The sequence below is a fragment of the Papaver somniferum genome, chromosome 1 (genome assembly GCF_003573695.1).
Source record: "Papaver somniferum cultivar HN1 chromosome 1, ASM357369v1, whole genome shotgun sequence".
NCBI lineage: Eukaryota > Viridiplantae > Streptophyta > Magnoliopsida > Ranunculales > Papaveraceae > Papaver > Papaver somniferum.
The window spans coordinates 76533181-76605269 of record NC_039358.1 but is presented as its reverse complement, the minus strand read 5'-3'; the positions used below and the strand labels follow the sequence as shown (position 1 = coordinate 76605269).

The window sequence follows — 72089 nt, the reverse complement described above, 5'->3', positions numbered from 1 at the left end:
TTGTCTCAAAAGAAGTAGGAGATAGAATAGATAGACTTTTGAGTGATAGATAAGTTCAAGTCTCCACATACCTTTTTGTTGATGAAGTTCTACGGTTCCTTGAGTATATATTCGTCGTTGTATGATGAATCTCTATGAAGTCCTTGAGATCAACTGCACTTTTCTATCCTAGTCCGAGACATAGATATAATAGACTAGAAATAAAGACTCATAGTTTTGATCACTAACATTGACAAACATGCTTGATATAGCAACGCATGCGAGGTTGACCGAGCTATGCTCTAACATATTGAAAGTATAGTTGAGCTCAAGACTCCATAGTGATCATCATACAAACACGAAGAACTTCTCAAGGAACTTGTGGAACTTCATAGACTAAAAGGTATGTGGAGACTTGAACTTATCTATCACCCAAAAGTCTATCTACTCTATCTCTTATCTTGAGACAAAAGTCGTATTGCTATATAGACTTTGAATATATATGTTAGAGCATAGCTCGGTCAACCTCGCATGCGTTCCTATCTCAAGCATGTTTTTCAATGTTAGTGACCAAAACTATAAGTCTTGATTTCTAGTCTACATAGCTAAGTCTCGGACTAGGATAGAAAAGTGTAGTTGAGCTCAAGGACTTCATGGCGATTCATCATACAACGACGAAGATCTATACAAAGAACCGTGGAACTTCATCAACAAAAAGGTATGTGGAGACTTGAACTTTTCTATCACTCAAAAGTCTATCTCTTTTATCTCCTACTTCTTATGAGACAAAAGTCATATGCTATATAGACTAGATCATACACATTTGACATTTCGAGATGAGCATTCATTGCTTATCTTTTATCTCAAAATCGTGTGTTGGTAAAGCGTTTCGCTTTGATCAAGTTTATCTTCACCTAGTGACGAAAGTCATGAAAAGTTTCAATCACTTTGAGAATTGCTCTGACGTGAATCGGTCTTTGAATAACGGTTGCATAGCGTCCTCTGAGAATGTCTCAATGATTGAAATGACAGTTTAGATTACATAACCATGTATTCCTTGAACTGAAGTTTTCGAACTTTGTTGATAAAGAGAAATCGGGAGGATTGTGGAATTGGCTTGCCAAGTCCGCGAACCCAGTCCGCAGACTCAGTCCACGAACTGTCGGAAGTTCTCGACCGAGAATTTGTGATGGGATTTTCCGAAACTCGTTTGTGTGCTAAGTCTGCGAACTGGCGAAAGTTCTCTTTTCGAGAATTTATGCTGAGTTTGGAAAACTCAACCGATTAACTTAAGTCCGCGAACTTGTTTGTGAACTTAAGAGGTTATGATCTAAAGATGTGCTCTGAACATGAAATATTAAATTACTAAGGAATGCTTTATGCAAACCATGGCTATAATGTTCATGAGCTGATTCAATCGAATCGAATCATCTTTGTTTCAATTGTGTCTTGCGTAGTTACATAAGATCTCATAGCAATTGAACAACTCTTTAACTAGTTCATTTGAGTCAATTGAACTAGTTATGGTGAAGAAGAACAAGGTTAATATGAAATGCTCATATGGTTAACCTTTTGGGTTACTATGTTGAACCAACATACACGTACACGTTTGGGCATGGTTTTTACAAACCCAGTAAACGTCTACCCAAGTGTGTGTGACAAGCTAAGTTTTCGATTTAACGGTTGAGAAATATTAGCTTGAATCTAAATCAGGTTTTCATCTAACGGTGAATAAGGATTTCTTTGTAACTAAGAAAAAACCCTGATTTGAAGGCTATATAAAGGAAACATCTAGCATTGTGCAAAACTAATCCCCACACGTCTGTGTGCTACTAGTGCGCCTGCTAGATTCGATCTCCATTAACCTTTGATTTTCTTCTGTAAAATCAGGTTAACGACTTAAAGACTTCATTGGGATTGTGAAGCCAGACCGATACTACTTTATCGTAGTTGTATGATATGATCTTGCATATTCTATCGTACGAGTACAATCGATTGATTGTCTTGAGATCGTGAGAGTTCTCCGATAGGCAAGATAAAGAAGTCACAAACATCTTCGTCTCACTGTTTGTGATTCCTCGACAATCCGCTTGTGTAGTCAAGAAGGATTGTAGAGAGGTGGTTGATTAATCTAGGTTGTTCTTCGGGAATATAAGACCGGATTATCAATTGGTTCCTGTTCACCTTGATTTTATATCAAAAGACGGAACAAAACCTAGGATTTATCTGTGGGGGACAGATTTATCCTTTGATAGACTTTTCTGTGTGAGACAGATCTGTTTATTATCAAGTCTGTGATTTTGGGTTGCAGCAACTCTTGGTTGTGGGTGAGATCATCTAAGGGAATCAAGTGCGCAGTATCTTGCTGGGATCATAGGCGTAGGAGTACAACTGTACCTTGGATAGGTGGGAGACTGATTGGGGTTCAACTATAGTCCAGTCCAAAGTTAGTTTGCAGTAGGCTAGTGTCTGTAGCGGCTTAATACAGTGTGTATTCAATATGGAATAGGTCCCGGGGTTTTTCTGCATTTTCGGTTTCCTCGTTAACAAAACTTCTGGTGTTCGTGTTATTTCTTTTCCACATTATATTTTTTATATAATAGAAATAATACAGGTTGTGCGTTGAGATCATCAATTGGAAATCCAACCTTTGGTTGTTGATTGATATTGATTGATCCTTGGACATTGGTCTTTGGTACCGTCCAAGTTATTCCTTGTGTTTGATTAAAGACTCGCTATTGTTTTAGCTTGAGTAAATCAAAACAAGTGAGAGATATTAACTCCTTGAGATACTTTAATCTAGATTGAGTCTGACTGTCTAGTTGATTCTCTAGCAAAGTATTTCGGAGTTAGTCCATACAAATTGCTAATCGAATTATTGGGTTGTGTTGTTAGACCCCTGCTTTTTCAATACACATTTGCTATTTCGAGCCAAGTTTATCTCGCGTATCTATTTCTCGAAATATGTGTTGGTAATCTTTCGCTTTGGCCAAGTTTATCTTTACTAATGACGAAAGTCATATTAAGTTTCAATTACTTGAAAATGGCTTTGACGAAAAATGGTTTGTGAATAACAATCATATAACGTCCTCTAAGAGTGTTTCGATGATTGAACTGAGATTTTATAATATATAACCTTGGAAGGATATAAACATTGTGTGGTAACACATATGTGTGATTCCTTATTCCTTGAACTAAAGTATGCATACTTTGCTGCTCAGGAAAACCGGAACTGAAGTCCGCGTACCAGTACGCGCACCATCGGAAGTTCACGTCCCGTGAAAATCGGCTGGAGTTTGTGAACTGAAAAACAAACTTATTCCGGGTACTTAAGTCCGCATACTTAGGTTGGTTATTTTCTAAAAATAATTATTCGTGAACTTAAACTTATATAAACTAAGGAGCGCATAATTGCAAACCGTGGCTATAAAGTTCATGAATTGATTCGAGTGAATCAAATCGTTTTTTCTTCGATTGTGTCTTGTATACTTCTATAAGATCTAAGCAATTGAAAAAATCTCTAACTAGTTCATTTAAGGGAGGGAAGCGAAGAAGGTGTTGAGATTGTGAAGGTGTTGGCTGTTTATGACTTGTATTAGAATGATGAACTGGCTTGCACAATGTAAGATATCAGTTCTGGGTGTTTTCTGAATACTATGACAACACTTGGGTTTTCTCCGTCTGTCTTGGAAATAGATGAAGGCCCTATTTATACAAGTCATTGAGCGCAACCCTCATCTCGTAGGAAGTGGAGGAGGTGAAGTAATGGAGTAGTGAGGTCGTGTAGGAGAGGTGATTGTCACACGATCACACCTTTTCCCACTTCCTTCATCACTGTTAACCGTCCACCTTTTCCTGACACGTTCTTGTAATGGCGCGTTGCACGCTGTAAACCACCAGAACAATACCCCAGTAAGTATCCCCCAGTTTGTGATATGCTTGATTCCTCGAATGTGCAGATCGTGGGACCCACCGCAAGAAATAGCAAACGGTGCTAAGTTATTTAAGAAATTGATATTAATGAAATATCGTGTATGATCGATGCATATAATATATCGAAAACAATCAATATGTATAAATCATCGTTGTTTTAAAGCTTAACCGAATAAGTCGCGGATTAAGCGTCTTAAAATAACATCACGCCCAACCATATTTGAGTGATCGTTTGGAGACCGCATGGGCGAGACATCCCCTTGTCGATCACTCCCTGTGGAAGAGTAGCGGACGGTGATCATCGAGGTGCCTCATTGGTCGCCTAGCTTTTAACCTAGGCTGTCCGACCAAGCTAGCAAAGTTGGATGGACGAGATGGTTTACGACACTTATTTGAGACCGTTGATGGAATTTAAATAGGTGCACAACATTCCCTTTGACTTGATCGAATTCAAGCATGGGTGCTTCTTTTGGTGGGACCGACCGGTCATGCATGGAGACGGCCCATTGATGTGCGTGTCTATACCTCTCGGCCCCATGGAGGTTCGGTCTATACCACTCAACTTGACCGGCAAAGATGAGTGGTCGTGATCGATTTGCGACATAGATTCATTGCCGCAAAGGGTAAGAGGGTCGTGTGGCATGCCACCTTTTGGCGCGCTTTTCGAGGCGCGAGACCGTAGTCTTCCTAGGCCGGCCGGTCACACATAAAGGTGGGCCCACAGTGATCACGTAGACATCCTCGGGACCTCTTGAGTCTATATCTACACCATGCGTTTAGGTTGGCGAAGATGTATGGATGCGATCGAACTGCGACAGATATGCATCGCCGCAAACCCGGATTAGGGTTTTTTAGAATGGTCACGCACGCGTGACTTTGGCCAAACGGTTTGGAAAGCCATGCTTCTCCTTTGGAGAGACCGACCGTGTGGGGACCAGGTTGGGCTGACGGTGAACATATGTGCACCTTCCTGATGGTCCTAGGTAGGATCTAAGCCATCCAAATAGGCTGGCTAAGTTGGATGGTTGTGATCGTTTTAAGACACTAGTGGAATTTCCGCGACCTTTCAAAGCATCACACCAGCCATGCTTTGAGAAAACTTTCATTGCTCCATGGATTTGTCGTGAGAAAACCGATCGGGTTGGTGAGGAGTGGGCCCGCCAACGTGTGCGTTGACGCTTCTCTGATCATTCATGGGATGATCTAATCCGTCCAACCACGCTTGATAAGTTGGACGGTTGCGATGGTTTTAAGACTGTCGTGGACAGTCTACGTTCGACCGAACCTCTACAAAGCAGCACGGCCACCCTACTTAACATTGGCGTTTGATGGTGCTGGGAGGTTTTCGTGTGATGTTTGACCGGCTAGGGCACAATTGGGCCCGCCGGTGGTCATCACGTTGATCGCCTGCTCCTACTAGGGTTCGTCTAGGCTTGTTAAATTGTGCGGCCAACTTGCGTGGCCGCGATCGTTTCTGAGACTGATATGGACAGTCCAGATTTTCCTTAAGGAAATTAAATATGTTCGATCAAGCTGAAAGCGCAACGATTCGAAATTCTCTTTGTCAGAGAGTAATGTAGCCTGTACGGGTATTTCGTACATGTCTCAAAATTAGCACTTGGAGATTCATGTTACTCTACTGAGAGTGAACACTCAGTCGTCATGTCATGCTAATAATGAGATTTCGGCGAGGAACAACACATGAAATACTAGACAAATCATGCATTAATTAATAATGCTAAAATTCACAGAATATTTGGGATTGTTGCTACATGCACCATTCTGGGTGAATTTTGTATATTTATTGAATTTCTTCGAATAAATAAAGTGAAGAGGTACTCATCACTTATCAAACGGCTTTACCCTTTGCAGTATGTTCACGCATTAAATACTGGTTTTACAATTTTAGCCCTGAACTAAAATCCACCATCAACATTAAGTCCCCTTCCTAGCACATAATAGTTGCACTATTGTGGGGTAGGCAAGAGATGGTGACAAATAAAGATATAACTTATGAGACAAAGTTAGATGTTACCATGAGAGATGGGTCGTCCTGTCCTGGGAACATGTCACGTTCAAGAGGCGTCCAGGTAAGCGTTCCCCTAGCATGATGTCGGTTTATGTCATAACCCTCCACTCTGATGTGGACGAGCCCTATCATGAGGAATATCTTTAAAAGGATGTTGATGTAATTTCTGAAAAGATGTTGAAGCATCTCCCAAAGAGAACGTTGATGTAGCTTCCGGAAGGCGTGTTGAAGCGGCTTCTGGAGAGAGTGTTGAAGCAGCTTCTGAAGCGAACGTCGAGGCGGACCCTGGAGAGAGCGTTTAAGCATCTTCTGAAGCAAACGTCGAAGCGGGTCCCGGAGAGAGCGTTGAAGCAGCTTCTTATGGCGAGAGAGCTAAAACGCCTTCTTTTGGAGAGAGTTGGAGCGCCTTCTTCTGGAGAGAGTTGAAGCGCCTTCTTCTGGAGAGAGAGCTGAAACGCCTTCTTCTGGAGAGAATGTTGAAGCGGCTTCTGCTGGAGGGAGCGTTGAAGCGGCTTCTTCTGGAGAGAGTGTTGAAGCGGCTTCTGCTAGAGGGAGCGTTGAAGCGGCTTCTTCTGGAGAGAGTGTCGAAGCGGCTTCTGCTAGAGGGAGCATTGAAGCGACTTCTTCTGGAGAGAGTGTTAAAGCGGTTTCTTCTTCAGTTTGACTTCCCCTTGCGAATTATATGCTTCTTGATTGATCATCTCTCTTGTGTTGAAGAAGTCCTTGACTGACGGCGCAGGAATTTCGTGCCGAGCCTCAGTCCCCAAGAGTGATTTATATGGTTCTATCTTGTATGGTCAGTGGGTTTACCATAATAAAGATATCTCCGTCTCGCCTCCGTGACTCTATTACTTCTCCATGGGAAAATAAAATATGCAGAAGTTCGGATTACCTCTGTCCATAGTGGTTGTTGCTATGGTGAAGCTCGGGATTGGCAGACTTCATATAGTGGTAGAGCTTGTCTCGTTATTAGAGGGAAAAGCTAATGATGGAACCGATAGCTTACTCGATGTTGCCTCATGGAATGAAAAATAGGGAGACAGTCCCCTGCCCACGAGTATCTACTGAGCCTTCGACTTGATAGACGTTGTCACGCTGGGTTCATGAGGCCGTCTTTACGTCTGCATTGCGTTTCATAGACGTCCAGGAACATCACTGGTCTTTGACAATACGTCTGCTCTCTTGAGCATATCCTCGTCTTTGGATATCTTGGAATCATAATGATAATGTGCTTGCATCTCTATAAATTCACCATCTTTGAGATGGGAAGTGCTAAGCAGTCCCCAGTCACATTCCTTTGCCATTATCATCTTTGGATCATGTCTTTGAGGAGTAAGGAAGTTCCTTCATGCGAATGACTTAACTAATAGGTTCTGCAAATATGATGAAACTCTCTTCATGGAGAATCTGTATGTACCTCTTAATTCCCGGGTGCAATCTCCTTTAGTAACGCAACTACTTCTTCTACAGGAGACGAAATTCTGAAAGCGTCTCTCATTGATGTTTCTGCCGTCGATACAGATATGGAATATCTTGGACGTTGCTTCATCATTGTGGCAGTCGTGCATATGGTACTGGAGTTGGAGTTGGTGATTTTGGACGCACAAGATGTTGTATCTCGGTGGTTTTCCTCTTGCTGCTTCAGCGAAACTGCTTACAGAAGGCTGAAGGTTGTATTGCATGTTGGTGAGATGTATGCTTCCACGAACATCATGAGGCTCTTCATTACTGGCAGGCTTGTTCTTTCTAGCAGGGCAGGTGTTGTCGCAACTGAGCGTTTAACAGCTTCACGGAGTTCAGAGGATGTCTGAAAGAGCAGGTTCTTCCACAAAGCACGATAGACAGGTACCATCTTATTGATGCACAATTACACCACTTGTTGTTCAGTCACATTTGGATCATGACCCTCCGGTGCCTGAATTCGGGACCTCTTGACATAATCATTTGGATGTTCGCTGTTTCGCTGAAGCATTCCTCGTAATTCTGACAGAGTGATTCGCCCAAGCGTGGATTCTTTCTCGACATGATGATGCAGACATCGCTATCTTCTTGAGGCTGCTCCCTTGAGGTGTCGGCTCCAGTAGATCTGAAGATGTCCCAGGCTCACTTTCGTCCGGGCTGACATAATAGGAGAACCCTTTATGATGATTTGGAGATGACAATATTCTTTGAATTTTCCGAAACGCTTCATGTTGTAGTGCGGTCCAGACGAAACCTGCTCCTTTCTTCATCAAGGGGGTGAATGAAGCAACAAGCTGGGCTAAACCAGGTATAAAACTGTAGTTCACCTTTCCCATGAAGCTTTGGAGTTCCTTTACAGTTCGCGGAGGCAGCATCGTGAGGATAGCTTGGGTCTTGGATGGGTCCACTTTGATTCTCTTAGCAGTCACCTTTCGAACACTTGTCGTAAGACTCCTGTGTGGGCCGCCCGAGATTTTGATTTGACTACTATATCATCCACGTAGTCTTCAACTTTCTTATGCATCATGTCGTGGAAGATTGCCGTCATAGCGCGTTGATACGTTGCACCGACATTTATCAAATGACATTACAGTATAATAAAAATTTCCGAGATGAGTTCGAAAAGATGTCTTACTCGCGTCATGCTCATACATCCTTATATGATTGTAGCCGTTATATCTATCCGTGAAGGAGAACATGTCGTGTCCGCTGGTGGAATCCACTAACATGTCTATTTAGGTAGAGGAAAATCATCTTTGGGGCAGCATCTGTTTAAGTCTCTGAAATTCACGCAACACCTGATCTGTCCATTTTTCTTTTTTACCGGAACCACATTAGCCAACCAGGTTGGAAGATGAATGGGTTTGATGAAGCCAGTAGCTAGCAGCTTCTGAATCTCAGTCTTGATTTGCTCTTCTACCTCGTGTCTGAACTGCCTCGGAGACTGTTTAACCGGCTTGGATCCAGGTATGACATGTAGATGATGGGTGACCAATTTTTCATCTAAACCGGGCATTTCTTCATACGTCCAAGCGAATATGTCCTGGTACTCTTTAAGAAGTTCCACGGGCTTCGTGCGTTCATCCGTACACAAGGTTGAGCTAATGGAGATAGGCCTAGGAGACTCCTCATTCCCGATGTTAACGATTTCGAGCTCATCAGTTGTGGAGTTGGTGTCATCTTGCATCTGTCGTGGAACATCTAGCACTTCTTCTTGTGGCTCGTCGTTGTTGTAGCATTCCGTTGGACGGAGAGACTGGGTAACAGTCTCCCCTGTTAATTGCTAACAGCGGCGTAGGTACACGGTTTTACCTTTCTGATCACGGCTCGCCACAAAAGTTCGCTCCCTCTTAGTGTGAGCGTGGGTCGTGGCTTCACATGATGAATAAGAATTGGTAAGTCTTGCCAGCAAATATGTATAGTGGGACTTAGCCTTCAATGATGCAAGTCGGTCCTCTTCATGTATTGACGCCCACGTTGGGAGTGGGGTGCAATGAACTTTGTCTGATTCTTCCCGCAGAGCTTCTCTTGGTTCAAACAATTCCGCTCCACATATTGGTGCGTAAGGAGACAATGATGTAGGAATACAAACGACTTCTTTGTTCAGCATAGTCTTCAAGCATTGGAGATACGTCGAGGGGAAGATCCTATTGTCATGAAGCCATGGTCTCCCCAGTATCATATGGTAGTCCGGATACTTTTCTATGACTTCGAATTTCACCTTTGATTGGATGGGCCCTATAGATAAATTCAGATGGACATACCCGTATGTGTTGGTTTGGTTTTCTTAAAAGTCTGTCATCGTGGTAGGCTGTCCCACGATCTTGCTTGGTCAAACCTTGGACGTCCTGAGTGTTTTAAGAGTAATCACATTCGAAGACGCTCCCGTGTCGATGAGGGCCCTCTTGAATTCTGAATCCTTGATGCGTGCACTAACGTGTAGGGCCCGATTGTGACCTTCTTCTGCCATCATGTCTTCCTTTGTAAATGTAACATTATTCACAGACATCTCTGATGTTTTTGAGGCTTCTGGATGTAAAGGAGTTAGATGCACGTCCAGGGCTATCCGGTTGATTGCAGAAAACGTCTCCGCCCGCTGATTCTTCGAGAGGTGTAAAAGTTCGCATAAGCTTTCCACTAGAGAAACCGCTTCCTGATCCATCAGCCTCTGGTTCATAGTGAAACTATTGACTTGAGGAGGATCGTTGAGAGGATCAGTCCCCAGTGCACAAATCTCCGTGACAGGAGAACCGCTCATATCTGATGTCATCTTGATGAGGAGATCGAGTATGTCTTTTACCGTTTCTTTGAGCAGGTCCATGTTCTTCGTGTGAATCTCATGTACACGGGCTAACTCGATCAATGTTGGGATTCTTCCGGTTACACCATCAGATACACCGTTTGGAAGAGGGGTGTCTTCACTGGGAGAACTTCGACCGGGATTTGAAATTGTTCGGGGAGTCCTAAGACCAACCATCTTGAATCAACCAGTGGGATTGGGTATCGAAGAAATTGACTTCACAACCGAGAGATTAGTCTCCCACTGTGGTCGCCAATTGTTTATGGGTGAAAACTGTTTCTACTGGTTTTGGTAAATTTGGGTGTGTGTGGATGAGAAACGAATCTAAACCCTAAAATGTACTGCACGGGAGTGCTTTTGATTCGAGAGATCAATCTATACAATTCTGGCCTAAACCAAGAAATGGCCTTTCCAGACTTGCTTCGGTCACAAAGTGAAGGGGATGGGGTTGATCTTAGGGAGGGAATCGAAGAATGTGTTGAGATTGTGAAGGAGTTGGTTGTTTATGACTTGTATCAGAATGATGAACTGGCTGGCACAATGTAAGCTATCAATTCTGGGTGTTTTCTGAATACTATGAAAACATTTGGTTTTTCTCCGTATGTCTTGGAAATAGGTGAAGGGCCTATTTATACAAGTCATTGAGCGCAACCCTCATCTCGTAGGAAGTGGAGGAGGTGAAGTGATGGAGTAGTGAGATCGTGTAGGAGTGGTGATTGTCACACGATCACACCTTTTCCCACTTCCCTCATCACTGTTAACCGTCCACCTTTTCCTGACACGTTCTTGTAATGTCGTGTTGCACACTGCATGCTGTAAACCGCCAGACCAATACCCCAGTAAGTATCCCCCAGTTTGTGATATGCTTGATGTCTCGAATGAGCGGATCGTGGGACCCACCACAGGAAATAACATACGGTGCCAAGTTATTTAAGAAATTGATATTCGTGAAATATCGTGTATGCTCGATGCATGTAATACATCGAAAACAATCAATATGTACGAAGCATCGTTGTTTTAAAGCTTAACCGAATAAGTCGCGGATTTAGCGTCTTAAAATAGCATCACTCCCAACCATCATCGAGTGATCGTTTGGAGGCCGCATGAGCGAGCCACCCCCTGGTCGATCACTCCCAGTGGAAAAGTGGCGGACGGTGATCATCGAGGTGCCTCATTGGTCGTCTAGCTTTTAACCTAATCTGTCCGACCAAGTTATCCAAGTTGGACGAACGAGATGGTTTACGACACTTATTTGTGACCGTTGATGGAATTTAAAGAGGTGCACAACATCCCCTTTGGCTTGATCGAATTCAAGCATGGGTGCTTCTTTTGGTGGGACCGACCGGTCATGCGTGGAGACGGCCCATTGATGTGCGTGTCTATATCTCTCGGCCCCATGGAGGTTCGGTCTAGGCCACTCAACTTGACCGGCAAAGATGAGTGGTCGTGATCAATTTGCGACATAGATTCATTGCCACAAAGGGTTAGAGGGCCGTGTGGCATGCCACCTTTTGGCGCGTGTTTCGAGGCGCGTGACCGTAGTCTGCCTAGGACAGACGGTCACACACAAAGGTGGGCCCACGGTGATCACGTCGACATCCTCGGGACCTCTTGAGTCTATATCTACACCATGCGTTTAGGTTGGCGAAGATGTATGGATGCGATCGAACTGCGACAGATATGCATCGCCGCAAACCCGGATTAGGGTTTTTTAGAATGGTCACGCACGCGTGACTTTGGCCAAACGGTTTGGAAATCCATGCTTCTCCTTTGGAGAGACCGACCGTGTGGGGACCACGTTGGGCTGACGGTGAACATATGTGCACCTTCCTGATGGTCCTAGGTAGGATCTAAGCCATCCAAATAGGCTGGCTAAGTTGGATGGTTGTGATCGTTTTAAGACACTAGTGGAATTTCCGCGACCTTTCAAAGCATCACACCAGCCATGCTTTGAGAAAACTTTCATTGCTCCATGGATTTGTCGTGAGAAAACCGATCGGGTTGGTGAGGAGTGGGCCCGCCAACGTGTGCGTTGACGCTTCTCTGATCATTCATGGGATGATCTAATCCGTCCAACCACGCTTGCGAAGTTGGACGGTTGCGATGGTTTTAAGACTTCCCTGGACAGTCTACGTTCGACCGAACCTCTACAAAGCAGCACGGCCACCCTACTTAGGGTTGGCGTTTGATGGTGCTGGGAGGTTTTCGTGTGATGTTCGACCGGCTAGGGCACAAGTAGGCCCGCCGGTGGTCATCACGTTGATCGCCTGATCCTGCTAGGGTTCGTCTAGGCTTGTTAAATTATGCGGCCAACTTGCGTGGCCGCGATCGTTTCTGAGACTGATATGGACAGTCCAGATTTTCCTTAAGGAAATTAAATATGTTCGATCGAGCTGAAAGTGCATCGATTCGAAAGTCTCTTTGTCAGAGAGTGATGTAGCCTGTATGGGTATTTCGTACATGTCTCAAAATTGGCACTTGGAGATTCATGTAACTCTTCTGAGAGTGAATACTCAGTCGTCATGTCATGCTAATAATGAAAGTTCGGCGAGGAACAATACAGGAAATACTAGGCAAATCATGCATTAATTAATAATGCTAAAATTCACAGAATATTTGGGATTGTTGCTACATGAACCATTATGGGTGAATTTTGTATATTTGTTGAATTGCTTCGAATAAATAAAGTGAAGAGGTACTCATCACTTATCAAACGGCTTTACCCTTTGCAGGATGTCAGCGCATTAAATACTGGTTTTACAATTTTAGCCCTGAACTAAAATCCACCATCAACACTTGGATTAGTGCGAGATTGATTGGGGTTCAACTACAGTCCAGACCGAAGTTAGTTTGTAGTATGCTAGTGTCTATAGCTGCTTAATACAGTGTGTGTTCAATCTGGACTACGTCCCGGGGTTTTTCTGCATTTGTAGTTTCCTCATTAACAAAACTTCTGGTCTCTGTGTTATTTCTTTTCCGCATTATATTTTGTTATATAATTGAAATATCACAAGTTGTGCGTTGAATCGGTCAATTGGGAAATCCAACATTTGGTTGTTGATTGAAATTGATTGATCCTTGAACATTGGTCTTTGGTACCGTTCAAGTAGTTTCTCTTGTATTCAATTACACTCGTAGATTTCTATTTGCTTGAGTAAGTATTCAATCGAGAAAGTGAGATATAACTCTTTGATATACTTTTATTAAGATTGAGTCTGACTATCTAGTTGATTCTCTTAAAAGTATATTAGAGTTTGTCCATACAGATTCCTAAGCGAGATATTGGGTGTGGTTGTTAGACCCCCGCTTTTTCAATAATGAGTTATGGCAACAAAATAAGGAAGGTATTTCTCTTAGAATCGTAAAAAGAAGAAAGATTTTATCGAGTTGAAGCTAAACAGGGGAATAAGTTATCTCGAGTTTCCGTTGGGTTTATATTTGGAAGTTGGGTGTGATAAAAAAAGGGAGAATATCTTCTTCTTGATTTGGTTTATCTTTGGGGAGATCTTGAAAACAAATTATGCATGAAAGAAGAGAAGAAAAAAGATAATTATTATGTAACATCTTGTCAAAGAAAGGAAATATATTCTTGGAAAATAATGACCTTGAGTAGAATTATCAGTAGTTCTGAATTTATGATGTTTGAAATATTCCCAAGTGATAAGATCATTTGCATGGGCAATTTTCAACTGATCAACAAATTAATTCACAAACAATAAATTTCTTAGAATTAATATTGTTAAGGATCGTTGAACATCTTTGCTAAAAAAAATCATATTTTGAGATTTTTAACAAGACAAGCTTGACTCGAAAATTCTTCTTTGTAAATCTACTAGAAGTCATATGACATCGTCTCAACAGATAGAATGGTAAGATAGTGAGTAAAATAAAATGGTTCGTTCTTCACATACTTGATACAGAAGTTCTCCAAAAATCTTCGTCGATCTTCAGTCTTTGAGAGCGATGTATGATACTATGAAATGACGAGGGTACCCAAGTACAACACAATCTTTTCGTTTCAACCTGTAAGTCTGATACCCAATGTGATCGCCTATAGACAAAGTCGAGACAATACAACAACAAGGTATACACTTGATAATAGTTACGGTATGAAACTGTACTATATGATCACAATCAAGTGTCTTGGATTAACGTACTATTGTATTTACTTTTAATTATAATAAAATACCAACCTGGGTTTAGTCTAACATTTGTCCAGCCTTTGTGGTTGGTCTAAAGACCAACGTTGACCCGCGTTGACTGTCTCAAGTGATGACGTGTATTCTTTTCCATCAACTAAACGGGTAATTATGACTAAAATATTTTAAACTTTACTAACAATGACAGATTAAGTCCCAAACCTTACATGTGTCAATCCACAATAGATCTCCAAGAAAATGAGATTAATGGCTGAGATTAGTTCTTCTTTAAATAGATATAACCTGAAGAACTATCGACCCGTTCCATTTCTTCTCCAGTTAACATGATTTTTTAAGCATGGTTTTTAGGATTTCCGAAATTTGAAGTATAAGATCATTATAGGTCGTTCCATAATGAAGGAAAAAATTTACAACTATGGACACTTTAATAAAATGAGGTGGGCAGAAATATATTGCCTCGTTAAAACCATGAGAATAAAAATTGAATGTGACAAATACCCTTGACTAAGGAGAGAGAGTATGACGTGTAGAGTCCAAGAGCTTGAAGAGAAGGTATCTAGGTTGGTCGATTGGTTTGACTAAACGGTGCGGCAATCAACTCAAAAAATTATTGGCGGTGTAGACCCTTATCAGTTAACTACTCGATTGACCCCAACAAGGTTGGTATGTCAAGTTTAGATGCCAAAACTCACCGCTTATATTGTTTACTAAATTTAATTTCGTTAAGTTAGACTTTTGACTTAGAATTGTAGAGACAAAATACTAGGTTACTATTGAAGATTTGAAGAAAACGAATGGAAGAACAAACAAAAGCATCATCCTTCATACAGAGACTAGTAACTATGAACAACTATTCTATTTCTATCTAGTTATTTCTCACAGTCTATTTATAGAAATATATAACATATACAAAGTTCGTTTATATGGCTTTAGTATAACTGACTTGATCATTACCTATAATAAAAAAGTTGGGGAAATGTTATACATAAGTTGTGTTCTACAACTTACCATATAGAGTTACTAAGTGTAGTTTATTATATTTTTGATGATTTAGGCATAACACTGATATTATATTGTTTACTATTAATGTTGTGTTTATTACTAAACATGCTTAAAAACATGGAATTCTAATTAAATTTCATACCCGGTGGAATCTACGTTCATTCGAATCCAGATTTAAATCCAAATTCAAACCGGACTTTCATTTTTTGAATTGTTATTGACATATTTCAGAATATGTGCAAGTTAAGTATGAAAAGTTCAAATGACATGGTCATATATTTGTAACTTCTTCATGAAATTTACTCTGACTTGTTCCTTTGCCGCTCAATCGTAGATGTATAACATGACTTACATTATTACTAATTCCTGATCAATGTGGAAACTATTTGAACATGATCATATTTCCTTCCAAGAAGATGTTTATATCGTGCCGACATCTTGATTATTTCAAGAATGTAACTTTGGAAAGTTACTAACAACGTATTAAAGTTATGCTTGTCATTCGCTAACTTCGAAAGAGATAAATATTTGAGATTGATTTCAATGATACCAAACAGAAAGAAAATAATTAGAGAAGTGGAAGATAAGTAAGCACACAACAACAACAAAAGATACATGTATTGAGATATTTGGGTGAAAAGAAATCTGATATTGAACAACAATTTATTGTTCGGGCTGAGAATTTTTTTGAAGATAAAGAAGGGGTTATAAAGTCTGTAGAAATGATGAGGTCTTGAGGTTCATGTAGAAGCAAGTCTCAACAATGCTATAAGTATTAGTCCTGTGGGTTCTAATCTAGCAGCTAGATTAGCCGTCCACATAAGCTAGGACAACCTCTTAAGTCCTATGACAGTGCTAATCTAGCATGCTAGTCGCTGAATAAAACCACGCTGGCGCTGAATGGTAACGCGCAAAACCCAAGCGCTGAACCAAACAACGCAAAAGAATTTCATTATTTTCATTTCCATCTTCTCTCTCTTCCCTCATATCCCATCACACCCTTCCACGTATCTCTCTCTCTCCCACGTGCTTTCTCTTTCTCTTCCAAATATATAAATATCCAAAAAAAAAAAACTATCCTATCACATCCCTCTTTCTCTCTCCATCACTTCCTTCTCTCTCTCCATCGCACTTTTCTCTCTCTCCATCAGAATTTCATAATGATTGATAACTAAAAGAAATGGAACCATTCAGCGTAAAAGTCACTTTTTCAACGCTGAACCATGCAGCGCTTCAATCTCGCCGCTACTTCACCTGTGAGCACTTTCTAGGAGAGAGAACTAGTTTTAACTTTTAGGCCACACTTTTTTTTGAATTGCAACACTTAACTGCTAATCTAGCCCATAAGACTTAGTCTAAAGTTATGCAAAGGATGTTATATATTTATGTTCATATATTATACATATATTAAATTATTTTGATAACTTGCACATAATATCAAAAATGTGCCCGACCTCGGAAGTATGTACCACCGTGATTTGGGAATGCACACGATATGTATATTCAGAGTGAGTATGCTGGGTATGATGGTGGTAAAAAGTATGACAGATTAGTATTAGATTTGAGAATCACTCAAAGTATTAAGCTTGTTAATACAATTGTTAGAGCGCTGCTCGGTCGAACTCGCAAGTTCTTTTATCTCAAGCTTGTTGTCAAATTTAGTTACACAAAATTATATCTTGATTTATAGTCTACATTTAGTTAAGTCTCAGACTAGGATTAGAAGTATGCAGTTGAGTATCAGACATCACCAAATCAACTATTGAAGACGGAGATCAACTGAAGACATTTGGAGAACTTCACCAACAAAAGGTATGTGAAGACTGAACCATTCTAATTTACTTACATGATCACCATTCTATCTTTACGAGACTAAGTCATATGACTACGTAGACTTTAAACACTGGATAAAAGAAGTTTCGAGTCAAGTTAGTCTTGTTGAAATCTCGAAATATGATTCAAGCAATAGTCATTCATATATTTGATGAATTTGGATAAGAACAATTTATTGTTTGCGAACTAAGTTACGAATCAAGTTAATCATTTAAAAATAACCTGAGCAATGATATTCGACATTGATACAGGAAGGTACACGTACCAATGTAAATGTATTGGTTGCGGATCATAGGTACACATATCCAATACGCGTACAGGCGTATCTCTAGTACAATAACGGTTCATGGTACACGTACCTAGTCAGCATACCAAGATAGCCTGAGTTCGGAAACTGACTTATGGTAGACGTACCCAGCGTGCGTACCAAAATAGTCTGTTCAAAAAATGGCCATAAGGATACACATACCCAATACACGTACCTTGGAAGTACGTGTTCATGAATTGGGTTAGTACATATAACCGGTATGCATACCATCCTTGCTGAATATTTCCAGATGCATTCAAACTATTTTCTACGATACGTTTGATATTTGACTAGCTCTCGAAAACACCTCTAAGACATATTTGATCACTTAATCGCTTGTGATTGTGTGTCGAGATTAAATTCTAAATTGTGAAATGAATATTTCTAAGCTTATTATTCAAATGGTTAACCGACCATGAACTATCATTATACACGGTTCGATTAAGGCTAACCATACTGCATATTCTACTATGTGATTTCTAGTTGAATTTTTCACATACTTACGTGAAACCCTAACCAGTATTCCATCTAAACAGAGAAAGTGTTTGCTTGATTCATAATCTATCTTATCTTGAATCTTAAGTGACCTTCGATCTTGAAAGTCTTTAAATAAAAAAGGCTAAAACAACTGAAAATTCAATCCACGACATTGTCGTCTGTCCTAGTTGTATAATGGAGTCATCCTCTATTTACCTAGGTTTCCTATGAGAAATATAATTAGGTTACTGACTTAAAGACTTTATTTAGGGATTTGTGAATCCCAGTTCGACTATCTTTTACCCTGATAGTTCTTGTATCATTATCTTTTTTTTCTATTATCGAAGTTTTCGAAATCCCTTTCAGGCGAGATATATAGAAATCAGAAAGTTCTCTTCATCTTAGATTTTATGATTCCACAAGATAGATATCTGATAGCGATTCTTAATTGAACTCATCTATGATTTTTCTTGTGAGGTGGTTAATAATATAGGCTGTTCTTGGGAGTCATAAGTACCGAATTTGTGAGGTTTGCTAGCTTTGCTACTGCAAACATATTTCCCCACAGATATTTCTAGGCTGTTTCGAGATTATAATTCTGGTACATAAATTGGTTCATGTTCACCTTGATTTACCAAAAGACAGAACAAAACTCATAGGTATTTCTGTGGGAGACAGATTTATCTATTTCTATAGACTTTTCTGTGTGAGACAGATTTTTTTTATCAAGTCTCCGACTTTGGATCGTAGCAACTCTTGGTTGTGGGTGAGATCATCTAATGGAATCAAGTGCGTAGTATACAGTTAGGATCAGAGACGTAAGGAGCGCAACTATATCTTGATCAGTGTGAGATTGATTAGGGCTCAACTACATTCCAGACCGAAGTTAGCTTTGTAGTAGGCTAGTGTCTGTAGCGTCTTAATACAGTGTGGTGTTCAAATTTGGACTAGGTCCCGGGTTTTTCTGCATTTGCGGTTTCCTCATTAACAAAACTTATGGTATGTGTGTTATTTCTTTTCCGCATTATATTTTGTTATATAATTGAAATATCACAGGTTGTGCGTTGAATTGATCAATTGAGAAATCCAACCTTTGGTTATTGATTGATCTTTGAACATTGGTCTTTGGTACCGTTCAAGTTATTTCTCTTAAATTCAGTCGGGCTCGCAAATTCCTATTTGTTGATAGCAGATTGAATTGAGAGATAGAAATATAAAACTCTTTGATATACTTTTCTATAGATTGAGTCTAACTGTCTAGTTGATTCTCTTGAAACTATATTGGAGTTTGTCTAGTCAGATTGCTAAACAAAATATTGGGTGTGGTTGTTCGACTCCCGCTTTTTTAATTGGTATTAGAGCAGGCAAACACATTAAAGACCTTATAAGTCTGTGTTTGTAGAGATCTGAATATGGACAAAAGTGGTATTTCTGATAAACGCATTACCATAAACAAAAGGTATGTTTCTATGAAATCTATTAAAGAGAAAGATTTGTCAATCTCGAATATAGACGAACCTAGTGTTCCAGTGAAACAGACTTCTATTGGAAAGTGTTAACCGGATTACCTTACTGACGAGAGTCTGACTCTGAAGTTAAGGGAAGCATCCAAATAGAGTGCAGTGATTCTAAAACTTGTTATAATCCAAGATGATGATGTCAACCGGTTTAAACACAAAGTCAATGTCCTTGTTGGTATGGTAAATGAGCGTGACTCTCTTCTAAAGGTCCTTCGAGAGGAAAACGTCTCAGTCTGTTCTTCAGGAACTCAGCTTGAGGGAAATCTCAAAGAGGATGCTTTGGAAACTGAACTTATTTTGAGTAAACTCTCTATTCAAGAATGTTCCAAAGAGTCCACTATACCAACTGCTTCTGATTTAACTGGAAAAATCTCTGTTCCAGAAGCAAAGTCAAAATCCCTTTATGTTGGAAAAGATGTGCCTATGTCTTCCTCTAATCAAGGAATATACGCATCACATGGAAGGAAGATATCTCCCAATGATGGTGTCAAGACTGTTCTGTCTAATCACTCAGGTGATCAGAAGGTGTGTCTCTTTTGTGATTCAAAAGGACATGTTGAACAAAATAGGAAATCGAGGTTGATTGACAATTCTATTGTTCGTCTTCAACACACCTTAGATCTGATTCTCAAAGGTATAACTGACATTCGTATGTCTAAAAAAATTGGTTTTAGTACTCACCATGTGTACCCCACCAGGAAAGTCAGTTCGATGTGTTCCTCAAATGTTCAATTGCGAAACAGTCTTCCTAAACCATTTCATTCAAGAAGAACTCAAGGTTTTTCTTTTATCAAAAAGGGAGATAATATTGTTCAGGATGTGAAAAGAGTACCAGAAGAAGGAAGCAAAAATGGAGAGATGGAAGAAAACCTAAAATTGATAATTGAAGGTTATAAAGAGATTATTAACAGGCTATCAATTCCCTCTAGAAAAATTTCTTTAGGTAAGAACAAAAACTATGCGTCTTATTTTGATGATAATAAATTTTATGATAACTTTTCACATCATAACGGTTTTCCTCGAAAGATCAGGAAAAAGAGGTTTAGCCGAAAACAACGTTCATTTGATGAGCTCAAGGATCATACTTGTACTAATTCATCATAAGGTTGAAATTCTCACTCACAAAAATCCTGGTTGGGTGAGATATGTTCAGGTATACTTGATGGAAAAGTGTTTCCTGATTCTCTGGCTATTTTCTTATCGTTCCTAGCTGGATTATCTTTTACAAACATTTTTGTGTGAGTATTTGTATTTTGGTGACAAAGTTTTTCAAGTCGTTTCTGAAATGTTTATGTGTCAAAAAGGATACTCTTATGCTATAAATTTTTCTCTGATGAGAATGTTAAATTTATTGAGCTTGTAAAATTTGTCACGTAGTAAAACATTGTTGAACGAACAGTTTTCCTGTTTTCCATTGTTCACTTTTTTTTCTGGTTATGGGTCAAGTTTGTTTTCGTACTGGTACCCACGTTACTTGTCACTGACTAATTTTGGAAACCCTAAATTTTGTTTTCCGGAGAAACCATTTAAATACCAAAACCTTTTACTTGAGTACGCATACTCCAGGTTTTGTTTTTCTAGAATGGTTGCTCCTCCGTGTTCTTGAGATTTGCCAGAAGATTTCGTTGAGAAATCTATTTACTTCGAGCCATTGTTAACGCTGACAACCTTCTTCCTGGTGCATCATGCTTTTATGCATATTCTCATCAAGATCGAGAAAATGACAAGATGGTTTCTGCTGAAGTGGTTCATGGTTTTCTCAATGATCTCGGGAGAGCAAAACTGAAGCTTGAAAACTCTAAGAAGGATCTTGATGTGTTACAAACTGAGTTGAAAAAGGTTAACTCTGACCTTGTTCTCATGAAGTCACATGTTAAGGATCTTCTCAAAGAGGATATTTTCTCCAAAGAAGCTGATGATGCTGTCAGTCACAAGCTTGAAGGTATAGAAACCCGTGAAGAACAAAATCTCTGATTTTAACGTATGTTGGTCTTAGATTTGTGTTTAGGATTGGTTGATTTTTTTCTAGTAAACTTCTTATGAGAATTTATTCTTGTGTTTTTAAGAAGGATAACTAGGGTTTGGAATAGGCATTATTGTGAGTACACATAGCTATTTCCAACGTTTTCATCTTGCAATGTTTTTAGATTTATTTTTTAAAATTCTAAAGTTTATTTGGAAGATGATTTTTGCAGTATTAATCTTTATGCGATATATTGTTTACGTCCGTGAACCTTGATTGTCCCATACTTGTTCAAAAGTTAACTCTATTATATATCGGTATGAAAGTATTGATAAAAGATAGAATGAATTTTTGATTACAAAAGTTAAGCCTTTTATGTCAATATTGATGGAAGAAAGGATGAACATTTGTTTACAAAGATTAAATCTATTATATGTCGTTGTGCAAATAGTGATGAAAAATAGAATGAATCTTTGATTGTTCTGCAGTATTTGTCCTTCCCTGATCCACATCTTTGTGTATATATTGTGTTGCTCCGTAAGTTCTCTTATGTTGAGCATGACCAATTGAATTGGTCAGTTTCTTTGTGGCTAATTCAATTGAGATTTTTGGATACAAATTCATATTATTATGTGATATGTTAATGTCCAAAGAAATCCTTCTTTTCATGTAAAAGTAAGGTCGCTCTTATTGTTCTTGCAGGAATGAAATGTTATGGGGTGTATTTCTTAATTGAACTTGTGCTTAATTGCCAAATCTTTGTGGGGAGTGCGGTTGTGGAATATTGTAGGGGTTATCTTGTATGTTTATAAACTCCTTGATGAATGCATTTAGTTTCGGCTATATGATTGCATCTAAACAAGTTGATATGTGCTTCTCTATTGGTCATGAAGTATCTCTATGAAAATTTCATGAGGATCCCACTAGTTTTCGTACCTTTGCCAATTTATATTGACAAAAAGGGGGAGAATTAATGTGTAGTTCACACTACAAATACATATGGTTTACGGATCATTATGTAAGGGGGAGTGGTTTTCATGTTGAGATGAAGTATTGACTAAGGGGGAGTGATACATATCACCATAGTATTGTTGTCAAAGTTGTGATACAATTGGACTTTGATCCTATATAGTGATACTATGACACTGTATAACAATGATTGAGAGCAACTGTTTTCTCATTGTTATAGCTCCGGATCTTCAACAACAATGATGCAGAATTGAGCACATTTGGAATCATTGGAATACTTGGAAGTGACGAAGATTTCTAGTAATGTTGAAGAACCAATGAGATCAAGCATTTGGATGAGAAGCTACAAAGTTTATTTATTTTGTAATCCATATGTATTGATAGTTTTGTCACTAAAATTGACAAAGGGGGAGATTTTTAAAGCACTGCTCGGTCGAACTCGCAAGCGTTGCTCTCAAGCTTGTTTGTCAATGTTAGTGATCAAAACTATAAGTTTTGATTTCTAGTCTACTTATAGATGTCTCATACTAGGATAGATTGTGTAGTTGAACATTAGACTTCACGGCATTCATCAATTGAAGATGAAGAACTACTAAGGTGAGATTGTGGAACTTCATCAACAAAAGGTATGTGGAGACTAAAACTCATCTATCACTTGGAAAGTCTATTTATACTCTATCTCTTATATTGAGACATAAATCATGTTACGATATAGGTTTCTATTATACACATTTGATATTTCGAGCTGGGTTTAACTTGTTTACATATTTCTCGGAATATGTGTTGGTCAGCTTTCGTTTCAACCAGGTTTATCTTGATCATGTGAAAATCGTCGAGTAACATCTTACATGGTTTGTGTGATGCAATCATTTGGTGTAAACTTGGAATGTTTCGTTATGATTATTTCAATTACTTGAAAATTGCTTTGATGCTAATAGTGTGTGAAAACAGCTATTGTCATCCTCTAAGAAAGTTTCAATGATTGAAATAAGAGTTTAGAATACTTAACCATCAATGGATTATAAACATATTGTGCATTCTTGCATGTATATGATCCATGAATGGAACTTAAGTATGCATACCCATATGCGTACTTGAAGTTGTGAAATTCCGTGTACCAAGTACACATACCGGTATGCATACTTGCGTAAGGTATAGGTCCGGAAATTTCTGCTGGGTTTTTGAAGTGTACTAAGTATGCGTACCCGTTTGCATACTGGCAAACACAAACCCAAACCAGCTACTTAAGTATGCGTACCCGTTTGCATACTTGAGTGGTTAAAGTTCTAAAATCGGTTGGCTCATGAACTAATATATTTATATATTAAGGAATTCATTCTTGCAAACCGTGGCTATAATGTTCATGATGAATTGATTCGAGTGAATCAAACTGATTTTGCTTCAATTGTGTTCTTGTATACTTCTATGAGAATATAGAAATTGAACAAACTCTTTAACTAGTTTCATCTGAGTCATTTGAACTAGTTATGGTTAAGATGAATAACGTTGATATGAGAGTATTCATATGGCTACCTTGGTTAACTACGGTTGAGCCAACAAGGTGTACACGTTTAGGTACGGTTACTAAATCTAAATGAGGGTACATTTCATTTTTGTATAATAAGCTAAGTTCGATCTAACGGTTGAAAGATATTATCTTGAATCTAATCAGGTTTTCATCTAACAGTAAATATTGAATGCTTTGTTACCAAGGTAACTTAGATTGCAAACCCTGATTTGAAAACTATATAAAGGAGAACTCTAGGAACTGCGAAAACTAATCCCCACACCTCTTGTGTGATACTAGTTGCATAAGATAGAGTCGATTCTCCTTTAACCTTAGGTTTTTCACGAAACACTGTAGGTTAACAACTTAAAGACTTCATTGGTATTGTGAAGCCAGGCCCAACTATTTTGTCTGTAGTTCATGATCTGATCTTGTTGTTTCTATCGTGTTTGAGTATTATCTTCTTTAAGATTGGCTAGAGATTTAATCTCCGATAGGCAAGATGAAAAGTAATCAATCACAAACATCTTCGTCTCATCGTTTGTTATTCCACAATATCTTGTTTCGCTACCATACATTTAAGATTATTGTGAGGTGATTGATATTTCTAGGTTGTTCTTCGGGAATATAAGTCCGGTATATCAATTGGTTCCTATTCACCTTGATTTATCAAAAGACGGAACAAAACTCATAGGTATTTCCGTGGGAGACAAATTTATCTATTTCTATAGACTTTTCTGTGTGAGACAGATTTGTTTATCAAGTCTTCGACTTTGGATCGTAGAAACTCTTGGTTGTGGGTGAGATCAGCTAAGGGAATCAAGTGCATAGTATCCTTCTAGGATCAGAGACGTAAGGAGTGCAATTATACCTTGAATCAGTGTGAGATTGATTAGGGTTCAACTACAGTCCAGTCCGAAGTTCATTGGTAGTAGGCTAGTGTTATAGCGGATTAGTACAGTGTGGTGTTCAAATCTGGACTAGGTCCCGGGGTTTTTCTGCATCTGCGGTTTACTCGTTAACAAAACTTCTGGTGTCTGTGTTATTTCTTTTCCGCATTATATTTTTTTATATAATTAAAATATCACAAGTTGTGCGTTGAATCGATCAATCGGGAAATCCAACCTTTGGTTGTTGATTGAAATTGATTGATCCTTGAACGTTGGTCTTTGGTACTGTTCAAGTTATTTCTCTTAAATTCAATCGGGCTAGCAAATTCCTATTTGTTGATTGCAGATTGAATTGAGAGATAGAGATATAAAACTCTTTGATATACTTTTCTCTAGATTGAGGCTAACTGTCTAGTTGATTCTCTTGAAAGTATATTGGAGTTTTTCTATTCAAATTGCCAAACGAAATATTGGGTGTGTTTGTTAGACCCCCGTTTTTCACTTAAAATCTTCAAGAAGATTTTCATACCTTTTTTTTAATGGAGTGATCCGCTCTAGTTTTCTTCTGATTCTTCCTTTTACTCTTAAGTGATTAGACAAAAGGATATGACATATCTTTTTCCGTTTTAGTTGGATGAGTATCAACAACCATTGAAGCATAGGTTTCATTAGAAGATTTTGTTCTTGGAGTCTCCATCATTCGTGAGAATAAAATGGATTTGTGAAAATCACAAATATATTTCTCAACAAGCAAGACTTCTTGTGAAAGAGATATGAGTCTTGAAGTAGAAGATATTTACCGTGCAGGATTTCGGAACCTTAAAAGTTCACGTACTAGAGTAAACTTAAAACCTAAAGGGGACGAAAATGTCACTTTTATCCTTCTTTAAGTTTTTACATAGATTGAAATTTTTAATACCATAACTTAAGACAAGTGATGATATTCAAATTAGATCCAAAGATATGATGTGCATAATTCTTGTCTCTTTTAAGGGCACATGAGACAAGATGCACTTTTCAACGCAATTAAATTGTGCTGAGGTGAGCAATAGAGTGCTCACCACTAGGTTCATGCACGGAATATGCAATATCCTTCTTTACGAGACATTTAGCCCGAACTCTTTTCTTCATTTGGAATTTTACCTTAACCTTTTAATCGATCAATCTTTTAGAATAACAAGAGTTAACTTTTCATACCTCAGTATTAGACTTTTGAACCGGTGTAAGCACATTTTCCAATCGACTAGCCCTCCATTGTAGTTTGTTGACATACCTTAGTTTGTTTTGTACTTGAAACATTGTATGAGCACGTGACCCACAATGGTACAATAAGGACATGTCGGTTTGGAGATAGATTCAGGAACAACATTAGCGGTTAATCACAGGATACCTGAAACATTAAGAGAATTTCCATTAGTTTACAAAAAATCCATATCATCCTCCAATGATTTTGATGAAGAGTTATCAATTAAATTGTCAAGATTGATAAGAGTATTGCTACATTCATCAAAATTGACAATTTCTCCCAAGAGTGCTCCACTTGAACCTTCATCCTCTTTGGAATCATAATGATCAGAAGTTTCATCAAGTCTTGCAGCCAAACTCTTGTTGCCAGTGTATTTTGTTCGATTTGGACACTCATTGGCAAAGTGACTGAACCCTTTACACTTGAAGCACTATGCCATATCCTCATCATCGGTATCATTAGATTCTCAATTTTTGACAAAGATACGATTATGTGGCTTAACTGACATTAGAAGCTTTTCTCTAGTGAGACGTTTATTTTTCTTCCTAAGAAGTTCTTTAAATTGTCTTGTGATCAATGAAACTGAGTTATCGAGATCTTCATCTGAAAAATCGGACTCAAAAAATTGTCCACAGAGTTATCAACACTTTCACTTATAAGAGTGTTCGTATTTTTCAGTGCTTTGACCTCAATATCCTTTCCGGATTTGGATTGCAGTTCATGATCAAAGATCTTCAACTTTCCAACAATAGTATTCCTGGAAAGAGTTTCAAGGTTATTCCTTTCCATGATAACATGTTTCTTAAACTCGTACTTTGCTGGTAACGATCGGAAAATTTTCATCACAATGTCCTTTTGGGGAATGGTCTCCCCTAATGCAAAACACACATTAACAATACTAGACACCTTTCGATTAAATTCATCAAACGAATCCTCGTCATCCATACAAATATTTTCCTAGTCAGAATTTAGGTTTTGAAGCCTAGCTTCTTTTTCTGAGGTATCTCCTTCAAATACGGTTTTTAAGATATTTCAAGCATCTTTAGACTTAGTGCACGAAGTCAAATGGTGCTGAAGATCTGGGATTATGGTGTGGATAATAACGTTTAACCCGTTAGAATTATGCTTCGCAGCACTTAACTCGGGTTCACTATATATATTCTCCTAATGGCTTCACAACAGTATTTGCGTCTCTAATAACTATTGGCACATCGTATCCAATAGATACCAATTTCTATGTCTCAAAGTCAAGGGCTTGTAGAAAGGAACGCATATCAATTTTCCACCATAAGTAATTTGTGTCATCAAAGGCTGGCGGTACGTTTATTGAGATTACACTCTTGTCTATATAATTAGATTGCTTCAAACACAGACTTATTAGGTATTAGCGTGTTTGCCTGCTCTGATACCAATTGAAAATGCGGGAGTACCAAAATATACCACAAATTTTTTCTTTGTCAATCTTTATGGACAAACTCAATATTCGATTCCGAGAGTTCAACTTAATGAAACTCAATCAAGAAGGAATATCCTCTCTAACTCTCAAATCAGAATGTTTGCAGACACAAGTCTGTGAACCTGATTATCGGGTGAGAGCACTTGGGTGATTCCAAAGATCAATTTCCCAAGTAATCAATCAAGTCATATCCAACAAACAAGGTCGGATGTATCTACTATGATTGATTAACGTACAACCTGTAATATTTCAATTATAAGGATAAACAATATAATGGGGAAAATAAATAACACAGACACCAAAAGTTTTGTTAATGAGGAAACCACAAATGAAGAAAAACCCTAGGACTTAGTCCAGATTGAACACCAAACTGTATTAAGCCGTTGTAGATACTAGCCTACTACCAATTAACTTCGAAATGAAATGTAGTTGATTCCTAATCGAGTCTCCCACTGATTAAGGTACAGTCGTGCTCCTTACGCTTGTTGAATCCATGCAGGACTTCGCGCAATTGATTCCCTTAGTTGATGTCACACCAACTAATAGTTGCTTCAACTCAATATGTATCCCACGGATTAATCATATATGTGTGATTTCCCTTAAGATCATAAGGTTTGATCAAGGTGATGAAAATCGATAGCTATAGATACAGTCTAGATAACCTCAAAATTCGGACTTATGCAACCCCAAGTGCAGCCTAAATTATTACTCACCTCACAAGTATAAAACTTGTGGAATCAACAAAGTTTGAGACGAAGAGAACTTTTATGATTTCTATCTATCTTGATCAAGTGAGAAACTCAACAATCATTCAAGATTAGGACACTCAAGTTATCAAAGATAACTGGACCTGGCTTCATGAATCCCTGTAAAGTCTTTTAGTCGCTGAAAACCATAAAAGGGTTTTAGGAAGAGGACGACTCTAGTTACAACTAGGACACACCAAGAAAATTAGTGTCGGGATTCAAAGATCCTAGTTTCTTGAGATTCATCTTTTATAGACTTTCAGACCATAGGTTGTTTTAGGTTTAAGATAAGATAGCTTTGGAACCAAGCAATCAATATTCACTGTTGGATGAATCTTTGAAATGTATTTTACATAAGCAAGATATACACTCTGGTTAGGTGAAACCTTAACCGCACAATGTATAAAGACTATGTTCAAGGTAGTTAGCCAAAACTAGCCGATCTAAACTTAAAAGTTTAATACTCATTTTCATGAACACTTAAGACTTAACTCGAACCACAATCAAGTGATCAAATATGTCTATGGTGTTTATAGAGATTATTCAAATGCAAATGATCTCAGTGAAATAATTTATGTGCATAAGAATTTAATCGACATGGCAAGTAGGTGTACAAAGTACAAATACATAAGCCATTCGTGAGACAATTGAGTCATAATACGTGTACCGGTTTGAATACTACAAACACTGCCGAGTTTCGGAGTTAACACATAACAATTTGGGTATGTGTACCGGTTTGCATACCATAATCACTTACCGAAATCCGGAGTTAACAGAACAACTCTGGTATGTATACCGGTTTGGATACCTTAATACTTGAACTGGTTCCAAAGTCCACTAAACTTTTCTGGTATGTGTACCACTATGTGTACCAAACCGGTTCCGTGACCACAGTTCCTTTATGGTTTGCATACGGGTATGCGTATCGATCTGGTTCACAAGTCAACAGATTTTATTCAAGTATGCATAATAATATGCGTACCAAAAATCCGTTTGTCGATATATAACTACTCATTTACATGTACGAGTACATGTAATACGGCTCCAGACTTATAATAGTTTTCTCAGTTTTTAAGACTGATAACATTGTCTTATATCCGAATATAGTAGTTCAATAATTCTCTCTAAATAAATTCCAAACATTCCCGAATAACATCAATGACACATATCACTGTTTCAGGCTATTTCCGGACGATAAAACTTGAATCATGATTTTGATTCCGGACAATAAATTGTCATTAACCGAAATTCATCAAGTATGAACACATGTTCATTAAGTTTGGTCATTATATTTCGAGAATTAATTATCAAGATAAACTTGACTCGAAATTCTTGTTTATGCATTATAGTCTAATTAGTTATGCGACATAGTCTCATTGATAGAAAGATGAATATAACTTTATTTATAGGTGGTTCAGTCTTCACTTACCTTTTGTTGATGAAGTTCTCCAAAAGCTTCGATTGATCTTCGCCTTCAAACGGTAGAATGCAATGATAACTGCCGCGATGTCCATATCTCAACTACATTTCTATCCCAACCCGAGACTTAACTAATTGTAGACTAGAAATCAAGATAAAGTTTTGACAACTAAATTTGACAACAAGCTTGAGATAACAACACTTGTGAATTCGACCGAGCAATGCTCTAACAGATTTCTTATTGTGCATAGCGTCCCGGATCGGAAATTCCCCCAACAGGTTTGTCATTTGTCGTTTCCTCTGGTAATATGATAGTTTATGATTATCTTCTCCTTCTATATTTTAAACGAGCTCTTAAAATATTCCGGGCTCGCGCTGCCGAAATCTTCAGGTGGGTTTGGTTGTAGAATTCGCAAATCCGCAGAGTTTATAATCCCATGGGATCAAAAATTCTGGGATCCATGTAAATCCCTCGCGTGTTTTCGTTACTCAGTTGAAATTCTTAGATTCATACAAATGTCTTGTTTTAAAGTCCATGTACTGTTTGGTATGACCGTTAAAATCTTAAAATTATATCTTGATTAGTTTCCCACCAAATCTTAGGGAGAAGGGGTCGGACTCCATATAGGGAATTTGCTTGAAAAGTGATTCCCGTAAAAAATGTGATTTCAGGAGTTTTGACATCCAAACATATCGAGAAAAATAATTCCACCAAATTCTCTAGACCCATAAATCCCATTTTTAATATTTTGGGTGTTTTAAAATAGTTAATTTTACTAAGTGTCAAACTTTACTTGTTAATTCAGTCGCTCTAAATTGACTAAAATAGAATTATGGCAATTGTCATATAAAGAGGATTAAGGATAGTAATTTTAAAACAGAGGATGATTCACTTAAAGCAGTAAGCTTAATTAGTTGAGCTCAGGGTTGTCTAATTACGAATACTAAATTACCAATACAAAGTCTTAAATCTCTTTTCATTTTGTGATACCTTAATAAAGAAAGCAAAATACGTAAATAAACACAGAAAAATCAAATTTATATCGACCCGATTTGAAATCACTCATGCACCATTGCAAATCTTGGCACCGTTGCAACTCTTGGCACCAGCAATGTCAATGACAAAGCGATAACGAACATCATTCCTAGACAACCGGTCCAATGCCTCATTGATCTGATCAGTCTTCACAACTTCAATGTCACAAGTAATATTTTTCTCCGCGCAATAATTCATCATTTCCTCCGTCTCTTTCATACCTCCTATAATGCTCCCTGTCACGGATCTTTTCCCTACAGTCATCAGTGGGAGTTTTTTTGGTTAAGATAGTGTAAAATACTAAAAGTCTAAAATTCTCCATAGTCAAAAATATCTCAACTATTAGTTCTTACCAAAGATCAAAGGAAAGGAAGGTAAGCCCATGGGTTTATCAGGTGCACCAACAATGGATAATGTCCCATTTACTTTCAGAAGTTCTAGGATTGGACCCAATGAATGCACAGCTGAAACTGTATCAATTATGAAATCCAAACTCCTCTTCCCTGCCTGCATTTTACCACAATCCACAGCCATCAGCGAATATAATCCCAGGAATAAGATATGAATCCCCTATAGCAACTATAAGAGCAAGCAAGACAGAGCAAGTAAACAACCTGCATTTGTTCTGAGTCAGTGCTGACAATGAAATCATTGGCACCTAAGCGCACTTTAGCTTCAGCCTCCTTAGAAGGAGAGGTGCTTATGACAGTAACATGGTGGCCAAAACCCTTGCCAAATTTAACAGCAAGATGACCGAGACCACCTAGCCCCACTATTCCAATCTTCTTACTTGGGCCTTCGAGTAAGTTGTGGTCTTTAAATGGCGTGAACACTGTTATCCCGGCGCACAACAATGGTGCCGCTGCATCCATTGGTAGGCCTTCTGGAACGCGCACCACAAACCTTCACACCATCATCCAACCAATAGCGCAGAACAGTTCAATTTTATGATAAACGATCATGGTATGAGAAAACAGGAAGAAATTTTTTTTGATGTTATCTGTTGCAATATGGAAAGGTTAGCACGGATAACCAGAAATACCTTCCGTCAGAAACAAGCATTTTGGAGTAACCACCATAAGTGATACTTCCATCTCAGAATATCCCATTGTAAGTAAACTGATGATTCTCGCAATATTGTTCTTGAGAATCCTTGCAGTATTCACATTCCAAACAAGAACATGCTAGACATCCAACTCCGACTCTATCTCCAACTTTGAACTCTTTCACATTGCTCCCTGTGTATGTACACCTTTCATCATCCTCCACGTGTACAGAAAGAGACACGTGGAAAGCATACGAAGCGAGACATCAAAACATGATAACAAGCATCTCATCAGAAGATACCATCGGTCAGCAGATCTGACGGTCAGGGACAGAGGACCACAGAGGTATGATGGCTCAGAGGAGCACCAGATAATACCCCTTGGGTATTGACACACCCAATCCCGAGGAAGATCCCAGATCAACGGCTGAGAGGAAGTTTGGCTGACACAGATGTGACCAGACAAAGAGACACTTGTCTCACAAGAGCATACATCCATCTACCCGCATTAAATACCAAAGAGATATACACGTGTCGATCAGCTCGTGGAAGAAGCAAGGATAACCCTTCGTATTCAAGCTCAGGCCGCGGCATACGCCGAAGACCTCTGCGTAATAGGCACAAAGCACAAGAAGATAAGATTACAACGGCACCTCAGAGATGGGACCCACGTTCCTTCCCTGTAAATACCCCTCTCCACTAAGAGAGAGGGGACAGACCATTTTGGAGAGCAATTAGAGGAGAGCATAGGAGAGAAAAATAGGAAGAGTAAGTAATCCCCCTACTTCCGCAGACCTATGTACACTCTAAAGTCATTCGACTATCTTTGTAACCATTCAGTACATAGTGAAACACCAAACCCCGTGGATGTAGGCCTTAGTGCCGAACCACGTAAATCTGTCTCATTTACATATCAGCACCTTACATTCAGCGTTAAACTTCATATGCTTTATATTTATACTTGTTTCTTGATTTATTTCCTTATACGAACATTATTTATGATAATATTCGACTAGACAATGACAAGCTCGAAGGCTTTGAGTCGATGAATCGATATAATCATCCCGTTACGCATACGATGTACGATTCTAGAATTAGGACGTATGCGAATATTGTTTGTGAACACTTGGATGGCCTCGTGATTTATGTGTTCACAATTTGGCGCTAGAAACAGGGACTTTGTCCCGGTAAAAGATTTATCTTATCCTGTGATTTCACCTTAAAACGCGCATTATGGTTGTGCCCTATTCTGGGTTCAGCGTGCTTTCAAAACCTTTTCTATTCTGGGTTCATGTTCTTCATTTTCACAAACACCATTTCAAAGCAGACAAACCCGCGGCTATATCACATATTTTCACGTGAGGTGTTTTCCTCAACTAAGATTTAATAATCCAGATTCATGAGTCCTCGCGACGGATCTGCCTTTTCAAGAGTTCTTTTTCAAAAGTAGTCTGAAAACAAGATTCATGATCGTTTATTAGAGGATTTGTATTTCAAAAACTAGACCAGTGAAGTCTTTACATCTCTTCTATTAGGGCCCTTGGGCAGCTCATTTCCTTCTATTCCAATAGTCTTGCGGGTACGAATGGCGCTAACCCGATCCTCGTGGATATCTTTGGTTCTCCTTATTTATTCCCCTATGCAGAAAAGGATTAAAAATGGAGAAGATACTAGAGGCAGTAAAAACCAAAGCCTCATCAAAGGAGACACCGAGGGTTACCTCGGTCATGACCTGAAGCAAGCAGAAAGGAGACAAAGCTAAAACAACTACTCAGAGGCAGGATGTTGCGTAAATCACTTCACCTATGAACACTAACTCCATTCCAGTCGCGGCTCTCAAAGCAGCAGCCACGAAGACTGTTGCGGACCACCAGGCTACATAAGCTAACAAGACTTCAGTTTCAAGCCAAATCCATCAACAAAAAGAAGGGGTAGCAGAATCTATGACGATTTTGACGAAGAAGATATCCTGTCAAGAGCAAATCAAGACGAAGATTTCAGCAACGAAGATGATTGGAGAATGATGATCCATGTGTTTCTCAAGGATGGAACCTTACCCGCGGATCACAAACAAAACAGGAAAATACTCTCCAAAGTAGGAAGATATGACCTTCTGGATGGAATCATGTACAAGAAATCTTTCCTCGGACCGTTACTACGTTGCTTATCCAGGAAAGAGGGGCATCGAATTCTAAACGACATCCATTATGGTGACGCAGGAAATCATAGCGGCATGAGATCACTAGCCGACAAAGAAAAAAATGCAAGGATATTACTGGCCCACAATGGTACAAGATGCCGCAAGAATGTCCCGACGATGTGAAGAATGTCAGCGTTTCGCCAAAAAGATACATGCACCAGCAACAATGTTGAATTCTGTGGATAGTCCGTGGCCATTCGCAAAATGGGGCATAGATATCGTTGGGCCTTTCATCGAAGGATCATGGAAAAGACGATTTTTGATAGTATCCACGGACTACTTCAGTAAATGGGTGGAAGCCAAATCCTTAGCCAGGATCAGAGACATGGACGTGTTTACTTTCATATTCCAAAACATTATTTGCAGGTTCGGCATACCAGCGGAAATCGTGTCCGATAATGGTAAACAATTACAGGGGAAAAACATAGACATGCTCTTCGACACTTTCAAAATAAGGAAAAACAAGTCCACCCCCATATACCCTCAAAGCAACAGACAAGCGGAAGATACCAACAAGACCCTCGCCCTTATACTCAAAAAGCAATTAGACAAACACAAGGGGCGATGGTGTGAACAACTACACAATGTATTATGGGCATACAGGACAACACGAAGATCTGCCACTAGGGAGTCCCGTTTCTCCTCACTTATGGAGCTGAAGCAGTCATCCCAACAGAGATCCTCATGCCAACCAAAAAGACCGAAGCATGGGAGAAAAATCTCACAACATACATGATGTTAGAGAGACAGGACGACCTGAAAGGAAGGAGGGAAGCAGCATTGCAGAAGATGGAAAATTATCAATGGAGACTAGCGAGGGAGTACAAAAAAAAGGTAAAGCTTCGAAATTTTGTAGAGGGGCAGTATGTGCTAAGAACAATCCTGCAGTATCAACGAGAGAAGAAATGGGGAAAGTTAGCACCTACGTGGGGAGGACCTTTTATAATACACGAAATTGCGGGAAACAGTTCCTACTATCTTCGCAATCTGAAAGGCGAGGTCCTCCGGCACCCTTGGAATGCTAAATGGCTCAAACCGTACTACCCATAGGAGTAGCGCAGCTTTGCATCTGCGTAGAGAATACCAGAAGAAGAAGGCAGCGTAACCGCTTTACATGTTTCTATCTCTGGACGAGGAGTAGCAGGCCTCAACCTATCAATCAGACAAGCTTTTTGGGAAATCTTCAAGTAAACAAAATTTATTAACAATATTGGGGAAAGTAGTTAATCTACAATCTCTCAGGGTCCCCTATCAGTGTCTATGAGTGTAAGACCAGGGGGAAGGCACCCAGCAGAAAGAGATACCCAACCAATTTTAAGGCAGCGGGTCGACGGAATGGGTGCATGTAAATATTTTCAAATAAGCATTTCATATCCTAGAACGCTGCCTCGTCCCCCACCGTTTGGGAATCCTCTGGCCCAGGATTCGCCAGCGGGGTGACAGGTCTCAAGACGATCACGAAGGTATTTACCTTCGGTGTCGCACTCAAACACTCTCAACTTTTTACAAAACCAGTTATTTATAGTTTAACACTTCACAATACTTTAAAATAAAAAGATGAATTGATAACGCAGGTACGCCAAAAGGATGATCCATTTCATAAAGAGTTGATTACAAGATTCGGCAAATAAGATTAAAAAAGGACACACATCAAAAAATGATCCGAAATTATATAATCAACGAGGATCAACTTTCTATGACTAATAAAAGAAATCTACTTGGACGATACAGCTCCATCAACGGGGTTGTCTCTGCGAGATGAAGGTACGCTACCACCTGAAGAGGGCCCAGAAGAACCAGGCAAAGGCGCGGGAAGGGGACGGCGCGGATAGTTCTTGACAAGACCATGTTCGATTTTAATGCCAAGTTAAATCTTATCCGGGACTTTGTTGGTCTCTTCAGCCAACTTACATCGAGCCTTATAAGTGATAACAGCGGTCCGCTGGTGGGCTTGAGACGGCAATACAAATAGGCATTCCGCCTCTTTGGAGGCAATCTCCGCTGATTCCTCACGAGACGCGGCCAACCCTTTGAAATAGTTGGTTTTTCCTTCCTGCTGCACTAAGGCAGATTGAGTCTTTTTAAGCTCATCATTTGCTGCGTGAAGCTGTCCCTCGAGTGCTGAAAACAAAAAATACCAAGGGGTTATAACGAAGAAATAACATAATCACACTCGATAAAACGAGGTTATACCTTCGACATTAGCCGAAGCCTCCTCATACTCATTGACAACTGCGTCTCGAGCCTCATCAAGAAAGTCATATTCGGTGGATAGTTTCTCAAAATCCCTTTGAAGGTTCGTAAGAGCAAATTGACTGGCGTCTAAATCTACCTGCTTCATCGAATCCAAGTGAAGAAGATGGTTGACTTCATCATTCACCTCCCCCATCCTTTTATGAAGTCGATACACATTCATCTCAAGATATCTTTCAGACTCCACTTGGCGAGCAACATCCGCTCGAGACGCTGCTAGGGCTTTACTAAGAGCACCAACCTCGGCCCTAGCATTATCTCTTTCCTCGGAAAGACGCAGCATACTATCCCTAACCCCGGGGCCTAAGAAAGAACGAGCCTGTTGTAACTCTCCTTCTAAAAAGCGCACTCTAGCCTCTAAGTCTGAAGCATGTTCTCGAGCATCACGCAGGTTGTCACGCGTCCATAGCAGCGTACCATTAAACAAACAACGGTCATGATTGTACTTATTTTGCATATCAACCATCAGTGTTCGCTTTTCACGCCACTCAGCTGTTAAGGCGTTGTGCTCACCATCACGAGAATTCCACTTTACGGCTTCGCTCTTCAACTTATCCACCAACTCTGCAATACGGGATTTCCGTCGTTCCCTTTCTTTCCGAAGCCATATCAACTCGGGGACTCAACCCACTGAATATAGGGTGGGGAGACTCAGACAGAACACCAAAAATACAGATAGGGAATCACAAGGATTGAAAAATCCGTAAAATACAAACCTGTGAAGGACGAGACACTTCTACGAGTCTGCTCCAATTCGTTGCGGACTATAGCAAGTTCTGAACGAAGATTCTCCTCAGCGTTACCCAGCTGTTCTTTTTCCTTCAGACGGCCCCTCAGTTCATTTATTTCCGCTTCAGCCGCAGACAGTTTCTCTTCCCTATGACGAAGCTTGGCCTCCAACTTTAAAGACTTTGCTTTAAAGAATTGGTACAGAACATGGTTACAATGTTCGCTCCTCATCATCTACTTCACAAACAAGAAACATTATTATACCAAAGGGATCAGATATCACGAAGAACACAATGCGCGGATATCATAAAAAGAGTATAAGGATTTACCTCTAAAACACGCTGCTGGGGGAAACCGTACTGGTACCCATCAGCTATGGCCATCATGTCAGCAACAGAGGAGGGAGGGTCAACCACTAAATTAGCTTCTGAAGATCTAAGATCCTTCTCCCACATCTCAGCAACGCGGGCTTCAGAAGACAGTTGCATCATTCGACGAGTATAAGCGTCGGAATTCTTCTCACCAGTGACCACGGGGGCAGGGTTAGGGACGAACATCGGGTTCTTCTTCTTTATCCAATCCAAAATGGCATCTTCACCTTCAGGCATTAGCGAGAAAGGAAAATCCTCGGAAGGAGACTCAACCGCAGACTTCCCCTTGGCGGTTATCTCCTCACCCGCGCAAGTCTCGACATTACCACCCTCAGCATGACCACCTGCGTTCTCAGCTTGATGATCAGTGGTACCTTCTTTTCCAAGGTCCCCAAGCACATCCCAATCATCATGTGGGGAAAGCAATGAGAAGTCCTCGGCAAGACCCATGGCAGCAGTCACATCGAAGGATTCCCCCGCGGAATATATCCTACCGAAAGAGAATTATGGGGAAATTACGGGCAAAGTACCAACACCAACAATGTCATCGCCAACAGGGGAAGATCCACTCCCACCAGTACCACCGACGGTAACATTACCCTCAGCCTCACCATTACCACCCGCGGCAACTTCTTCTTCACCATCACCACCCGCGGCGACTTTCTCTTCAAGATCACCACCCGCGGCAACTTCAGCCTCATCATCACCACCCGCGACAACCTCTTCTTCATTACCACCTTCGTCATCAGGGTAAGAAGTGTCGGTACGCTCTTCTCCGTTGGACATTTCTTCATCCTCACCATACCCTTGGTTTACGGGACTCGTAACCTCCTCATAACCCTCAGCCTCACCGATAACCGCATTAGAAGATTGTTTGGGCCCAAGTTTCTTCTTCTTCGACACCTACAAACCAGTATACATCCCACAAAGGCTCATTTTTTCCCTCACTTCAAAAATGAAAATTATTTCAAGCAAGGAAAAAGGGGAAAAAAGATAGAGAATATAAGAAGAAACTATACCTTGGCAGCAGCACTCTTTGATGGGTGGATAGCACCAGAACCCTCCTCCTCATCTCCATCAACGACATCAAGAGCATAAGGAAAATTCATGCCCGCGAAATTAGGACGCCAAGGACAGAAATCTCCATAACGAGCAGGAGGAGTTTCACGAGGCTTGCTTGATAGGCACATTTTGTGTCTTATATAATCTCAATTATATATATTATTAGTGCTCGATTTTATATTTATTATGGATTTTTATGTCCCTGTAGGTATTTTTGGAGAAATAAGCTTTTGCGGCGAAATTGGCTAAAAAAGTGGTTTTTGCGCTCGTGGGAGAAAATTACTATACGGACTCTCACTTTGGATAAGGGGTAACCTAATTACTAAGGGGTAACCCATTTCCAGGCATCTGCTAAAGGGAGACCGGAACTGGATAGGGGGAGGTCATCTTCAAAATTCAAAACAGAAATTGGCGGGAAAAAAGGCAGCAGCGACAACAGTTTTTGAGCAGAGATTTGAGCGACTTAGGAGGAGATTCAATGGGCATATTTGGTACCTACGGACTCTAAAAGACATAAAAGGCCTAATGCAATCGTCTAGACCCATCCAATTGGGCTGGATAAGTCGGAATAATTGATCAAAGTCCCAACAGGATACGACTTCTCTGTTTAGGGTTTGGGATTGGTCAGAGAGATTTATGGGATTTTCTTGCGTGGGATATACTTCAAATAAGTTGAGTCCAAGTCCTAGAAGATATTTGAGACGAGAGAATAGCTAAAAACAGGGTGGAATGCAACAAGAAGAGGATTATTCTTCAAACTGCCCGTAGAGAATAATGGAGATTTTCAACGAGTTTGATCGAGTTTCAAGGTGATTCAAAGCCTATAAATAGTTGGGTTTAAGTCATAGAAGGGTTGGAAACCATTAGGAGAGATTTTATAGGTCTGCAGAGAAGGGAGAATCGAGTTACAGAGAGTTACAGTGCTGCTGCTGCTGCTGCTCGAGGAGGAAGAAGAAGACGAAGAACAGACTAGCTAAGGCAGTCGTTCTTCAACAGTCTTAAAAGTGGAACGCAGTGTCGTTGTTTTACAGCACTTGAGTTGTATCGTTGATTTTCAGCCCTTTCCCCTTTGTAACAGTGGCGCTGTAACACCATTACAGCGTTGCAAATTCATGTTTCATCTTATATTCATCAATAAAAACACCTATTTTAGCCATGAATTTATCTTGTGAGTATGTTTTTGGGATGAGGATCTAAACCCATTAGCCGAGACGACGGAGGAAGCCATTGACACAAAATTTATTGGTATAATTCTAATTTTTCTATTTATTTGCAATATTATTATTTAATTATTTGCATGAATTGAATTTGAATTATTAGTTTTTATTGAATAATTGTGAATTAACTTGATGAAGCATGCTGGGTTTTAATAACTTTTGATGTTTTATACTTTTTGATTACAATTATTACTTCAAAAACATATTTGAGGCAAATATTAGAATTGATTTTAAAGATAGAATTGCATAAAAACTATTTAGAGTTTACTATTTATTTGGTCAATGGTGGAATCCTAGTCTTGGTAATTTTCTCTAAACTTAAATTATTTTATTTATTTTCCTTTTTAAATTAAATCTAAAAAAATTTGTTTTCTTCTCAAGTCTGAAAAGACCCTTTTTACCACTATTACAATCACTATTTGAAAATACATCAAATTTTTGGCGCCGCCGACGCGGATTTGTGTTTAGGTAGCATTTTTTTTAGATTTATTTTATTTTTATTTTTATTTTTATTATTATTTTTTTTCTTCTTTACGTTTTTGGGTTTTTTGTTTCCTTGCATATTTTTGAAGATTGGAGCGAAAGACAATTTTGCCAAAGCTTGTGGTGATTTACTTAAAGTTTGGGAGCGAAAAGCAAAGCTAAAGGAGCGAAAGAAGAAGATTTTCTTTATTTTGTAAAAGAGAGAAAAAAAAAGAGAGATTTTTTTTTTTTTTATTTTTTATTTTTTTTTAGGCTTTCATTTTTGTTTTTGCACTTTATTTTTGGACTCTGGACTGTGAACATTTGGACTTTAATTTTTAATCCCTACGGAAGGGTACCCTTAAATACAAACTGTGTGCAGGGAAGGACGGTGATTACAATATCACCTCGGCCCCTCGGGTTCGCACACGACATAGGAGTCGTGGCCCGAGTCGACGACAACGGTTCATCCCCCGTCTGGTACGGGAGGTAAGTCCAATCGAAACACTTGTGAATCCCCTGCAAGCGAGTTACTGTACTCCTTAAGGTGCTAATTGTTTGAGGACGAACCGGACTGTCTTTATTTTCCTAGTAAAGGGCAAGGCCTGTCCTAAACAAGATAAGGGTTCGGATTTCATCACCGCTCCCTTCTTGCCCGCTTTAGGAGAACAAAACCTAACGCGAACCCAAGATTTAAAACCTGATTAGAAAGAGACTTATAGGGTATCGAGCTTGTTAGGAAAAATTTTCGAAGGATATTGGTTATTCTTTTAGCATACTTCGAAGTTCATGACGGTTTTTGTGAGTTGAATGCGTGACTGCGCCGCCTTGTACTGCGGTGAGGCCTTGGGTATCAAAGCTCCACTAAGCTTCCCTCGCCTCGATTCAACTTACTTTGACTCGGATTGATTCCAGAGGGGTTTGCTTAAACTGTAACGAATTCCCCTTCGAGAGATAGAAGCTAGTCTAGAAACAATCTAAGTGGAGCCATCATGCTTGTTGTTTGCTAGAAATCTTTAGGTTTGTTGTGGTAGAGTCGAGTCAGCCTGCTGTGTGATTGCTAGAACCTTCCTGTTAGGATTTTTATTTCTTTTTGATATTTTTAGTGTATGCCCGATTTTGTTAGGGCTTGGAAAAGAGATACTCTAGGTCGATTGATTAGCGAAAAACCTAGTAGTTCTTCTGATATAAGCAGGGAGCTCGAAGATTCTTCTTTTGAGAGCCCTGTTTTTGGAAACTTCAGTTTTGAGAATTTATCTCTGAGTGATAAAAGTACCCCTAGTACTTCTGTTGTGCCAGCGATGGCAACTTTGAAAGATTACATGTTCCCAACTAGGACCAACCGAGCTTCGTGCATTAAATTGCCAGCCACTACGGCTAATTTCGAGATAAAACCTAGTATTCTTAAGATGATCCCTATATTCTTAGGAAAAGATGATGAGAACCCTTATTTCCATATTAGGGACTTTGAGGAAATTTGTGGAACGATTAGGATAAAGGACCTTACCGATGAAGTCTTGAAACTTAAGATGTTTCCCTTTTCTTTGAGAGAGAAAGCCAAGACCTGGCTGAACAACCTACCGTCTGAATCCATAGAAACATGGCAGGAACTTATCGCTGCCTTCTATATGAAGTTCTACCCTAAGCATAAAACTGCAGCTGTTAGGCAGAACATTAGTACTAGTGTGCAACAAGAGGGAGAGTCTCTTTATAGATTTTTATAGAGATTCAATGATCTTCTATCCCAGTGTCCTCACCATGGATTTGATAAGATAAAACTTGTAGAGATTATTTATAATGTCTGAATCCATAGAAACATGGCAGGAACTTATCGCTGCCTTCTATACGAAGTTCTACCCTAAGCATAAAACTGCAGCTGTTAGGCAGAATATTAGTACTAGTGTGCAACAAGAGGGAGAGTCTCTTTATAGATTTTTATAGAGATTCAATGATCTTCTATCCCAGTGTCCTCACCATGGATTTGATAATATAAAACTTGTATAGATTATTTATAATGGTTTGGACTATTCGACCAAAGCCATGGTTGAGTCTATGTGCGCTGGTGAGTTCACTAGTAAAAATGCTGATGATGCTTTTACCTTCTTAGGAGCTATCGCTGAAAAATCCCAACAGTGGGAGTCTTGTGTTGAACCCCCTAAAAGACTCTTGGTTAATAAAAGTAGCACCAATATGGTAGATACGAGTTTTGCGTCAGATGTTAAGTTTGCTGCTTTGTCCAGAAGGTTAGAAGCTTTGGAAATGGGTCAGTCTAAAAATAGGTCCTTGTTGAACCTAATAGAGCCTCTCAAGTCTCTAGTTGTGGAATAGAGCCCGATAATTCATTTTGGGAAGGTCAGTTTAGTGAAGAACAAGCCCATGTTGTCTATAAAAACGCTAGGTTTGAGAACCGTCAGAAGTTTGACCCATACTCAGAGACCTACAACCCTGGTTGGAGAAACCATCCTAATTTCTCTTGGTCTAAGGGCCAGAATCAAGGCCAATCTAGTAATTCTCAGCCTCCCCCAGGTTTTGGTTATACTAAGAACTCTTCAGGTCAGACCCAGAACCCATCTGAGAATAGAATAGCTAGCTTAGAGGAAACCCTTAGTATATTAAGGAAGATCCAGGAGATGCTATCACAAAGCCAGGAAATGTTAGTAAAAAGCCAGGGTAATTTTCAAGAGGAAACCAAACAGAATTTTAAGAATAGTGCCCAGTCTTTTGCTAAATTAGAGCTTCAAGTCGGCCAAATAGCTAAGCTTATCAATGAGAGAGAAGAAGGAAGGTTCCCTAGTCATACCGATCCTAACCCCAAAGGAGAGAAATCGTACAATCATGTGAATGCTGTCACAACCCTGAGGAGTGGAAAGAAGTTTGACAACAAGGTTGCCATGCCTGATATTGAACATGTTGTAGTTCACCCTGCTGAGCCAGAGAATGAAGAGACTGATAGAGTCTCTAAAGAGACCAATGAGGGTCTTGTTAATCCTGGCTTTGTTCCCAGAGCCCCGTTTCCCCAGCTGCTAGTTCCGACTAAGAGGGAGTCCAACTTTAATGATATATTGGAGGTTTTTAAGCAGGTTAATATCAACCTTCCATTATTAGATGCAATTAGGCAGATTCCCTGTTATGCCAAGTTCCTTAAGAACTTGTGTACGCGAAAGCGTAAGCTCAGTGTCCAGAGGAAAGCCTTCATAGCTAGTCATGTGAGTTCTATTATTCAGAATACCACTACTCCTAAGTATAAATACCCAGGGTCCCCGACCATTTCATGCACAATAGGTAAATACCGTGTTGAGAAAGCGTTGCTTGACTTAGGAGCCAGTGTGAACTTAATGCAATACCACGTGTACCTTAAGCTAGGACTTGGTGAGATGAAACCTACCCAGATGACACTTCAGTTAGCTGATAGGTACGTTAAAATTCCTCGTGGTGTGATCGAGGATGTTCTCATAGAGGTCGACAAGTTTATATATCCGGTGGATTTTGTTATCCTATATACCCAACCTGTCCCTGACCCAGAGAACCAAATACCAGTGATTTTAGGTCGCCCGTTTTTAGCTACATCCAATGCGATCATTAATTGTCGAAATGGTATAATGAATTTGTCTTTTGGTAATATGACTATTGAGCTGAACATTTTTAATATTAGTAAGCTACCCTCCGAGCTAGATGAATGGAGCGTAGAAGAGGTAAACATGATAGGAACCTTAGTTCAGGAGTCATTACCAAACATCGTATCGAAAGATCCGTTAGAGAGTTGTCTATCCCATTTTAGCCTGGATTTCGACGATGGTAGTAACATTGAACAAGTAAATGCTCTGTTAGATTCCATTCCTGTGTTAGATATTGATATATGGAAATATAGGTTTGAACCATTACTAGCTTCCGAGTCTACCTTAATACCTTGTTTAAAAGAGCCTCCTGAGTTGGAGCCTAATTATACATTTTTAGGCCCACCCAAGTCTTTTCCTGTGATTGTAGCATCCGATTTGGATAGTGATCAGGAGAATAGGCCAGAGACCGCGCTTCAAGAAAATAAGGAATTTTTAGAGTGGACCATAGTAGCTATGAAGCAAGTAGAGGATGAACAACCTGATTATAACTTAGAGAAAGAAATTGACCTTTTTCAAGAACCCGATGGTCTAGAAATTAGGAACATTGTGACTAGTCTATGTAGAGGCACCGAAAATTCTAAGTTTGGGGGTAGAGAACTAGAAGAATCTCTTGAGCATTTTAAGGACTGGGAAGATCCGGAAATCCAAGCAATAATTAAAGGTTCGTCTGAGAGTAGTGAAAACCCTAAGTTTGGGGGTAGTAATGATTCTTGTGATTGTCAAGTATCCCCATTGGAAGTCCCTAACTTGGGACTCAAGCCTAGTGAGGTATTCCCTGAGTCTATTCAGACTCCACAACCCGATCCTCCTGATACTGTCCAGGAGAAAATCCATATGTTAGAGACCCGTTTTTCGGATGAATCTGTTTGCCGAGACACTCATATGAAGCCCAAGTGGGCACCTCAGATAAATCCAGTTGTCTTGCGAGAAACTTTAGATCAGGTTGTGCTCTATCTGCTCATTTTTCTGATCTTGAGCATTTGTCTCCTATTCGTGGCAGTTCTATTTGGTCTTATGGACCCACAATTATTTCGACTATTGTTATACGACTTTGGAAGGTGACAATTCTTTTAGAGGTATTTGATGTCTAGCTAATGACTATAAATTTAGCATTTACTGGGAGGCTCCCGCGTTCATGTGATACGGTAATATTCTTCCTTATTTCTTTTTCCTCCAGTGGTAATAGTTTCTCCTTGTTCATGCTTTTAATTTCATCTTTAGAACATTGAGGACAATGTTAGATTTAAGTTTGGGGGTGGGGAAGAAACTTTTTTTTAAGTTGTAATAAATAAACTCCAGAGCCTAGAAATTTATCGTTATTAAGGAGGGCACTATCCAATCTAAGTGGATGGAAGCATGTTGGTTGTAGGAGTTGAGGAAGAAATCTGATTAGGTGGAAACATCTAGAAGAGTCTATTCATAAAAGCACAGAGTTCAGGTGTTAGAAATAACATGATAGTTTCACCATATCTCGTTGAGTCCTTTTCACTTTTATTTTTATTTTTATTTTTAAATATGTTTCTAAGTGATTTGGTGGGGCTCACGATTCAAGTTGTTACCAATACTAGGGTGAATTAGAGTGATTGAGATACAAAAAAAAAAAAAAATTATTATGAAAAAAAAATGGTAGTTACCAAAAAGTTGAAAAAAAAAGAGATGAAAAAAAAAGAGAAATTTTTTTTTAGACCAGACCATTTGACCAAAAGGAATAAATTCAATAAAGTCGACCACTGGTACCCTTGTATATGCCAGTTGTGTTGACCTAGAGTTAGGTTATCGACCACTTGTACCCTTGTATATGCCAGTGTGTTGATATTAGTCAGACTAGTATCTCAATCCATTAGGATAGGTTCATTTTGGCGGAGGCCTTCAGACAGATATGGGAAACGCCGTTCACTTAGTAAACATCAAAACCATATATGTTTTTCTATATCCATCTTCTTGATCTATCCATGTGATTAGTTTTGACTCCGAATATGATGTCCATAGTGCAACTATCTGAGTAGAGCTCTGTCACTTTATATGAATTTTAGTATGCTTGAGTGCAAACTAGTGTACAACAATTGGAATTTCGCATCAGGGTACTTCTTCCTGTAGTCAATAAGTATGCCAACCAAGGAGATTCTTTAGTGCCTTCCAAGGTTCTGCGTAGATAGCTAAGGTCTAGAGTACAGGTTTTGTGGGTATATCTCTGGTAAGCCCTCCCGAGACTATAAATCGGCCACTAGGGCCACCTAGGGGTTTAAAGGCTTATTGCATACGCTAAATGCAATCGATGATGCCTGCGAAAGTGAGTTAGGATTTTATTTTCTATTTGATTTGCTCGAGGACTAGCAAATAATAAGTTTGGGGGTATTTGATAGGAACATTTTTGTGTCTTATATAATCTCAATTGTATATATTATTAGTGCTCGATTTTATATTTATTATGGCTTTTTATGTCCCTGTAGGTATTTTTAGAGAAATAAGCTTTTGCGGCGAAATTGGCTAAAAAAAGTGGTTTTTGCGCTCGTGGGAGAAAATTACTATACGGACTCTCACTTTGGATAAGGGGTAACATAATTACTAAGGGGTTACCTATTTCCAGGCATCTGCTAAAAGGAGATCGGAACTGGATAGGGGGAGGTCATCTTCAAAATTCAAAACAGAAATTGGCGGGAAAAAAAGGCAGCAGCGACAACAGTTTTTGAGCAGAGATTTGAGCGACTTAGGAAAAGATTCAATGGGCATATTTGGTACCTACGGACTCTAGAAGACATAACAGGCCTAATGCAATCGTCTAGACCCATCCAATTGGGCTAGATAAATCGGAATAATTAATCAAAGTCCCAACAGGATACGACTTCTCTGTTTAGGGTTTGGGATTGGTCAGAGAGATTTATGGGATTTTCTTGCGTGGGATATACTTCAAATAAGTTGAGTCCAAGTCCTAGAAGATATTTGAGACGAGAGAATAGCTAAAAACAGGGTGGAATGCAACAAGAAGAGGATTATTCTTCAAACTGCCCGTAGAGAATAATGGAGATTTTCAACGAGTTTGATCGAGTTTCAAGGTGATTCAAAGCCTATAAATAGTTGGGTTTAAGTCATAGAAGGGTTGGAAACCATTAGGAGAGAGTTTATAGGTCTGCAGAGAAGGGAGAATCGAGTTACAGAGAGTTACAGTGCTGCTGCTGCTGCTGCTCGAGGAGGAAGAAGAAGACGAAGAACAGACTAGCTAAGGCAGTCGTTCTTCAACAGTCTTAAAAGTGGAACGCAGTGTCGTTGTTTTACAGCACTTGAGTTGTATCGTTGATTTTCAGCCCTTTCCCCTTTGTAACAGTGGCGCTGTAACACCATTACAGCGTTGCAAATTCATGTTTCATCTTATATTCATCAATAAAAACACCTATTTTAGCCATGAATTTATCTTGTGAGTATGTTTTTGGGATGAGGATCTAAACCCATTAGCCGAGACGACGGAGGAAGCCATTGACACAAAATTTATTGGTATAATTCTAATTTTTCTATTTATTTGCAATATTATTATTTAATTATTTGCATGAATTGAATTTGAATTATTAGTTTTTATTGAATAATTGTGAATTAACTTGATGAAGCATGCTGGGTTTAATAACTTTTGATGTTTTATACTTTTTGATTACAATTATTACTTCAAAAACATATTTGAGGCTAATATTAGAATTGATTTTAAAGATAGAATTGCATAAAAACTATTTAGAGTTTACTATTTATTTGGTCAATGGTAGAATCCTAGTCTTGGTAATTTTCTCTAAACTTGAATTATTTTATTTATTTTCCTTTTTAAATTAAATCTAAAAAATTTGTTTTCTTCACAAGTCTGAAAAGACCCTTTTTACCACTATTACAATCACTATTTGAAAATACATCATTGCTATTTTCAGAAGGACGCCAACCACGTGGACCCGGAATCCATCCGTAAGCCCAAGGACCAACTACCTCAATAACAGTAGCATGCCATTCATAATCATGGTCACGCTTAATCCTTTCGCGAGCAGGAAAGAGTTTCCGTTTAGCAGATCCTTCAGTACCAGGAACATACTTCAGCTTGGCATCACTCACCTCACTCAAAAGACGATTTTCACCACGGGGAGCAGCAATATTACGAAGACTAACACTCCACGGCTTACGGTTTCTGCTGTTGACATAATCCCCAAAAGAACTGTTAAAGTTCTGAGGAGTGTACCACTCTCTCTCAGCAGGATTTGGAACATAGCAGGTCATCATAGTCTCTCCCTTGCTCCGCAGATAACATTCCTTCAGTGAACGAAGATAATTCCCAGATAGTTGTGACACGGAACGACTATGAGTGTTCGTGCAATAGCCTTCGCGACTAGCCAACACGTCATAATAAAATGAATCACCCGACTTATATAAGGGCAACATAAGACCCGCCTCGAAGGCTCCAACCGTAGTCAACAGATGAAACTCGTCAAACTAGTAATTAGCAAGGAGCTCGTAGGTGATATCATCGTCAGGAGCATAGAAGCGAACCTCAAAATCTTGGAGTTCATGTTTTTCCTTGAACATCTCAAGATCAATATGCTTGAAAGTGACCTTCTTCTTACCAACTGAAATGCTGCGTATCACGGGGACAATTTCTTCTTCGTCTACGGAATCAGAAGTAGGACCCAATTCTGAAGCTTTCCTTTTAGAAGTAAGATTTGTAGACGGATCAGCTCTCGACATAGTACTCTTGGAGTACTTCCCTTTGAAATAAACCGCGGGAGGAGGAGGCAAAGATTTCTGCGGAGGCACTGAAGGAGGAGCCATTGAACGAAGGGGCGGAGCATCCACTATTTCAGTACGAGGAGGAGGAGCCCGCGTACTCTTAGATTCATCACGAGGAGGAGCCAGCATACTCCTAGAATCTTCACGAGGACGAGAATGGGCGCGGTTAACAGCATACCTAGACCCAGAAGGACCCTTCGGCATATCCCCTTTCTCATAAGGCATAATCTTCGCACCAGAGGAAGATGAAACCCTATGACCCCGAGGATCCGATTGCGAAGACTTTGTAAGGACCTCCCCAAGTGGAGATATGTCAGGATCTCTACGCGGAGGGGATCTTGGAGGACTAGACGGTGGAGTTTGGTAAGGAGCCCGCGGACGATCAGACATATCTACAAGGGAACAGAAAAACAGTTTAGAGAAGAATACGAGGAGATCACTAAAGATCAAAAAACCCATAATTGATAGTTCATCCGGATAAACATGAAAAACCCTAAGAAACTAAAAAATACTCCATCCGACTCCAGGGATAATACTCATATACAGACTCACAGACGCTGTAACAAAGAACAGGGGCAAGCATATATGCTTCGACATATATGATCTTCATCGCAAAACCAAGAACACGGCAGCAGGAGACAAACAGATAGATACACAGATAAATCAATATTGAACAACTGATGAAAAATCTCACACCTGTATAGAAGAGGACGACAAGCACCAACCGCAGTCGAAGAAAGGAGGATCGGAGATATCGACAGATACAGGGGCAGCAACAATCAAGAACGAAAGAAGCAGAAGAAATAAACAGAAAATTGAATGTTATATTCCTCACAAGAACGGCGATAGTAAATGGCTAAAGAACAAGAATAAGAAAACAAGAAGAGAATGAACACTGACAAGAAGAGGATAAAAGTTTTTTTCACATTCTCTTTCGTATTTATGAAGCTAGAGAAGACAATAACTGCTCCTCGTACCAAGGAGAAGTTACGGGAGAAGTTAATGCAAAGTGGGAAACGTGTAGGACTACCTTTCTTCTTCAAAATTGCAAAATACGCCCAAGTTAGAAGAAGAGGGGCAAATTGTATGTACACCTTTCATCATCCTCCGCGTGTATAGAAAGTGACACGTGGAAGGCATGCGAAGAAGTTGTGGATGACCGAGACCACCTAGCCCCACTATTCCAATCTTCTTACTTGGGCCTTCGAGTAAGTTGTGGTCTTTAAATGGCGTGAACACTGTTATCCCGGCGCACAACAATGGTGCCGCTGCATCCATTGGTAGGCCTTCTGGAACGCGCACCACAAACCTTCACACCATCATCCAACCAATAGCGCAGAACAGTTCAATTTTATGATAAACGATCATGGTATGAGAAAACAGGAAGAAATTTTTTTTGATGTTATCTGTTGCAATATGGAAAGGTTAGCACGGATAACCAGAAATACCTTCCGTCAGAAACAAGCATTTTGGAGTAACCACCATAAGTGATACTTCCATCTCAGAATATCCCATTGTAAGTAAACTGATGATTCTCGCAATATTGTTCTTGAGAATCCTTGCAGTATTCACATTCCAAACAAGAACATGCTAGACATCCAACTCCGACTCTATCTCCAACTTTGAACTCTTTCACATTGCTCCCTGTGTATGTACACCTTTCATCATCCTCCACGTGTACAGAAAGAGACACGTGGAAAGCATACGAAGCGAGACATCAAAACATGATAACAAGCATCTCATCAGAAGATACCATCGGTCAGCAGATCTGACGGTCAGGGACAGAGGACCACAGAGGTATGATGGCTCAGAGGAGCACCAGATAATACCCCTTGGGTATTGACACACCCAATCCCGAGGAAGATCCCAGATCAACGGCTGAGAGGAAGTTTGGCTGACACAGATGTGACCAGACAAAGAGACACTTGTCTGACAAGAGCATACATCCATCTACCCGCATTAAATACCAAAGAGATATACACGTGTCGATCAGCTCGTGGAAGAAGCAAGGATAACCCTTCGTATTCAAGCTCAGGCCGCGGCATACGCCGAAGACCTCTGCGTAATAGGCACAAAGCACAAGAAGATAAGATTACAACGGCACCTCAGAGATGGGACCCACGTTCCTTCCCTATAAATACCCCTCTCCACTAAGAGAGAGGGGGCAGACCATTTTGGAGAGCAATTAGAGGAGAGCATAGGAGAGAAAAATAGGAAGAGTAAGTAATCCCCCTACTTCCGCAGACCTATGTACACTCTAAAGTCATTCGACTATCTTTGTAACCATTCAGTACATAGTGAAACACCAAACCCCGTGGATGTAGGCCTTAATGCCGAACCACGTAAATCTGTCTCATTTACATTTCAGCACCTTACATTCAGCGTTAAACTTTATATGCTTTATATTTATACTTATTTCTTGATTTATTTCCTTATATGAACATTATTTATGATAATATTCGACTAGACAATGACAAGCTCGAAGGCTTTGAGTCGATGAATCGATATAATCATCCCGTTACGCATACGATGTACGATTTTAGAATTAAGACGTATGCGAATATTGTTTGTAAACACTTGGATGGCCTCGTGATTTATGTGTTCACACCCTGTCTTTGTAATCACACCCGTAATTTCATGCCTACAGAAATTCAACCGATTAATTAGTTTGTTAATTTATGCCACAAAAAATCAAACAGTTGAGAACTTTTATTTAGACAAAAGAACAAGAAAAGCCTACACAGTCTAGTGAGGCTGGATCTCCTAGCTTAAATGTCATAAAATTTTAGTGCGGGCACACCTAACTACTAAAACATAATCATTGGTGGTCGGAGATCTCTAATATCCTCGAATGATATGCATACTCTCAGCAAACTTCTATCTTGATCCAAAAGAACGTTTGCCAAAAATAGCAAAATATTTATTTCCAGCACAAAAGAAGTAAAACCTGTTGTTTGGATTATCTTGAGTTCTAAACTAGGATATGAGACATAAAATGAAAATATTCAAATTGCTTCATCCGATAGAAATATACATACCCAGGGACGACAGGATATCTAGTGATATTCCAGTCATTTTTCAAGTGGTGAATATCTGTATGGCAAATCCCACAGTATAACACCTCAATCGTTACATCATCTACCCCATTTTCTCTGGCAAAAACAAAAACAAATATCAGTTAGGACTAAATTTGCATTGGAGCAAGAACAATAAAATGGTAAATTTTGTTACCTTCTTTTGAAGGTGAAAGGTGTTACTTTTCCAGATTCATTGTGTCCTGCCCAACCAGATACTATCTGCGTGTGGTTTGGTGTTGTCTGAGACATTGTACGTACTTACTAGTTAGCTACAAGCTCCTCTTGCAACTTCGTTCTGTCTGTTTCAAACAGATTTTCTGTACAGCGTTCTCTTATTTGCTTCAGCTATTGAAAACTCAGATCCATACATACCTGCATTTATAGTACTAAGTGAACTTGATGATGAGTAGCTTTGGTAGGTATACTCGCTATTAAATACCGAAACAAGTACAACTCCCACCATACATGCATACATAATATACATACATACATAAACAACCTAACCCTATAATGCATTTACTAATTGTTACCAGAAAAAGAGTATCAGTAATTAGTGAATTGGTACTGAAGCTTTCTTATTTTGTGATGACTGATGGGTCGTTGCAACTTATTGGAAAAGCCATTGATAACCAAATTGGTGTAATTTCAGTTCAAGCTAGTGCAGAAGCTAAAATAAATACGATGGAAATTACTGCTGCAAATGCAGTGGTTAGATGATATAAATTCTATCATCAGCTACCATTGGCCTTCTTGCACGTTTGGCTATGACACATTGTCCTCCTAGGCAGCTGCTAGATAACATTTCGAAGTGGGTTCGTCATTGATGATAGCTTTTTTTTCCTTTAGCATTTTTAATTGAAACGAGCTCTTAGAATATCCTCTTTGGTAATATGATAGTCTATCCGTGGATATGAAAAATTGTTTTATTCCTTAAAACATGTCATTCAACCACTCTAAACTTTTACTAAACAAAAGAACATTCTTAATTTCGAAAATGTTTTTGGTGCTACTTGCGATGACACTTCCGTTAAGTTTGTCTTTTTAAAAGGAGGTATGGATTTAATACTTCTCAAGAAGGTCGTACAACTCTAAACTTTGCTTCGCCTGAGAACTCAAACATCAGTTAGTTCCTAGCCGTTTTTCTTGTCTTCTACCTTCTCAATGGTCTTCTTCTACCGTTAGTCTTCCGGATTTCTAGCGGATTCTTACCGGAATCTCTAAATTTCGTCTACTCTTCCTTCCCTTTTCTCTTCCTCTCTTCTTTCTTGCTTCTATGATCATCCCTTTTCATTAATGGATCATCAATATAGCCTTTATCATCATCTCTAGCTCGGAATTCCATCTTTTCAGTTCTTCCTATGAAAGGCAACTCTCGAATCACAAACAACTCAGAAAGTATTAAAATCACCAGAAACTCCAGCATCACCAGAATCACCAGCATCACAGGAACTACACAAATCACAGGAACTACAAAAATTACAGGTCTCACTATCAACCCAGGCAGCACCAACATCCCAACCAATACCACTATCAACCCAATCACTATGGAAAACAAACCCCTCTGGTTCAGGGACTTTCTCACCCCAACCAATACCACCCATCACCTAATTACTGTTAAAAATTATCCAAGTTAATCTAACACTCTCAATATCCATATCAGAAATAACTCTCATAATGATGCAAACCATAACCCCCTTATGAGATTTCCTACTACTTCTCAGCAAACGCATATCTTAAATCTCAGTCAAGTTATCTTCTATCATCTAAATGAGCACAGTTATGTCCCTGAAATTCATATCCTAAAACAACTAGAAGAAAATCATACTCAGAGACCACCAGATACCATTCAAACAGAGACTACCCTAGAAAATCCTACCAATTCTCGTTTGAAGGTTACAACCACCAAAGCTCTGATCAAATTGCCATACATAACCATAAATTCAAAAACAACAATTACCCATTCCAACATTTTCATAAAAACAAACATAAATCAAATGTGGAAAATCTGATATCAAAGACTTAATGAAAAGAACACAAGACTAAACTCAAACAAGCTTCAACAAGCTTCACTTAATTCATATATTTCGACTGACGGCTTAACAGCCTATTTATATGATTCACAAACTTGACTCTCAAGTAAAAAGACTTTACTAATCAAAGAAAAACTCTAACAAGAAACTTCTAGACAATTCTCACGCAAGCAAACTCTTAAAACAAGTAATACTTGTAACCCAAGTAAACTTCTAAAAACTGTACCATGGATCAACAACACTTGTTTATCCATCCACTTCATGTCAACTGTAACAGTTGATCACACCACATTGGATCAACTCTCATAGTTGATCCACACTACTTGGATCAACAACATTGTTGATCCCTTTTGACTTCTTCATAGTATCTTGGTTTATTTCTCAACATCCTCCCTTAAACCAAGATACTCTTTATTAATCATTCCCAATTTTCCACGCAAGTAAATGAAAGTGTTAGACTTCAAAGACTTGGTAAAAATATCTGCTACTTGCTCTTCACTTTCAACAAACTCCACAGCTATCTCCTTGTTACTGACAAGCTCTCTGATGTAATGATATTTAATATCAATATGCTTACTCCTTCCATGAAGCACAGGATTCTTAGTTAATGAAATGGTAGACTTATTATCACAAACTATTGTTGTTGGTGTTTTCTGTTCTTTAAACAATGACTTCAGCATCATTCTCAACCACACAGCTTGTGTAGCACAATTGCTAGCGGATATATACTCAGCTTCTGTTGTAGATAATGCAACAACTTGTTGCTTCTTAGATGACCAAGAGAAAAAACCAGTTCCCAACTGAAATCTATAACCTGGTGTGCTTCTTCTTCCTTCTGTATCACCATACCAATCACTATCAGTAAATCCAACTAGTTTTGGATCTTCTGAAACATTATAGAGAATTCCCATACTGATTGTACCTCTAACATATCTCAGAATACCTTTTTCAGCTTGTAAATGTGATTGTCTGGGTTCTTCCATAAATCTGCTAACCAATCCAACTGCATACATGATATCAGGTCTTGTAGTAGTCAAATATCTCAAACATCCAACAAGACCTTTAAAGTCTGTTGAATTCACAAGCTCTCCTGATCCTTCTCTTGTCAACTTCAGTCTCTCTTCTACTGGTGTTAAGATTGGATTACAATTGTCCATCTTGAAACGCTTCAAAATTCCTTCAGCATACCTTTGTTGGTTAATAAAAATTCCTTTTTCAGTTTGTTTAACTTCAATGCCAAGAAAATATGATATCAATCCAAGATCTGTCATCTCAAACTCCTTCACCATATCCTCCCTAAATTCCTTGATCATCTCAGAACTATTTCTAGTAAATATAAGATCATCCACATACAAACATACTATAATATGATTGCCAAGATCATCAGCTTTCAAGTATAAAGTATGCTCATATGGACATCTTTTAAATCCTTTCTTAATGAAATAAGAATTTATTATTGTGTACCAAGCTCTTGGTGCTTGTTTCAAACCATACAAAGATTTGTTTAGCTTGTATACTTCATTCTCCTTCCCCTCCATAATGTAGCCAGTTGGTTGCTCTACATAAACTTCTTCTTCCAACACTCCATTCAAGAATGCTGACTTCACATCCATCTGAAATATCTTCCAATTCTTTTGTTCTGCTAAAACAATGATCATCCTTACTGTATCAAGTCTTGCAACTGGTGCAAATACTTCTGAATAATCAACTCCTTGTCTTTGTCTATAACCTTTAGCTACTAACCTTGCTTTCTTTCTCTCCACTTCACCATTTGACTTGTATTTTGTTTTATAAACCCACTTAACACCTATGGGTTTCTTCCCTGGTGAAAGTTCTGTTAGTTCCCATGTATCATTCTTCTTAATTGACTTCAGTCCTTCATTCATAGCTTGAATCCAACCTTGTTCTTTTGATGCTTCTTCATAAGTTACAGGATCACAATCTCCAAATAATGCAAAATTCACTACTTCATCATCAGTATCTTCATCATCTCTTGATACAATATAATCATTCAACCTAGCAGGTATGATATATTTTCTTCTTGGTCTTGTAGTTTCTTGTTGTTGTACTGTTTTCGTTCTTGCTTCTTCATGTTGCTCTTCAACATTATCTTGAATCTGCATTTCTTCTTCAACTTCAACTGGAACTGTTCTGACAGCAACAGGTGGAACAACATTCCTTGTTGATCTAATATTATGTGGATCAACATCCTTTGTTGATCCATTGTTATATGGATCAACATTAGTTGTTGATCCATTATTCCAGTTCCATTTTGAATCTTCATCAAAGATCACATCTCTACTTGTAAACACTTTTCCTGCTTCTGGGTTGTATAATTTATATCCTTTGGTTACTGAACTATAACCAACAAGGATACACTTCTCACTCTTGTCATCCAATTTCTTTATTAGTTCTTTGGGTACATGTGCATATGCAATACACCCAAAAAATTTCAGATGTCTTACACTTGGTCTTACACCTCTCCAAGCTTCTTCTGGTGTTATGTTTTTCAAACTATTTGTAGGACATCTGTTGAGTAAATACACAGCTGTATCAACTGCATAACCCCAAAAACTTTTTGGTAAATCTTTTGTTCTTCTTATAGTTCTTGCCATCTCCATTATGGTTCTGTTCTTCCTCTCTGCAACTCCATTTTGTTGTGGTGTATATCTTGCAGTTAGTTGATGTTGAATTCCATGCTCTTCCATAAACTTGTCAACAACAGTATATTCTTTACCTCTATCAGTTCTCAAGATCTTGATACTCTTACCAATTTGTCTCTCAGCATAAGCTTTGAAACTTCTAAAAGCTTGAAATGCATCACTCTTTTGTTTAAGCAAATAAACCCATGCTTTTCTACTGAAATCATCAATGAAAGTTATAAAATAATTATTACCTCCATGTGAAGTTACTTCAATAGGACCACACATATCACTATGAATAATCTCCAAATGTTGATCAGTTCTTCTAGCTTTGTTGACTGGGAATGGATCTCTGTGCTGCTTGCCAAAGATACAATTTTCACATCTTGATTCTGGCACCTCTATGAAAGGTAAACCTGACACCATCTCTTTCTTTGCTAATTTTTGTAAACTGTTAAATTTCACATGTCCCATCCTTTTATGCCATAACCAAGAGTCATTGTGCACACTGCTACTGTAACAACTTTCCTTTTGATGTTGAATGTTCAAAGGAGATAGTCTATTTTTAGTCATCTCCACTCTTGCTATCAATCTTCTTCTTCTATCTCTGATGAAACATAAACCATTGTAAATATTCATAGAATATCCTCTTTCAGACAATTGTCCCATACTTAGCAATTTTTGATGTAAACTTGGAACATAATATACATCCATGATGTATTCTTTAGAACCATTCTTAAGAATAATCCCTATTCTTCCTTTTCCCATAACTGGAATTGTTGAGCTGTTTTTAAACTTTACTGTAGATCTTACAGACTCATCCAAGCTTTAAAACAAATCTTTTCTTCCACACATATGATTGTTGCAACCTGTATCCAAATACCACTTAAGTTGAGGTTGTTCTTCTGCTGTATGACATGCAAGTAGCATGTTTTCATCCTTCTTTTCTTCCTCTTCTTTTTCTTGGCTTTCTGCAATGTTAGCTTTGAAATTTACTTTGTAATTGTTAGCAACTGTCTTTCTTGGTTTTGGACACTCAGTAGCTATATGTCCAAAATCCCCACAATTATAATACTGCATTTTTTATCTATCAAATGGCTTCCTATAACTTCCATTATTTGATCTCTCTCCATTGTTACATCTTCCTTAAAAATCTCCAGTATTAGATTTTCCTTGATTGTTTCTCCAGCTAACTTGGATTTGAAGTGCCTCTTCAACTTGTTTTGCAGCAGTTGTCTTCTCTAGTAATCTTTGTTCATATGCTTGTAATGAACCCAATTACTCATTAAGAGTCATAGTTGCAGCAGTGTTACACTCTTCTATAGCAGTTACTTTTGCTTCAAACTTTTCAGGTAAGCTTCTTAAAATCTTTTCAACAACTATTGAATCTTCTACAGTATCACTATTATACTTCATCTTGAAAAGATTTAATGTCTTTGAGAAAAAATCTGATATTGTTTCAGTAGTTTCCATCTGCAGTAATTCATACTTTCTCTTCAAAGTTTGTAATCTAACCTTCTTGACTTTGTCAGATCCTGTGTAGTAGCTTACCAAACCATCCCAAGCTGCTTTAGCTTGCTTAATATAAATAACTCTATCCATGAGAGATTCATGAATACCTTGATGAAGAATATATGTAGCTTTAGAATTCTTCTTTTTGTTTTCAGTTAAAACAGTTTGCGCAGCTCCTTCAACTACATCTCCTTCTGCTGGTTCTACATAACCATCTTTCACAATATCCCATACCTCTTGGTATGTGAAAATATTCTCCATATGCAACCTCCAGTGTTCAAAGTTTTAACCTTCAAACACAGGTACCTTAATTGAACTTAAACTCGTCATCTTCTCTAACTCAAACTCTTACCCACAGCCCTAGAATCTGATACCAGTGCTCTGATACCAGATGTAGAAAATCTTATATCAAAGACTTAATGAAAAGAACACAAGACTAAACTCAAACAATCTTCAACAAGCTTCACTTAATTCATATATTTCGACTGATGTCTTAACAACCTATTTATATGATTCACAAACTTGACTCTCAAGTAAAAAGACTTTCCTAATCAAAAACAAACTCTAACAAGAAACCTATAGACAATTCTCACGCAAGCAAACTCTTAAACACAAGTAATACTTGTAACCCAAGTAAACTTCTAAAAACTGTACCATGGATCAACAACACTTGTTTATCCATCCACTTCATGTCAACTGTACCAGTTGATCACACCACATTGGATCAACTCTCATAGTTGATCCACACTACTTGGATCAACAACATTTTTGATCCCTTTTGACTTCTTCATAGTATCTTGGTTTATTTCTCAACATCAAACATTCATAACAATACCAGAATCCAAAAAATCCAAAGAATCCAAACTACTTATCAAGCAAATCCAAAATATAAAACACAGTTTTCTTCCCAGAATGGTAACCAACACTCCTTAAATCAAAATCAAATTCTGCCTTACTTGATTTTTAACCATAGGAAATATGAGAATCAACACACTCACCTTCTAACCCTTATGCGGAGTTCGACTCCGCGTCTCTTGGCTTACACTGCGAGTCTGACTCCGAGTCAATCACCTGGTTGGTCTTGGAATCTGATCTCTGGACGGAGTTCTATCCTGCTCCTCTTGATCATTCTCAGGCTCAGTCTGGTCAGGCTCTCCATTGGTCGGGTTCACCGGCATAATAGGATCGACAACTGGATCGGAAAAAGGATCGGTGGCGGGTTGAATGATTCCGGCAAAGATGGCTCGTCCAATTTTTCCAGTAGCAGGGAAGAGAGCATCCAAAACTGGAAAATGCATAGGCTTCTCTTCACCCCAAGGTTGCGCCGCCAATTTCCGAAACATGAACTGAGCAGCAGTAGACAGAGTAATAGACTGAAACCCAATCCTACTCAATCCAGAAATGAGAAACCGATCAGCAAAAACCGCAACTCCCTCATGAACTTCAAAGGGTCCATACTTCGAATGATAAGCGTACAAGACCCAATCATCATCATCAGAACCATGACGCTTTGGCTTCCTTGCTTGCTCTGGTGGTTCCTCAGGAACACTTCTCTCACTATGATGCGTAGAACCAGGCATTCTACATCCACCTTGTTCAACACCCAAATCAGGTCTAATAAAAGGATTACCTGTTTCTTGATTAATGGGATAAGGCTTGGGCTGATTGAAGAACTGAATCAATCTCTCAACTGGAGAATCGAGCAACAACTCTTGCACAACCCCTGGTGGACCGTCGTGGAGCAAATTCTCCTCTTCAATCTTCACCTCAATATTATGTTGCATGTACTTCAAATACCAGTCGAAAATTTCTCTAAAATTGGGAGATTCACATCCTTGTGGAAAAGTTATTCCACAAGGCAGACGATTAACCAAATGTTCATAAGGGTACCAATGGATACGGGGCTCTATTTCTACTTCAACCAATTTGCGTTTGCCTTTGTGATCGACATTTTCTAGTCCGCCAGCCATGAAGAATTTCTTAGGAAATCATTAGAAGAAAAAAAATGCAGAGAAAAAACAATTGCTTCCTCTCCCAGCAAGAGAAAAGTCCCTTTTAAAGGGTCTCATCCTTGAAGCTTCGATCGTTTCACCAATAAATTGCGACGATTCCCAATACTTTCACTCGTCTACTCAAAAAAAATTCTCTCTTATCCCTGTCGTTTCAAATCTCCCGCAATTAGGCTATAATAGCCTATGTTGCAGGAAATTATTCTCCACAGGCATACCCCATATAATTATTTTCTTGATGGTCTTGACAGGTGGAAATGCTTTGATGGACGAAACCACACTAGTCCCCAACAGATGGTTGGCATGCAAAGATTCATGGTCTTCCACACGAACCACTCACACGGTTCTAACTCAGATGCTTACTCTCCAAATAAGGATTCAGACACAGGCTGAGTCGAAATTTCTTTGGGATGAAATCTTTTGCAACTACACTGCCGAGCCCATCACTACAAGGAGACAGTCCAACACTATTTTAAAAGGGAAACCAACGTTCAATTACACTCTCCTGACACCAGTATCCCATATAGCTGACAAACAAAGTAAATGGGTAAATATGCATTCACCACATTGTGTCTTAAACTCTACTAACTTTATAGTACAGAGTGGTGTTATTGATAACAGGTCTCGATCCAAACTGCCATTAGCCATGGAAGACCAATGCAATAGTATATTGAAGACTACATCACACACAAGTACAACTTCAACAGTCTCAATATTGAACTCGTTATCTACTTCACTTACGACAAGGCTCAAAGTCTACCCGTGAACAAATTTCAAATTAAAGTTAGTCATATCAACATCACTCTCACTGTCATATACCTTACCTTCTTTGCTCCAAGTGAACAAAACCCTCATACATCCTTCCTCCTCTGGTACCAAACTATCAGTTTCATGGCCTCCTCCTCAAACTCAAACCCACAATCCATCGATAACCTGGTAAAACAAATGAACTCTGCTTTAATCGTAACTGAGGATTTGTTTCCAAAAGTTTTCATCAACTCTGAAAACATCAAAACTAAACAAGCCCAAGATTGGAAAGGGTGTTTCATTGGCAAACTATGTAGTAATATATGCTTTCAAACATCCAGAGTAAGTAACTTTATCAATGCAAACTGGGAAATGCTCAGCAAAATTGAGGTTGAAGTTTGGAACAGAAGAAAAAACTTTTACATTCTCCCAACCACTCATGAAGAAGACTATTCAACTTTGAGGAATGGAGGCACTAGAGGGCCTTTGAGAAATTGATGGTTATAGTAGGAGTCCCTGCTAAAGGCCCTGAGCTCATTGATGAAGAACTCTCCTCTAAAGTTATGATCTAGCTCCTAGTGAAGAGAATTCCAACTCATATAATCCTAGATATACAAAACATAATTAAACCAATTGGAGTCTACCAGGGCTCAAAAAAACCAGAGACGGGTTTGAAAAAAACATGTAAGTAAAAGTTACAATAAATGTAACTAGATCTCTCAAGTTTGGAATAGAAGCATTTGAAACTCCTACTTTGTCTCACTGGCTGGAATGTGCTTATGCTCTCAATGGCATCAAATTCTGCAAAATTTGCAGAGTGCTTGATCACCCAAGTCCCACCTGCCCCTCACCACCAAATCAAAACAATCCTGATTATCATCATCTACCAACCCCTCAACCAGCTCCTCCACATATAACTCCTAGAAAAAAAATGGTTCAAGCTGGAAAGGATGTCATTCACAGACATTACTCTGATGCAGATGCAGCTGCTGAGTTTGAAGAAAAACTGAAGGTTGCTAAAAGGTTGGAGATTGAAAAGTCAATAGCTAATATTAATTCTACCTCAAATAACCCCATCACCTTTGGAGCTCATCCCTCTCCACACCCAGATGTCTTAGCCTGTCAAATTAGAAACAAAAGATTGGAATTAGCAAAAAAGATAATTGGCTCTTACAAGAAAAAACTTCCAAAGTAGAAAGCTGCTGCAAGAACAAATTCCAACAACAACAAGGATCCAAAAAAGGATGATGAGGAAACTGTTGCTGCTAACCTTGCTGCTGCTGAACAAATTTTCCCAGTCACCAATACCCCAAAACATTTCCCTTTTAATACTCTACCTACTTTGGCTCAAATCGAAGCTAACATGGAAGCTGAAGCTAATAAGAAGAAAAAAGATGCTTGGAAAGCAAAGAAAAAGGATCATACATTTGAGAACCTTGATGATATTTCTCTCAACACTTCATTCACACCCATCATAGATACAAAGAGAAAGAAGTCTACCCCCAATGAAGAAAATGCTACCCTCAGTAGCATGGAAATGGCAAGTGTCAAAAGATTCAAAGATCTGAATGTTATCCTCAGGAGCAGATGGACAACATCTCTATTCTCATGGATAATGACACTTTGGATTTCTCCTCTGCTGGAACAATGGTATATACTCTCAACTCTTTTTATTACCATACTTCAAGAACTCATAATATACTCTATATTGTGCATTTATTGCTTTTTAAACACTATGAAAATATCACTAGAAGACTCATCTCTAAGTATCCAGTTGTGTCCTATTTTTGGCAATTCTTTACTTCCCTAGCATGGAATTGCCAAGGAATGGGCACCAGGGATGCTAAGAGATATCTCCATGATATGCTCAATAAACTAAATCCTGACATAATATTTTTATCTGAAACTAAGCAAAAGTATGATAAACTCAAGAAAACTATGTATGAATTAGGGGTCAACAATTTCTGGTCAGTTAATCCAAGAGGGGCAAGTGGCACTGCTGGTGGATTAGCATTGTTATCGAAAAGCAATGTATCCCTATAGATTTTGGATTATTCTATAAAACATATCAATGAAATAATCAGAACTGCCAATAGCCCTCCTTGGTTATTTACAGATTACTATGGTAACCCTTATGACACTCTATCCAAGATAAACTCTTGGCAAATGCTAGAGAAAACTGCAGCTTCCAATAACTTGCCTTGGCTAGTAATTGGGGACTTCAATTTTATTCTCCATGATACTAAAAAATTTAGCACACGTCCTATAGATGCTAATGAAGCTTCCATTTTTAATGAAAATATCCTTAATCTAGATCGCATTGATCTTGGCTTTACCGGCTGCCCTTTTACTTGGTCAAACAAAGGAAAAGGCCATGCTCTTACTGAACAAAGATTGGATAGAGGTCTAGCCAATGATGATTGGCTTTCCATCTATCCAAACACCACTATCACTAATATGCTAGCCATTGGGTCTGATCATCAACCCATCTTACTAAACTCAAACCCTCACTGGAAGAATGGTAAGATTCCATTCAAATTTTTTGGTCCCTGGTTAGATCATGATGATTGCAGGAAAATTATTCCTGATTGTTGGAAAAAGATTACTCCTGGTTCAAGTGCCTTCTCTATTGCTAGAAAACTTAAAGACATAAAGCTACAAATCAGAGTCTGGAACAAGGAAGTTTATGGCAACATCAAAACCAATATCGATGAATGCAAGCAATACTTAAATTGGATACATATTCACTACTTCAGAGAAGACATAGGACAGGCCCTAGCTGATGCAAGAAAACAGCTCAAAAATTGGCAAGACATAGAAGAAAAATTCTGGAAAACTAAGAGATCAACTTATCAAGTTGGGAGATCAGAACACAAGTTACTTTCCCAGAGCCACTAATAGTAGAAAAAGAAGGAATAAAATAGATTCAATTCAAAATGAGGAAGGCAACTGGATTACTGATTATCAAGAAATCAAGACCTGATTTACCAATCACTTCTCTCAAATGGAAATTTCTGAAATTATAAACCCTTCTCCTGAAATCATCAACCTTATACCCCTAGTCATAACCTCTGAGGACAACTCTATGCTCAACAGAAAACCTGAACCTGATGAAATAAAAGCTATCTTTTTTAGTATGGAAAATGATAAAGCTCCAGGACCAGATGGGTTCCCACCAAACTTCTTCAAAACTAACTGGGACATCATTGTCAATGATATTGTCAAAATGGTTCAACATTTCTTCTCTTAAGGTCACTTATTTAAGGAGATGAATCCACCTTTATAGCTCTCATTCCCAAAATTGATACCCCGACCTCTCCTAGCCATTTAAGTCCAATCAGCCTTTGCAATACCACTTACAAAATCATATCTAAATTACTAGCTCAGAGAATGAAGCCTTATCTAAACAAAATTATATCCACTTACCAGTCTGCCTTTATCCCTGGAAGGCAAATCTCTAACAACATAGATATTGCTCATGAAATTATTCATACTATGAGATCTAAAAGAGGAAAAAAAAGGAAATTCTGGTACCATGGGAATAAAAATAGATATTGCAAAAGCTTTTGACAGAGTTGACTGTACCTTTCTAATGGCCATTACGAAGAAAATTGGTTTTGATGATCAATGGTGCAACAAAATTCTCCAGGGTATATCAACCTCCACCTCAGCTGTCCTCATAAATGGCTCCCCTGACAAATTCTTCAAACCTTCTAGAGGGATAAGGCAAGGTGACCCTCTATCCCCTCATCTGTTTCTATTCTGCATGGAATCTCTTTCAAGGACCCTTCTTCAGGCTGAGGAGATGGGCATTATTACTGGTATCAAGATCTGCAAAGATGCACCATCTATCAGCCACCTCCTTTTCGCTGATGACTGCATGATATTCTGTAAAGCCAATCTGACTGAAGCTCAAAATATAATGAAGCTTCTTCAAATCTTTGGCAGCACTTCTGGGCAACTAATTAACTTCCACAAATATGGAGTCTTCTTTAGCAAAAACACCAATCCAGACCTCATTCCTCAAATCAGTAGTTATATGGGAGTTCAAGTGCTACAGTTGGATGATAAATATCTAGGCTCGCCCATCTTCACTCATAGAAGAAAAATAAATTCCTTCAAGCCTGGAGTAGAAAAATTGAAGCTGAGACTTACTTGCTGGAAAAATACACCCCTAAACCCTGCTGGAAGAGAAGTTCTCATCAAGTCTGTAACATCCTCAGCATGTATCTATCAAATGAATTGTTTCAAGGTGTCTAAGAAAACCTGCAAAGACATCAACAATCTTCAAAGAGATTTCTTCTGGGGAAAAAATATAGAAAATCCTTCTGGACATTACCCTAAAGCTTGGATTGCAGTGTGCAAACCAAAAGAACTGGGGGGGGACTAGGATTCATGAATATGGAACTGTTCAACGGTTTTATGATAACAAAAATTGGATGGAGACTTGAGCAGGATAAAGACTCTCTATGGTATAAGTTCATGGATGCCAAATATCTCTTAGGCGGAAATGTACTCAACATGGATACAAAATCAAAGGATGGAGACTCATGGATATGGAAAGGAATACTAGAAGGAATAAGCAACATCCAACATCACTGCTCCTGTAGAATTGGCAATGAGAGAAAGATAAAGCTTTGGGAAGACATCTGGATCCCAAACACCACATTAAGACAGCCAAAACCCCAAAACTTCCAACAACACATTGAAACTCTAGAGTCCTTACTTCTTCCAGATGGAACTTGGGATGAAACTCAAGTCTATACCTACTTCAGCAATGATAAGTTTGCAGTGATTATCAACCTGCAGACACATCCAAATGAAGAAGACAAGATAATATGGAATCTTAATGACACGGGAGTCTTTCCTGTCAAGGAGATGTACAAGGCAAAAATTGGAAATCTTTACAAAAATGATACTACAACAGGGAACTGGGAAGCCATTTAGAACATGGAAGTGGCTCCAGTCATCAGAATCTTTATTTGGAAATGTGCACATGGAATTCTTCCCCTAATGCCAAAACAGCTAGTATACTCCATTACATAAACTCTACATGCACTGTTTGCAATAGTGGGGAAGAAGAAATCATGTCTCACATGTTCCTAAATTTCCCTGCTGCTACTCTGGCTTGGCAGAAAATTCTTGGCTCTTTCAATACTCAGTTCGACAACAATACCATTTTCATTGACTGGTTGAATTCCTGGTTTCAGCCTGGAATCACTAGCACTGACTGCAATATTTATGCCACTACTTGTTGGTATATCTGGAAAGCGAGATGTGATCTTATCTTCAAACAAATTCAGCCTAATGCGGGAGTAACATCTCTTCGTATTAAGCAGCATTTGTGCAATCATAATAGAATACATTATATGCAGGATCACATCATGAACGACTTCCCACTTTTACCTGAGGAAACTGATACCACACTACACACACTATTACTCCTTATACTCTGAATGCAGAAGCAGAGTTTGGGAATAATATCAAAATATGCACCCTACAAGACCCTGAGAACTTATTATACTACACTGCTCTAACTGTGACAGATTTTGCAGGAAACATCATTGGAACCAGAGGACATCCAGGATACTCTGGATAATGGGGAGCAACAGGATGGTAAGACCTAGCTTTCCAGTGGGCCAAAGAATTGCAGCACACAAACATCGTAATATCTGCTGAGTCAATGGATATATTGGTTCGCTTCAAGATGATCTACCATGAAGCTGCTAGAGGAAGATTTCATCTTAGTTATCATGAAAGAAGAAAATGTCAAGAAGAAAGTAGTAGAAATATTGGTATAAACCCAATATCTTTTGTTTTACTAAATCTTAGCATCATCCATCGTCGTCAAAATGGATGCTTTCAATTTAGCTCTTTTGTGTAAAAACAATGCTGGCAGGCTGAATAGTTCATCCAATGCCAATGCCAACACAAACTCTTTGTACATGTCTTAAGTGCCTTTCTAGGCCTAAGCTTTTTCTAAAAAAAAAAAAGGTCTTTTTAAAAGGAAAAAAACAAACTATAACATAGTGCAAACTAGCACCAGGTGTTTCTGCTGGGGTAACCAAATAGACTTTTGATTTATTTTTGTTATCATATGATTTATCATGGATGATGGATATAATAGATATAGTCTTGCCAATCAATCACAAAAAACAAAAAATTTAAAATTATTGTGACATCAGTGTTTTGTTTAGGTTGGAATAGTTGATAAGTACAAGCATGGTTAAAAAAAAAACTTAATGTTGCATTGTGGGAGGCGCATTGTATATGCTATAATCATCTAGTCCTTTAAGTTTCACAAGGTAAAAGAGTTGTAAGCATTGCTCTCCTTCTCGTTATATTAAGATAGGAATTTGTACAAAGATGACAAATACTTGGGTTTTGTTATAAGAGCCAATCGTTGATTATTATTATTGGAGAACTAAAGAAACAATAAATTGTATAAAGATAAAATTAAATCTATCCACTGAAATTTGCATTCTCAAGCGGCAACTTAAATTGAAGCGATTTTATCGTTCGACTGAGTAGAAATTGGAAAAAAACCGTAATAAAATACACCCAAAAAAAATGAGTTAAAATAACTGCAAAATATAGAAATCGAAATAGACATAGTCACTTGTTCTACAAGTTTCCTTGACGCAGTGTCAGTCGACCACATCTCAAACAAATGATATTGATCACCCAACAAAACACTTGTGTCCAGGATAAAACTGTCTGTTATGTAACCTATCTATAATACAAAACAGAATGGGTTTTTAAGTCTTGGATGGTTGGATAACATTTTGAGAGACAAACGTTGCATCCGACCATCCCAATCTCATCCCAGCTAAAGACATCCGATGGTTGTCGTTTTTGTAACCTATTTCATTATGAATTCAAATTTATTAACCTTTAATTATTGGATAACCACTTAACTCAATGTATTTAAAAAAACATTAAATGAAATTGTAATACCATTTATGCATTGATTGTATTTGGTGGTGGCAGTATGTACCTGATGGGAAGTGAGACTTTTTTTCTTCTTTTTCTAAAGCATAAGTGAGATATATATTTAAAAATATACGTACATACTATTACTTAAATGATTAAGTGTTTGTTTTTGGCTGACTTATAATTTTACAGTGTAGGTATGGACATTATTTTGGACAAAAAACCTAATTCAGCTTAATCTTAGGTTTCAGAATAATGGTTCCCGGTAGCAGAGGGAAAGAATTCATCTCATTCAAAGACATCCGATGGATGTAAGATTTGTAACCTCCTTCAATTATGGATATATACATTGATAAAACTCATAATTAGCTCCTAACCAATTAAAAAAATTAATATGCCAACGAAAAATCCTTACTTTTAATTGATAAAAAAAAAACTAAAAAATAATTATCCTATAAAAAGCATACAAATTTATTTGTTAAAAGATATCTTAACAGATTATCCATCTTTTATCAACCCGGAAATAAAGAACATCATTACAACTTTTGCCAACATAAAAAATAAAATTATTTATTTATTTCAAATACAGTTAAATATGATTTTAAATAATAATATGCACGTATGTTGATTCAAATACAGTCGAATGCAAAAAGATACGAGTCAAAAAAAAATGACAAAACAGAAAGGGTTTTTGAGACTTTGACGGTTGGATAATATTTTGAGAGACAAACGTTTCATCCAACCATCCCAGTCTCACCCCGGCCAAAGACAATCGACAGATGTAAGATTCGTAACCTCCTTCAATTATTGATATATGCATTGATAACCCTCATAATTAGTTCCTCACCAGTTAAAAAAAATTATATGCCAACAAAAAAATCCTTACCATTTAAATGCTACAACTATGTAAAACTTTTTTTAATTTTTTTTTTTGACTCATATCTTTTTTAAATCGAATTAGCCCGCCTTCATCAAACTACAACAAATAATATTAGAACATTTGCGGTTACAACATGTAAGCCCCTTATTTCTGCCTTGAAATAAATTAACTTCCATCATCAACCTGTAAAGAACAAAGAACATTATGTTAAGAATACAGAAAATTCATTTTCATTTGATTCATTTTTTTTTGTTGTTGGAAATAATCGAAAAATAAAAATAAATACATACAATTGAGAACTATCCAAATAATGAATCACCAAAACTTTTCAGTTCAATCGTATGCCTAATTTAATTTTAGTGAAAAAAGAAATACTATTTTAAAGCCATAAAGACTCGCAAGCTTGCATTCTTTGCAGCCTTGCAAATGAGACAACAATCTAGCTTGGAGTCGCATTCCTTTTCAAAGCTACACTTACACTGAACCTCAATCTTTTCATAAACCTTCTTGAATTTTTGGGTGGTTTCCTTTTTTCTCTGAATCTGCTAAATTAATTTATTTTATCTTCTTGATCATGATTGTGTTTTCTTCCATAACAACACGATTGAGCGTTGTCATCTAAATCTTCAATTACTGACTCATCACTATCACCAAATCTTTTTTTATTCTCATGATTCACCTTCAGCTTTTCAACTCCTGATGTTATTGTTATGGAGAAGATTAAGAGATTCAGTAGATTTAAGGCTACAAACAATACCTTCATCATTCTCGGTATTATTGAACGATACGAAACTCGATTCTCTGCATTTAACTGTTTTAATTTCTCTAAATCAGTCATTTGATATCTCGGTCGCTTTTGCTACTAGTCTTTTCAGAACTTACTCCACCAATAAACGTTACAAACAGGGGCATCATAATTAAGGCTAAAATTTAGAACGTGCATTACATAATTAGGGTTCATATAACTCGCTTTTTTCCTATTTTAAGTAAATCTGGGACAAATATTTATGGACGAAATAAGGGAAGAGTAGACTTAATGTTAAAAGGAATGCCTTGAACACGATCTAACTCCTCTGATCTTCCTCTCTACTACCGGTTTTCTTCGCTTGATTATACTCCTCATACCCCTAATCATCATCACCACGTACACGTATTATCCACCTATAATCACTAATTTACTATCACAATTCATTTCACTGAAATACTTACCAATTAAGAGAATAACGTCCGCAGTATAAAGTATGCATGCATAAGAAACGACTGCTTTTTTGATTAACATATTAACATAAAGTATGCATGCATAAGAAACGACTGCTTTTGTGTCATTAATAATTTCGCTGAAACATTGTCATTGCAAGATTCTGATCCTACATCTTGCCTCTTCTCATATCTTTTCTGCAAAGTAGAGAATGATGTGAGAAATATCGCAGTTGTTCTCCTCTTTATATTCTGCATTTATTACACGTATTCTTTCTTCCACTTATTTCTCGACACGTCTTTTGTAACCGTTATTTTTTAACCGCTTATATCTTTCCGTATTAATCGTGTTTACTTTCTCGAGGAAAAATTCCCTCTATATATATTCCTTTTCACTCTCTTCTTCTTTCCTTTTATTTACTCTGCAACTTCATAGTTTTTCTGCAAATTCCATTATTGCAACTTTTCTTCTTTCTTCTTCAAACTTTTTAAGTACTTCTTCATCCTCATACTATTTCTTCTGTAAATCTTCATAGTTCATAATTTTCTTCGAAACAATCTCCCTGCTATCATCTTCCATGGATTCATCAAGGTTAGTTTTCTTTTTTCTTATTTATGAGCTTTTCTGAAATTGATATTGTTTATTGCCTTATTTGATGTTGTTTATGTGATTCCCATACTCTTGTTATTTCAGCGAAAGCGGCTCCAACACTAGATTTACAGTTCAGAACCCTAACATTCCCAAATCGCAGCATAAAGTTGTTGCACATAAAAGAAAATCTGCGAATGAGAAGGTAGTAAGAAACATTATCCTTTTCTAATAACAATATTGTTGCCTCTGTTTCTTATCTGGATTCTAATTCGCAGGGTGATAAAGATGTCAATAAACCTCTCAATAAATCTCGCCACCTTAAAACTGTTCCAACCTCTGTTCCCTTTCACTTATTCATCTCTTCTAAATCTCCTGCGACATCTTCGCAGGATAAACCTTTATCTCCAATTCGTGAAAAATCTGCCTCAAACTTCATTTCTTCAGCTGACCTTTTAATGACTGAAACTTCCCCTGTTGATACTGCTGTGAATGAAACTTCTTCTCTTCCCATTGAGAATATTTCTCAACCTTCTATTTCTACCAGTTCTCTACCTCAGTCCCTTCCTCTTTCGAAAGTAACTGTGGAAGGGATAGATACTGCCTTCAAAGTCTTATCTGAGGTTCTGGATGATGTCAAGAAGTCGTCTACTGATCCTATCAAGTCTAATGTTTTTGAAATTCTGAGCAAGCATTTGGGTTCTGATAGAGTTGCTTCGCAGACAGCTTTGGAAAAAGAATGTAATGCTCTTCATCTCGAAAATCAGAAGCTTCAAAATGTTTTACTGGATCGTGACAATCTTCGCAAGAAGAATGATGAATTGAGAGGTATAATTTCCTTATCTGTGTCTTGAATTTGCCTTTTTAATGGTTTTATCCTTCCCATACTTAATTATCCTTGAAATCCATCTGTCGTATGTTAAGCTTTAAACCAGAAACGAATAATTGAGAGATACCAATTTGAATCTGTTGTTGAAGAAGCCCGTGTTGATAAAGAAAATTTTGATGGATCAATATAACCAATTAGATAACCTCTATTTATATTCTCTTGATCATATAAATAATCTTACCAATGAAAATACCCAATTAATTCAAAGACAAGATTTATTAAGTAATGAAGTATCTCGTCTTTCTTATTCTTTAACTAAAGCTAATTTAGGGATGGAAACTTTATCAGATGAGAATAAAACCTTATCTCAAGAGAAGAGAACTTATTTAAACAAGATGGCGATATCTTCGCAACAACTTAGTATTCTTCAAAAGTATGTGATGACCAAGAGCAATCTCTTCGCTCTTTGAGAAATGAACTTAAAGAAGTAACAGAGTCATCTCGCTGAAAGAGATACACTCATTCAAGGTAGAATAGCTTTAAGTGTAAAAATCAGCTTAAAGAACAATATTCCAAATTAGAAGAATCTTATTCTTCTCTTGCGAAGAAAAATGCCTTTCTTATTTCTAAAGAGAAAAATCTTCAGTCTCGACTTAAAGGTTTAGTTGGAGATAAATTTGATGACGCAATGGACCGTTGGGAGAATAGTTGTTGTCCTTGATTCAACACCTTATTTCGCAAAAGGAAGGTAGTCATAATAGTTTGACTGCCTTAATTATCTTTTCTTTGTCATATCTCTCTGAATTCTTTATCTTAATGAAATTTTGTATTCTATCTTTCGCAGAGTCTGAGAAGAATCTTCATTCTCCATTTCTGTTTTGGAGGCTAAATATGCCAAAATTCGCAAAGAAAATGCATTGCTTGTCTCTACTCTTACTGGTTCTCGCGACCGAGCGGAAAGAAGACTTGATTATCTTGCTTATTTTAAGGATATTCAAGATAGGAATCATCAGAGCACTTCTTCGCCAAGTTCATCTCCGGGATGAAGTCCTTGTAAATGACATTTTATTATCCAACCTCTTCCTCCTACATCAATTGATCCTTTAGAAGTATGATGATGAAGTTCCTCGTCCTGCTGATAGTGATTATGATTACGAAAGCGGTGCAGAGGATAATTTCTTGGAAGATGAAGAAGAAGAGGTT

The 72089-nt window shown here is 38.4% G+C and overlaps 1 protein-coding gene and 1 pseudogene across 1 annotated transcript; one reads left to right on the top strand and one right to left on the bottom strand.

The window, feature by feature from the left end:
* Nucleotides 1-30760: 30760 nt before the first annotated feature.
* LOC113337790 lies at nucleotides 30761-51879 on the bottom strand (annotated as a pseudogene).
* A 10745-nt stretch (nucleotides 51880-62624) lies between these two features.
* LOC113337708 lies at nucleotides 62625-63356 on the top strand. The gene has a single exon (XM_026583331.1). The coding sequence runs from the start codon at nucleotides 62625-62627 to the stop codon at nucleotides 63354-63356; it is 732 nt and encodes a 243-aa protein (XP_026439116.1).
* The last annotated feature ends 8733 nt before the right edge of the window (nucleotides 63357-72089 follow it).

What these genes read in the sequence shown, in the direction of transcription:
- LOC113337708 (XM_026583331.1), top strand. Translation starts at nt 62,625, where the DNA reads ATGCTAGAGAAAACTGCAGCTTCCAATAACTTGCCTTGGCTAGTAATT.